This window comes from Dipteris shenzhenensis, chromosome 5 (genome assembly GCF_047967505.1).
Source record: "Dipteris shenzhenensis isolate YYH24624 ecotype China chromosome 5, Dip_SZ_1.0, whole genome shotgun sequence".
Classification (NCBI taxonomy): Eukaryota; Viridiplantae; Streptophyta; class Polypodiopsida; order Gleicheniales; family Dipteridaceae; genus Dipteris; species Dipteris shenzhenensis.
In genome coordinates, this window is record NC_141600.1 from 53,115,910 (window position 1) to 53,176,857 (window position 60,948).

General features: G+C 42.6%; 1 protein-coding gene across 1 annotated transcript; it reads left to right on the forward strand.

The window, feature by feature from the left end:
• Positions 1-15,869: 15,869 nt before the first annotated feature.
• On the forward strand, positions 15,870-46,553 carry LOC147902190 (ankyrin repeat domain-containing protein 2A-like). The gene is made up of 8 exons (XM_087374554.1): positions 15,870-16,018; positions 23,562-23,704; positions 39,081-39,281; positions 39,473-39,621; positions 39,898-40,066; positions 42,368-42,460; positions 45,947-46,086; positions 46,229-46,553. Exons 1-8 carry the CDS (start codon positions 16,000-16,002, stop codon positions 46,326-46,328), a joined length of 1,014 nt encoding a protein of 337 aa, XP_087230680.1. The 5' UTR covers positions 15,870-15,999; the 3' UTR covers positions 46,329-46,553.
• The last annotated feature ends 14,395 nt before the right edge of the window (positions 46,554-60,948 follow it).

Consider the following 60,948-nt stretch of genomic DNA (forward strand, 5'->3'; position numbering starts at 1 on the left):
TGCCATGTCATCAGCTATTCCATCTTGCCACGTCAGCAAACTCCAGCATCTGCCACATCATCACCTTATCCTTGTGCCACATCATTTTGCCACATCATCCAGCCATGTCATCAGGCCATGTCATCACTGCCACATCATCATTGCCATGTCACCTCTGCCACATCAGCAGTGCCACCTCAGCACTGTCCTCTGAAGGCAAAGTCCCTTGCCAGGCACACTGTGCACACACTGCATGTGCACACTCCTGCCACCTCAGGACAGAGCTTCACTGGCACACCTCTTGCTGAGCACAGTGCCACATCATCTCTGCATGTGACTCACAGTGACACATCATCATTGAGCACCATTTGCACTCCTTTTGCCCCTCCACCTAGATCAAGTCGTATCTCTTGATCCAGGAAGAATTTGAGGGTGCTCCAAAAAGGAAAGTCGCGCATTTTTTCATGCTCTACGCGCTCGTGACATCATACGCACATTTTGGCGCAAGTTACACTCACATTTGAGCCTCGCCGACAAAACCACTTCCTTCACGCACATTTGCCTCTACATCGACGCATCTGACCCAGCACTTAAAAAGAACAAAACAAAAGGAATTATTTGTTGTTCTTTCATTGATCGACGGTTGGTTTAGATCTAGATCAGAGTAGACTAGATCGCCATAGAGGGGACACTTTGAATTTCCCCAAGTTGCCAATCTAAGCCATGCTCAAAATTCCCGACTAGTACCTACTCGGAGTCAGTCCATACGCTCACATCCGATTTCACATCATTACATTACCTGAAACCTTACGTTCATCAGTTCAGTGAGCAGACTTCAGAGTTCAGAGGCATTGCAGATTGATTCAGTGGGCAGATAGCACTTGATTTCACACACACATGCCACCATTGTAAAGCCTATTCGGCTATCTCATGGCATTGTGCACATCATTTTCAGCCTTGTAAAGCCTCTTGGCTATTCCCGACATCATTGCCACAAGCCTTGTAACACAAATCAGATTTTATATACTGCAATTCTATCTTCACCGATGGTACAGAGATTTCACTTGGCATCTTCAGTGTATTTTGATTCATACAAAGTTTTTTAGGACATTTTTGAGTACATTGTTTGCACCATGTCGACTAACAACCTCAATCTGGAGGCATCTGCTAAGTTAGACAACTCCAATTACGGTACATGGAAACACCGAATGGAGACCATTCTTGTGCTTCAGGATAAATGGGAGTATGTCGATGTATCTATACCTAGACCATTGGCCGATCCAACCACCAGTAGCTCTACTCCATCTGTTGTCACAGCACCAGCAACAGAATCTACATCAGGATCTACATCTACACAAACAATTTCCACACCAGTAGCAGAATGGGATAAGAAAGACAAGTATGCCTATCACTTGATCAAGCAGAATGTGCAAGATGTCATGCTAGGACAGCTCAACACAGTCAAGACATCAAAAGAAGCATGGGATATGTTCGCAGCTCTCTACGAGTCCAAGAACACATCTAGGATTCTCACCCTGAGAAACCAGATCAACCAGAGTTTCCGCAATAGCAGTGAAACCGGTCATGCTTATGTACTATGCATCAAAGACTACAACAATCAACTTGCAGCAGTAGGAGAGACTATGAATCCCGCAGAAATGGTTCAAGTAACCCTGAATGGACTAGGAGAAGGATATGAGAATCTAATCCAGAGTATTGCCATCCAACGACAAATTCCAACACTGAAAGAACTTCAGTCAGTTCTACTTGGTGAAGAACTCAGGACTCAGGCCATTCAAGCACGTAAAGGTCATTCTAATGATCAGGCATTCATAGCTTCAGACAAAAGCAGAGGCAAAGGTAGAAATAGAGGTAGATCATATCAAAAAAGTGGTCATCATCAACAAAATCAAAGTCAGAATCAGCATCAGCATCAGCAGCATCCTCAGCAACATCAAAATCAGCACAAAGAGGAAATCATTCCAATCGAGGAAGATTTCAAGGACGAGGGAATGCATCCACCAATGTGTCAAACATTCAGTGCAACTACTGTCACAAGTTTGGACACTATGAAAGAGATTGCCGCAAGAAGCAGTATGACCAAGGCGGTCAATCCAGCAGTAATCGACGAGGGAATTCTCGTGGAAGAGGAAATCATCGTGGTGGATATTCTAGTCACAGTCATTTTGCAAATGAACATGGCAATATGTTTCTTGCAAGTGAGGAATTGCAACAGACTGATACAATGCACCTAGACACTGATTTCAATCCCAAAGAGGATTTCAGCTATCAAGTCGACCAAGTGGAACAGGATCCTTGGTACATCGACAGCGGTGCATCATCTCATATGACAAATCATCAGGAATGGTTCACAGAAATGAAGCCATTAGAAGGACAAAAGAATGCCATCTACACAGTAGACAATACACCGAATCCGGTTCAAGGGACAGGTGTTATCCCTATGAACAATTTCACTGGTACAAAAGGATTAGTCAAAGATGTGCTCTATGTTCCAAAGCTCAGCAAGAACCTTTTGTCAGTAGGTCAAATGACGGAACACAACTACAAAGTCATCTTCGACGGTGATGAATGCACTATCAGAGACAAATCCAAAAGAGGTCAGCTAGTAGCAAAAGGTGTCAAGGAAGGACGCTTATACAGGATGCTAGCTACATTACCAGATAAGCATGTCATGTCAGCTCAAATGCAACAGATGCCACTATCTGCAAAATGGCACAAGAGATATGGTCATGTCAACTTCAAGTACCTGTTAGATCTAAGGAATCAGAATATGGCAATTGGGATTCCAAAACTACAGTTTCTTGGAAAAGTTTGTGAAGCATGCTGCTTCGGCAAACAAAAGCGAACCAACTTTGTCAGAAGTACCTCTCGTGCATGAGGTATTCTTGATTTGATTCATACAGATGTATGGGGTTATGCCCAGACCCGCAGCATCAATGGTTCACTTTATTACTTGACCTTCATAGACGACTACAGCAGATATTGTTGGGTCTACTTTCTGAAAGAGAAATTTGAAGTGTTTTCTAGATTTCAAGAATTCAAAGCCATGGTAGAAAACCAAATAGGCAGAAAGATCAAGGTCATGAGATCAGACAGAGGAGGTGAATACATGTCTTCAGCATTCATGAACTTTTGCAAAAATCACGGCATTCAAAGACAATTCACATGTGCAGATACTCCTCAGCAAAATGCAAGAGCTGAAAGGAAGAATGGGACTTTAGCAGACAGTGCTAGAGCAATGCTTAGTGAAAAGCATCTTTCGAATCAGTATTGGGCAGAAGCAATAGCTATAGCTAACTACTTGCTTAATCGGCTTCCTACCGAACCGATACAAGGTATGACTCCTTATGAAGCATTCACTGGACACAAGCCACGCATTGGGCATCTCCGCATATTTGGTTGCATAGCATATGCCCACATACATGATGATCATCGCAGGAAATTGGATGCGAAGTCACGCAAATGCATCATGGTTGGCTACAGTGAAGAAAGCAAAGCATACAAATTGTATGATCCCATCAACCGCAAAGTCATTATCTCCAAAGATGTAATCTTTGATGAGGAATTAGAATGGAAAACCTCACCTACACAAGAGATAGAAGCATCGACTTCACAGTCATCTACAGAATAGGTTGATGAAGAAGAGCAAGAATTGCCAGCAACACCCCAAGCAGCACCACAGCAGCTCAGACGGTCTACTAGGGAAAGCAGATCACCAGCCAGATTGACATATGCTCAGAAAGGCAAAGTAATTCAGGTGGAAACCACCAACTATGCTCTTATGACTACCATCATGGCTATAGAAGAGCCAGTGTACTTCGAAGACGCGGTAGATAAGCCAGAATGGCAAACTGCTATGAATGAAGAAATGGACGCTTTGTATAAAAATAACACTTGGGAATTATGTGACCTTCCACCAGGAAAGAAGGCCATAGCCAACAAATGGGTATACAAAGTGAAGTACAATCCAGATGGCAGTATTCAGAGATACAAAGCCAGATTAGTTGCAAAAGGATTTGCACAACAATATGGTCAAGATTATGATGAGACTTATGCTCCAGTAGCAAAGATGGATTCCATACGGTTCTTGATATCACTAGCGACACTCAATAAATGGAATGTGTATCAGCTCGATGTCAAGAATGCATTTCTCAATGGTTATCTAGACGAGGAAGTCTACATGCAACAACGAGCCGGTTATGTTGAACCAAGAAAGGAGAAAAAGGTTTGCCATCTCAAGAAAAGCCTCTACGGCTTAAAACAAGCACCCAGAAGTTGGTACAACAGAATTGACCAGCATTTTGCTGATCTCGGACACATGAAGTCCAATGCAGATCATACTCTCTACTACAAAGTTCAAGGGGACGACATTACTATTGCACTTTTGTACGTAGATGATCTGATTGTGACAGGAAGCAAGGATAGCTTCATCCGAAAACTAAAACAAGACTTATCTGCAGAGTTCGACATGAAAGATCTTGGACTTATGCACTATTGTCTTGGAATTGAGTTCTGGAGAGATTCAGATAGCACATTCATGAGTCAGCTCAAATATGTTGACAGTCTCCTGAAGAAGTCTCATATGGCAGATTGCAAGATTGCAGCCACTCCCATGGAACAGAGTTTGAAACTTACTAAAGATTCAGAAAAGCCTACAGTCAATGATAGATACTACAGGCAACTCATTGGATCTCTTATATATCTGACAATCACACGGCCAGATATTTGTTATGCAGTAAGCTCACTAGCACAGTTTATGGCAAATCCAAAACAGTCTCACTGGAATGCAGCCAAAAGAGTCTTGAGATACATCAGAGGTACAAGATAGTTTGGGATAGAATACAGAGGAAGTCATCCACGGTTGCATGGATACTATGATAGTGACTATGCTGGAGATCATGAGACCAGGAGATCGACACAGGGATATGCATTTTTCCTTGGTCAAGGTGCTATATCATGGTTGTCAAACAAACAGCCAACTGTTTCTTTGTCTTCGACTGAAGCAGAATATAGAGCACTCACTACAGGTGCATGTGAGGCTATATGGCCCAGAAGACTATTGTCAAAAACAGATTACTTTGATGAGTCAAAGCCAACAACAATATACTGTGATAATCAATCGGCTCAAGCATTGGCCAAAAATCCAGTATATCACTCCAGGACAAAGCACATTGATGTTAGAGAGCACTTCATCAGAGAAAGAGTGTTACTTGGTGACATCACACTGCAGCATTGTGATAGCAAAGAGAATGTTGCAGACATCTTTACCAAACCACTCGGTAAAGAGCTATTCGAGAAACACCGACTAGCTCTTGGTTTGACGCAGAGGAAGGACATTCCCATTAAAGGGGTGTGATGGAATGTAATGCTCAGCCCTTCTTCGATTCCCCAGAATCATCATCTTGAGGGAAGGCCTACTTCATGATGTTGATCTTGAGGGAAGGTGTTGAGAGTTCACGCTCAACATCATGTGATCATGTGTGCATAGCACCATCATGTGATCATATCAAAATTTTCACTAAATTTACTTCTCCCACTATTGCATTCAAAATTTTCACTAAATTTACTTCCCACTATTTCTTTCAAAATTTTTACTAAATTTTCTTCACCCACACTAGTAAATCCTAAATAAACTGCACAATGCACACTTGTGTGTCACCTATGTCCTGCCTTGTCACCTGAACATTCTCTCAAAATTTGTGACCTCAGCTTGTTACCCTTCTTGCTTCTTTTTTAATATTGTTTTTTGTGCTTCCCTTCACCTCGGGGGTATTTTCCCCGTGTCTCTCTGTGCTCCTTAGGCTCTCTTGGAAGTTGGAACACACATAAGTTTTGATTCCTATCACAAAGCTTACAAGTGAGTCCTTGTTTCTCTTCACAAGCTGGCTCATCTAGTAATAGAAGTCATTTCTCATTTCTTGATTTTCTTTATTTAACTAAAATAAGGAGCCACATGGTGTGATGCAATTTGTCATGGGTTGCAAGAGAACTAGACAAAGGCTACAAAATAGGAAATTTGATGTACCCCACTCAAGGTACAAGGAGGAGGTTGAAGGCCATGGAAAAAAATGATACAATATATGAACGACAATGGAAGACACATTTGCAACAAATGCAGAGGGAGAGACAATGCCAAGAAAAAAGCCTCCTTATTGAGTAGCTAGCCCAAAGGTAGGAGATGCACCCATTTGAGTAGTGCCATCAAAATGCACAACATAAGCTATGGTTTCAAAAATGGGGGGAGCATTCAAGGCAACAACATTAGGTCATTCAAGGGGACTACCAGGCTCGTTCCATCAAAATTTTAGCCCTAAACCCAATGATTCATCAAATGTCCACTCTTCCAATGCACAGGAGTTGCATGCCCAAGAGGTCATACTTTGTAACTTAAGAGATGGCCTTGACAATGTGAAAGGGTTGAATAGCTTAGATCAGCTAACTACAAAGAGAGAGACATTAGCTATGTTATTTTCATTTGAACCAAACATGAAAAGGCTTTAGTGCATAACATCAAGGATAATTCACATCCGAAGGACCAATGTGATTCCAACACGATTGGCTATTAAGTGGAAGTAATACAACCCATTGTGAGAAGCATGTGGGCATCAACTAATCACCAAAAAGGGAGAGATAGCCTAATTGAGGAGGTCATTGTTGCATTTTGGCACAATAGCATGAGAGTTTCTCCAAAAAGAAGTAAGATATTTTTTTTTTTTTTGGGAGAGAGAGAGAGAGAGAGAGAGAGAGAGAGAGAGAAGCAATATTATATTCCAAGCCCAGTAGTGCAACCACCATGCTGGTTCTAGTTGGTGTGTAGCCATTTTTTTGGAGGTTTAGGTTAATGATGGTGAGCCGATATTTGTGTGTGTGTGTGTGTGTGTGTGTGAGAGAGAGAGAGAGAGAGAGAGAGAGAGAGGGAGAGAGAGAGAGAGAGAGAGAGAGAGAGGGAGAGAGAGAGAGAGAGAGGCTTGCACGGGAGGGGAGAAATAGCAATGGTTGCAACCACTGTGCTAGTTGCCTATTGTAATTATGTTGGTTAATTTTCATTTTCATTTTATGGCATTTTTGGGCATGGGTGGTGGTTGATATTCATGCTATGATGGTTGAACACTTTTTAGTAATGTTCAATAGTTTCACATTTTAGGATAGGGACTTATTTCTATCAAGTTTCAAGCAATGTAATAGCAATTCTTGAGCACATATTAGCAGTTTTTGAGCACTTATTAGCTCTTTTAAAAGCTCTTGTCTTATGAAATGAGGGTGTGTGTGTGTGTGTGTGGGGAGAGAGAGAGAGAGAGAGACAGAGACAGAGAGAGAGAGGATAATTTTTGGCAAGCAAAACCACCATATTTGTCCAAGCCACCATGTTGATCGAAGCCATCATGATTGTCAAAGCCACCATGCTAGTCAAAGCCACCACACTAGTCAAAGCCAGCATCCTGGTCGATGCCATCATGCTAGTCAAAGCCACTTTGCAGGTTGCAACCTTATTCTACATAGGTTTTATGAATACTCTTTATAATTTTTTGTACTTGAGCTTTAAGGTTGAGAACCCTGACATACGAATCGAGAAGAGGAGCTTCGAGCATTGCAAACCCCGGTATGTCAATAGACTCAAAGATAGGAATGTGTATTGCTACAAAACACACATAGACTTTGACCTAGACCAACAAGCTTTGAATGACCTAATATGTGGTTGTACTAGTGTGTTGCTTCATAGAGATAGATGCCCATGTCTCCCATGGGAATGTCCAGTATGTCGGCCACTTTAGATCCTCATCGTGATTTGCAAGGGCATGCAAGTTTGACACACTACCTTCTATGTGGGAGCTGGTGGTTTGTCCAAAGGGAGATTTTCAGTGGCACCATATTGAGTACATTCATGGTAAATGCCCACAATATGATGTGGACAACAGGAAATTTGTCTTCCTAAATGATTTGAGAAAGACAACCTTGTGGAAATAAAATGGAGGAAATTTGAAATGACCAAGGTTGAAGGATTAGACAAGAAGAGATGGCTATTGTCATACAAAAGCACTCCACCTCAGGAGCTTATCGACCACATAGTAACATCCATCCCAAAATATGTGCTTCACAATTTTGTACAACGTTGGCAAGACAAGGAATTCAAGTCGTGCCTTGCTAATTTTCCAAAGGTCACAATCATCTATATGATTGATTATGCTAAAAATTATTGTTTTCAAGAACAAGGTGAGATACAAAGTGCACAATGGTACAAAAGAAGATAATGATTTTGGTGCATATCATGTACAGCCATCTATCAGAGTCTATAGACTCTAAGGACTTTAGGAAAGTGCAGCGCACATACCATTTCTACATTTCGAATGACAAAGAACATGACATATTATTTGTCTAGCATGCTTTTCAATTGCACCGGGATTGGTTTACCAAAGACAATCCCAAGTAAAGGAAACAGTAAAAGAACATTGGGTGTGGTCAGATGGTGCATCTTCTCAATTCAAATCATCATGTGGATTCTACTTTGTTGCAAGGCTAGGATCCCTCACTAGTCTTACCATGCTATGGAATTTATTTTAGATCTAGACATGGCAAAGGGTAACATGATGGATGTGGCACTGTTATTAAGTGAACTCTTTATCAACATCAGTTACCATGCCCTCAAGATAATTTGCATGATTCCCACGATGTGGCAACATGGCTTGCATCTAACATGTCCGCAAGGACAAAGTCGACATATAGTAAACAAAGCCTCAACAACAACTTAGTGCACAAAGTGTTCCATGAGGTGAAGGTGGATGAAGTAGAAAGGAGAAAGAGATATGAATGTAGCACCATTAAAGGGACTTGAAATTTGCACAATATATGGGGCTTTTTCAGACAACCACATTTGTCTCAAAACACAACAGATTTCTTGCTTTTGTAGTGCATGCACCTTGGAGGTTATGATGAGTGTGAGGCCATTGCAATAGTGAAACAATGGAAGCTATGCTAAACTTATCCTTTACATGATGATTGTGTCAAAGAGATAGATAGTGGACCATAGTTTGTTTGGAATTCAATGGCATCATTGATGCACTAGAAGAGGGGATAACTTTGCAGTTTAAAGTTGTGTCTGAGGATAACGAGGAAGATGATCCTTACTTTGTGTTGCAATGTACCATCCCAAATATAAGGTGATGGAAGCATTTATGGATCATTGGGACATGCAGTTGCTCTACTACTGCCTGAACCTATCACTACTTCATGGTTCCTCAAGTATCTAAAATGACATTCCTCTTTTTCTTTAATTCTTTTTAAACTTCTTCTAGCAAGGTCAAAGCCTTGACTCCACCATCGTTTCTACTATGCGCAAGGGGAAATTCCCCTATTTCTTCTAAGGACACTCTAAGAAACTAGCCTGCAAACTACCTTTAGGGACTTTGAGCACGTCCTCAACCATCTTTGTGTCCATATGGACCAGCTATTTAAGTGCCATGCAACCTCATCTCCTTCACAATGCTCCACCATCGTCTCCACAACCCACTTCTTACCCTCATCTCCACCCTCTGGATCCACGAAGTGCTATGTCCCACCTCAAGCTTATTACGGTTCTTCTTCCTAGATGTTTCCAAGGTGGTGGAAGTTCTCTCCCATGACCATCAAGTGGTAGATATGCTACAAGACCTTAGTTGGTCAGGCAATCTAACCGATCAAGTCGACAAGAGATCAGCGATGATTGAGTCCCACAGGGATCAAGTTTATTTGTGGATTATATATGGTCCACATTCACAAGTCGATCAGACCACAAAATTTATCTTGCGAGGGTTTGGCTGATGTCAGGCAATGGATTGACTTGAAGGTTGTACTTAGAAATGAGTAGATCATTTCTTGCCAAGCTGAGCTCTTGTATCGATAGAACATTGCCCTTTTGTAATATAATCCTGTTAATGTATACAAACTTGTTATGAATTTTATCTTATGAATCCCAGTTAAGCTTTAGGATTTCCCTTAATGTCTTTAGGATTGGCCTTATTTTAAGGGCTTCAAAAGATGTTGTGAATGGATTTGGTTCGTGGGCTTGACATGCCATGCTGTCTATAGTTTAATTTTAACCATTATGGTGGTTGCATACCAGCCAGCATGGAGGTTGCAACAGGTCTTATGAATACAAGCTTGTTAATATATATTATGAAATTTGGTCTTATGAATACTGGTGATATTTAAAAATTCCTAAAATTTATTATAGGATTGGCCTTAATTTAAGGTTTCAAAAAATATTTTGCATGGATAGCTAGTTGGTTACAACCATCAGTGGTGTGCTCAAGCATCACGGTGGTTGGCGTGGGCCACTATGCCTACATTACTAGCTTGCATTGCAGTAGGTCTTATGAATACAAGCTTGTTAATATATTTTAACTTGTTATGAACTTTGGTCTTATGAATACTAGCCTTATTTGGAAAATCTCCATATTTATATGGATACCTAGTTAAGCTTTAGGATTTCCCTAATGTCTTTAGGATTGGCCTTAAATTAAGGGCTTCAAAAAATGGTTTTTAGTTGGCTAGTTATAGCCATCATGGTGGTTGGCTCAACCAATAGTGGTTGATGTGGGCCATAGGGGCTACTAGCCATCGTTGTTGTCACATGTAGTACCACGTGTTCTCAGCTAGCATGGAAGTTGTAGTCGAGATGGCCATGGGGGTGGTCTATCAAGTGCATGGTTGACATGATCCAACAAGAATCTTGTCCGTGGCTTCATAGATATGCGAGCAATGCCATGTGCAGCAGGTTGCAGATTGCAATGCCATGCTGCCACAGAATACACATGAAGGCACTAACACGGTGGTCATAGACCCATCATACACTAGTGGCATGTCTAAAAGCTGCAGTAGATCTATTAATGCTAGCAGTGTTGGTGCAATAAAAGAGCTACAATGATGGCGGCTGGTAAAAATTTTAAATTGAGTCCCTCTCTTTCACACCAGGAAAAAAAGCCAATGAGCGTGTGTGCTATTCCATATCATCATGAGCTGCCCGCCGATTTTATAATCCCACCCACTAGTGCACATCACAGCACACCCCAAAAATGGTTTTGTGATTGGCTACACTCTTGGCCCATTCCAATTCTCATAAATATTATCATCCAATTTGGAGTTTTGTTCCAAAATATGATGCCATCATGATATTTTGCCATGTTGTTGAAGCAATGCCAAACTTATAAAACTAAAAGCAAAGGGCTCGACAATACTTTCACATTTCCAGTCTTAAAACACTCTTTCACAAATTATGTTTTCCCTATGGTTTGAAATTCCTTAAAGTGCTTGAAACTAAAGCAATGACTAAACTTTGTAATGATGTTGGAAAGTGTACAAGTCTAATTGAAAAAGTGCATTAAAAATGCTTGAAAAGGTGCCTTAAACTAAAGCAATTACTAGACGTTGGAAAGTGTACAAGTCTAATTAAAAATGATTTTGTTGATTGGGTGGTTGTCTGGGATATGTGAAGATATTAACCTCAGTTTTTTCCATGGTTAACCTTCAGATCATGTGTCTCATAGTCTAAAGTGCACCCAGTGCACCCAAATGTCACTAGACAATGTTAGTTGATGAGGAGGAGAGTAAGGCCAGGTCATCTACATATAGGAGAATCAAGACCAAGGCTCTAGATTAGGGCGAGCCTACCTCACCTATTATTATGATGAATGACTCAAGATCATCAACATACAACCCACACAAGGTCAGTGATAAAGGACAGTCTGTTGGACCCTGATCATGCGCGCGAAATCCTCCGTTATCCAGTTGCTATATGTATTCTTTCTAATACGCGATCATAGTCTCATGACTGCCTAAATGATGTCCCAATTATACCATAAGTCTTGTAGATGCATGAACACAAAGCAACATAAGCCCTCTACGTCCATGCCCTAGCCCCCTCTATCAAACCTCTCAAAGTGAAGATGTACCTCTCAAAGTGAAGATGTAGCACATAATCGTGTTGTCTACTCATAAACCTATCTACCTAACAACTTTGAATTTCTTATGCTCCGCAAACTAAATAACCTGTCTATTGAGTGGTGAGGCATAAATCTTGGACATGACATGCCCAATCATAACAAGTGTTTTGGGCTCATGGGATCCCTTGCCTTATGGATAGGGAAGATGCTATTAATAGTTCGGATATGAGGGAGTTGCTAAGATTAGGGCTAAGGTACTTAGTCCGTATGCAATATGGTCTAAGATTAGGGCTAAGGTGCTTAGTTCATTTGCAATATGCTCAGTGCATAGCCCCTCATGATCTTTGTTGGCTTGGCCATTGTATAACATTAGGGCTATGAATTCAACATCATTGGTAGTAAAAAGAAAACAAGAGCTAGGGTTGGGTAGTTGTGAGAGATATGGCATTAGTAGATGAGGGATGTCATAAATTGTGCATGCATATGAGTGCTAAATGGATGGGTTAATAAGGTGGGACGAGGCCCTCTGATTGTGAAAAACTTCTACCAAAAGTACTCAGAGTACTGTTAAATAGAATGTTTAGTAATTGCTCCTTATTCTGATGGATGAATATCCCTCTTCTTTTGTTGGAGCGCACTACGATATCCTCTTTGCTTGGGCTTTGGTCTCTTTGAAATTTGAGTTGATTTCTATGACTCCGAGAAGTTGTGTGGCTCTGACCATGATGTTGCCTCCCTAGGTATGTGTGTTGATGGGTGCCTATTTTGGTCCAATCAAGAGATGCCCGGAGGATGCCTATCTGGGTCCAGTCGAGAATCACCCTCTAGGACCATTGCCCACTTTCCCTCCTTATGGGCAACATCTTGCTTCTTAAAGAGGGTTTGTCTCTCCCCCACGTACAAGAGGGTGAGATCCTCATCCAAATGAGACTCATGATGCTTTGAGCAACTGCATGTTCGCTTAATCATGCTAGTTGGGCCGAGATGTTCATGCAAGTAGGGGTCTCTATTTGAGCATCCCTGTATGCTAGGCCCCCTTAATCTCGTGTTGAGAGAGACAGAGAGAGAGAGAGAGAGAGAGAGAGAGAGAGAGAGAGAGAGAGAGAGAGAGAGAGAGAGAGGGAGGGAGGGAGGGAGGGAGGGAGAGAGGGAGGGAGGGAGGGAGGGGGAGAGAGAGAGAGAGAGAGAGAGAGAGAGAGAGAGAGAGAGAGAGAGAGTAAACAAAACAAAAAATGAGGGAGGGAGGGAGGGAGGGAGGGAGAGAGAGAGAGAGAGAGAGAGAGAGAGAGAGAGAGAGAGAGAGAGAGTAAACAAAACAAAAAATGAACCCAAAGATGTGGACAATCGCATTAAGCAACATCCAAGTTTTTGCTAAGTACTCCTCTTGGAGACAATGTTGATAAAAAGACTTGGAAAATGACATGAAATGACTTCCAAACCTCCTCTAATGAGGTAGCACTAAAAAGACAATCAGCTAATAAAGTACTTCAAAATTAGAAAGCACTTGGAAATCAAACTTGCCTACTCCCAAGTCTTGAAAGAAGAAGCTTTGAATAATAGAAAGTGGGAGTAATTTAATAATCATGTGCTATTAAGCTTTGAGTGATATAAAGTGGGAGCCATTTAATACTGGTGTTATTGCTATTGAATTGTGCATATGAAATCACTTTGAGTATAATTTAACAAAGTGTCCATGTAAAGTTGGACTAGAAGCCACAAAGATTGGGCCAAGGCTTTCACTTTTAGCCTTTGCACAAAGCAAGGTGCGTGATGCACTCAACCATCCCACTTCTTCATTTTCAAAGGAGAAGAGGAAGATATGGGGGAAAAGGACCATTCAAATAGATGGTAGCAGAAGAGGAAGTTGTGGGGGAAAAGGAGAAGAGGAAGCTGCGGGGGGAAAAGGACCATTCAAACAAATGGTAGTAGAAGGTTGTGTCCAATTAGGTGATCAGCTAGGGCCCACTAAGCTACCTTGTAGATTCATTAAAAATATATATCCATGTTACACAAAGGTAGACAAAGGCACCTTTGAATAGCCAATAAAGAGAAGATTTGGCTTGGCAAAAGAAAAACTTGCAGTGCTAGAAAATGTAGCCCATGAGTTGGCACCACTCAAGGAGGTCCCAATGGCCAGTAGGGGGATTTGGAGAGAGAGAGAGAGAGAGAGAGAGAGAGAGAGAGAGAGAGAGAGAGAGAGAGAGCTACTAAATAAAACAAAAGCTAGACCCAAACATGTGGAAAATCACACCAAGCAACTTTCAAGTTTTTGCCAAAGTACTCCTCTTGGAGACAACCTTGATTAAAAATATGGAAAATGACATTGAGCAACTTCTAAGTTTTTGCTAAAGTACTCCTCTTGGGGACAATGTTATAAAGAAAAGAAAAGAAACATGGAAAATGACATGTAATGACTCCCAAGCCTCACATAAAACACCTCCTCTAGTGAGGTAGCCAATCAAGTAATAAAGATTTATGACAATTGGAAATCAAGCTTACCTACTCCCAAGTGTGGAAAGAGAAACTTTGAATAATAGAAAGTGGGAGCCATTTAATACTTATGTGCTAATAAGAAATAAGAAGCTTTAAAAGATAGAAAGTGGGAGCCATTGTTATTGTTGTTGAATCATGCACATGAAATCACTATGAGTATAATTTAAAAAGTGTATATATAAAAGTAAAAGCCATGGATTGTCCCACAAAGAGGAAATTTTTTGAGTGAGACTCTCATTGGGCCAGGGAATTTGCTTTTTGCCTTGCATAGAGTGAGGTGTGTGATGCACCTTACCATTCAAAGGTGAAGAGGAAGTTTTTGGCCTGCTACGTCTAAACGTGGAACCCTTATTGACGGTGGGTGAGCTTCTCAAAGCGAAAAGAATTTCATCTATTTTTTGTGCCCTTCTCTAATTTCTAGGTCCTTCTTTCTCTCTTTCTATTTCAAGGCAAGTCCCCTCCCCCCCCCTCTCTCTCTTCTCCCCCCCCTCTCTCTCTTCTCTCTTCTCCTTGCTGCACATCCAAGTCCTCTCTCTCTCTCTCTCTCTCTCTTCTTCTTCTTCTTCTTCTCTCTCTCAGCTTCCAGGGCAAGCCTTTTGAATGTATTCGACTTGTTTTTTGGGGGGTGAAGAAAAGGAAAATTACATTAAAAACAAGTAATCTTCCTTTTCTTCACCCCCCAAAAAACAAGTCGAATACTATAAAACAAGTAAAATACAAGTAATCTTCCTTTTCTTCACCCCCCAAAAAACAAGTTGAATACAAGTAATTTTCCTTCTCTTCACCTCCCAAAAACAAGTTGAATACATTCAAAAGGCCTGCCCTGGAAGTTGAAAGAGAGAAGAAGAAGAAGAAGAAGAAGAGAGAGAGAAAGGGCGAGAAAACAAAAAGGAGGAGGTTGGGGATGGGGAGGATGATGTTGGCCAAGATGGGAAGGAAGCCTTGAATTGGAAGGGGAAGGAGAGGATGGGTGGCGTGGGACCTGCAAATTTGTAGGTTATTATGGCGCAGCTCCCACCTTCATCAAATGCATGCGTTGAAAGCCCCCTACAACAGCCAGTGAAATTGAAGAATTTTTTAAAATCCAAAAACCCTTATTTTACCTTTTGAAAGAACTCGAACCTTCAGTAAGACCTTCCCTAAAGGGCAGGCCAAAAAGAAAATACAAGTAAAGAAACATCTCTAAGGGCTTAGACAACATGTCGAGGATGCCACTTTGAAGCATCCAAGACTATGCCCAAGTAAGCGAAGAGGAAGTCAAAGAGGTGGTAGTGGAAGTTTGTGACTAACTATAAGGTGAGACAAATGCACGTTCGGATAGGCCTAGGAAGATTTGGCTTGTGAAGAGAAAAAGCCTCGAAGTGTTAGAAAAGGCAACCGGATGAGTTGGCACCACTCAAGGTAGTCCGCATGGCACACGACTATGTCTCTTCCCTTGAAGCATTAAACAGAGAAAGATTATAAACAGCTTATTCAGAATAACAACTTCAAAAACACAAACCAAGATCACCAGCTAGAATCAGTGATTTGCGAATTTCCCCCAGTTTGATCGCAAACGCTCTCTTCTCGCACCTCCCAGCCTCCACGAACCATGGCTTCCACCGAATCTGGTCAGTAATTGTGTTTTTTCCCCCATAGGTTTGCGACTTTTGTCCCTCTCTCGTCTGCTCAGACCTCGCTCTTTAGGAATATGTTTGTTGTGTGCTCGCAACCGCTATTTATAAGACCAGGACCAGCATTGCGGCCGACTAGAGGGGAAGAACGATTTGGCGGGATACTTGCATGTTAGGCTTGTCTTCTCTGGTCGCATTCCCAGGCAGTTTCCCAGCTTCCTCTATCTTGTGACAATTTTCTCGCTACGGACTATTTGTGCCGCGTACCTTAGTCGTGTGAAGTTGAATTTACGAGGATTGATAGGTGTCTGATCTATAAGATCTGCATTGCTATGCATTTCCGTTATGCTTAGTGCCTCGACTTAGAGCTGGCATTTATGCCGTCTCTGTATACAAATAGTTTGTATACGAGCTCATGGTCTTCTTACCAACCTCTTTTCTTGATCTTGTAATCGTGCATAGGCTGATACAACTCACAAATTCGACAAAGATGCTTAGAGCGTGTGTGCATGACGGAACGAACTTAATACAATGAGCTTCCTCTAAGCGAACCATAATAATAAAGACACCACTATACAAAAAGAAATGTTTGAGCCCTTGGAAGTTGCGGTGTGGTATGATCATCTGTAGGCTGGCGGAGGGGTCAATCCTAAGAGGGAGCCGGGCATAAAGCTTGTGATGAAGGGCTGGCCGTTGTCGATATGTGTAATCCGCTGTGGTCTCCTAGCTATGGCCTGGCGTCGGACAAGTTCCACGATCACGCGATGGCCGTGAGGGAAGGTCACCTAGTCTAATCTGTGTCTCAACCCTCTGTGGAAATAAAGGCGTAGTGCGGATCATTTCTGAAAGCAAGAGAATCTGAAGCCTCTCCACTCAAGCCCAATCTATCTTTGATAGGTCTGGCTCCCACCAAGGCTCCCCATACATACGCGCTAGGCGGACCAAAGAGTCAAAGAGAAGGAACTTGGTCATAGGATCTGGAAGTGAGAGTAAAGCACTGTCAGGCATATCCTCTACGCAGTAAGACCTGCATCATTGGTCGCATTATGAAAATTTGGACAGAGAAATGAACCCCCAGACCTGCATCATTGGTCGCATTATGAAAATTTGGACAGAGAAATGAACCCCCAAGTATGTGTAGAATGCAATAACCTCCTGCATCATTGGTCGCATTGAAAATTTGGACAGAGAAAAGAACCCTGAAGTATGTGTAGAATGCAACAACCTCCACTGGTAACCCATCCAAAGTGAAGTGCTCTCTATGCATGGCTGCCTGGGATGTATTGAAGATCATGACCTTGGTGCTCCTCTAAGAGTGGTATGTGATCAATGTATGTGAGTAAAGTGGGAAGGCTTGTAGAGTACTGAGGTGAAAGATTGTGATCAAAATGTATGCTGTTATATGTAGTGTGTGTAAGTGGTGTCATGGTGTGCGTCGATGTGGGAGTGAAGGCAAGCGATCCCATGAGGTGGAGCTCACCCCATGTGGGAAACGCGTGAAACCACTTGAGGTGATCCATCAATCCAGACCATTATAATAGACAAGCTCATGTATCCTACCCATTTTCTAGAGTGCATGTCCATAGGATGTGACTGAGGCTCGTCTGTCTGCAAAGACTCGGACATCCCAGCCTTATCTAGGTCAACATCTGGTAATAAGATAGAGTCATCACGAAAGAACCTGTAGTGATACCTGACGTGTGCCCATCCTTGTGTTCAAGTCCCCAACAAGGAAAACTTTTGTGTTCAAGTCCCCAACAAGGAAAACTTTCCAGTTGCTCGAGAAATCCATATGTCTTGGTAGAGGGCTACGTATGGTGAAGTCTCAATCTCCTCACGTCAGTCTCGTGCAAAGTGTGAGGTCACGGGAGGGAAGTAACATATACAATGAAGAGTTTCGTCCCAATGAGAGATTATCAATAACAACGGACAAAGGGCGCTCTGGGCTCCGATGGGTCTCTGTATAAAAGGCTATATCTGGTCCTGTGTAAGACTCCGAGAGATTTCCTGGCTCTAACCATAGGGAGGACTTGCTGTGTGAAAAATAGATGACATGCAAAAGGAGAACTCAAGCATGGGAGACACCAGAGATCTTTGTAACTATAGTGCACTGCTTTATTTATAATGCTGGCATAAATGCCCTGGCTATTGTTGTACATGAGTGCCAAATGCTGAGCTGAGAAACTGCCCTTAACTGCGACTGCGGGAGCATGAGCTATGTTGCTGAAGCAGATTGTCCAACCTCAACGATATGCTGTCCATCCCATGCTGTGTGAACCCTTGTGTTTCACTACAATCTGGTACGGCGGGTGTACGGCTGTTGCTCGAATAGGTAGAGGCGCGGCACAAGGGCTATACTGTGAGTGGAGGCTAGAGGACTGAAAGCAAAACTGAGGGAAATGATGCAAACCAAAAGCAAGAGATAACCTCTAGGGGAACCTGCTGCTCAATCCAATGGTGCTCTCTAGAGGGGGTCCATGTTGCTGCTTCGAGCTGTAGGTGTATGAGAAAAAAGGCGTGCCCGACGTGTGTGAGTGTGGGTGCATGCATGTGTAAATCTGAAGTTTTAGCAATTTTGGGTATTCAAATATGAAACGCTCCTAATGTTTTGTACTTGACGTACCTAAGGAGAAGGGGAGAGAGGCTGAATAGGGAGCGCGTTAGAGAGAGAGAGTGCACAAGTTGAAGAGGAAGCAAAGAGGGAGCTGAGTAAGGTCACATCACAGTGATGTACAATGAGTGGCGTGTTGATATGGGCATATGGCCATGCCCACGCAGGCAGCCACGTGGATTGCCACGCCAGCATGCTGCCATGCAGGCAACAGACAGATGTAGACAGCGTAGGAGCAGTTGCAGGCGACACAGGAGCCGCCACGTGGCAGCGATGATGTCGGTGCTGATGTCAGCAGTTAGCGCTGACTGCCATGTGGACTGGTCGGTGTCACGTCAGCAGGTCGGAGTACCAGCAGCAGGACAGCCAGTCAGTGCAGCCTACTGCATTAGTCGGCCATTTCCTAGGCCCAAGGGGGCCTATAAAAGGCACCCCCTTGGTCCCTCATTTCTCACCCAGTCTTGGGGCTTCAGTGCTCAGCCAAGGAAGCCAAGAGCCCCACCAGTAGACCAGCACGGTAACCCTTGGCCTACAGGGATCATCAATGAGGATTCTACAGTGTCTATTCTAGTACATTTTGTAGTGAGGGTTTCACCCGTTCATACAGTTGTATTCAGCCCTTTGGGCATTCATACATTCAATTATATATTTCCTCTTCTGAGGCCTGCTATATTCTCTCCCTTTGATTCTCACTCACATCCATAGCATCACTTGTGTATTGAGTGCATCATCTATCAGTTCAGTTAGTGTTGAGCAGGACATATAGTGAGTCAGTCTATCTCCTGCTACATTGGTATCAAAGTTTCAGTTTACTTTCCTGAGATAGGGACGGTCAGTTTAGGGACAACCCCCACTGTTTATGGTCCAGACAAGATTAGGTGAGGACACCATGAGCGCTAGTGAGCAGTCCAAACCAGGATTGGAGGAGGGATCAGGTTCTAACCCCCCACCACCATAGAATACTTCCATGTTTGCCTTGACAGCATGCCGCATACTATAATGCAGATGCAGCAACAACAGTTTGAGGCTCTCTTCACCCGCATGATCCCACTTCACGAAATGTGGGAAGACTGTGAGCAGGCCGCCAGAGAGTGTGAGGGCAGCTTGGAAGTTGGGAGTCAAAAGAAGAACGCAATTGGGAGGCTTGAGAAGCCAAGGAAGTCCTTAGAGAACACACCGCTCAAGAAAAGAAGGAAGACCGGGAGTGTATTGCTCGAGAAGAGAAGGAAGAACAGGACTGGAAGCTCCTCATTTCTCTACTCCGACCAGCCGGGGGGAGGAGAGACTTCCACCTCCAGTCAAGCCTTCCTTTCCGGGGAAGCTCAACTTCACACGGTATGATGGTCAGCAGGAACCCTTAGTGTTGACTTTGTGGCTCAACCAGTTCAAAAGTAATTTTTTAGTGATGCCTACGAATGATGACGAGTGGTGCATCCTAGCATCCATGCACCTTACATGCGAGGTGGTCACCTGGTGGCTCAAGTGGCACTACAGACATGGAAACATTTTCTATATGGCATGGATTTCACAGCTAGCACAAACCATCAGGCTTTGCGATGGCTTCATACCATGCCCACCGCTTAGTGGTCCAATCACGAGACCAGATAGAGCCATATTTTTCAGCGGTTTGGTGGCATGATTGAGTATCAGCCAGGATTAGAGAATGTTGTGGCAGATGCTCTTAGCAAACAAGGAATGGTCACCTCTATTTCCAAAGTAAAGGAGTCTTCTATAGAAGAGATGTGCAACCAGTACCATACAAGTCCAAATTTCGAGGCACCATGGTACAAAGTCATGCTAGATGTGCGCCTAGGCGACTATGCTTTACATGACGGGTGGTGGTTGTTCAAAGGACGCCTTTGTGTGTTGCCCTTATAACGTGCCACCATCGTCTATGATATGCATGATTCTCCAATAAGCGGACATAGAGGAGTTGTAGGCACTCTTGAGAAAATTGAGTGCAAATTTTTTTGGCCTCATTTACACAGTGATGTTCATCAGTGTGTATCTCATTGCTGGGTGTGCCAGCACGTGAAGGTATCCCATGGGAAGCTACCAGGATTACTCCAGTCCCTTGAGATTCCGAATCAGCCTTTTGAGTAGATTAGCTTGGATTTTGTTACAAGACTTCCACTAGCTATTGGTACCACGAACACCATGTGCCTGGCCATTGTGGACAGGTTTAGCATGTTTGTCATGCTTATTCCATGCAAGCATACCATCGATGCACAAGACATGGCTCGCCTTTTTCTTAGATGATGGTATCTGATGTGTGACATGCCTCGCATCATTGTATCCGATAGGGATTCCAAATTCATCAGTCATTTTTGGAGAGCCTTGTTGAATCACTTTGGTACTAAACTTAGTTTCTTGAGCAGTTTTCATCCGCAATTGGGTGGCGAGATAGAAGTCTACAACTAGTTATCAGCGAGATAGAAGTCTACAACTAGTTATCATTCGACTTGTTGCGGATGCTTAGTCCTGCTGGGAACAGTATTCACCCCTAGTTCAAGGGATCCTGAACGACACCCATTCTTCTAGCATGGGTCGGACTTCCTATGAAGCATCTTTCTGCAAGAATTTCAGGTCCCTTCTCACCAAGACATCCGAGAAGGTATACGAAGCCGATCGTATCACAGAAACCTATGAGCAGATCATGGAGTTAGTAAAGGACCGCATTGCCAAAGCCCAGGAGACCTACTGAACGCAAGCCAACAAGCACAGGTGTGACCTGAGTTACAAGGAAGGGCAGTGGGTCTATCTTTGGATCATGAAGAAACGCCTTAAGCAGATTGGAAGGAAGTTCCCCAAGCTTTCTCATCGGAGTTTTTGACCCTTTCCAATCATGAAGGTTGTGAATGATGTGGCCATGAAGTTGTAGCTACCTTCGACATGGACCATGCATCCAGTTTTTCATGTGTGATGGCTCAAACCATATGTGGGTCCGGCACTTACCACAGTATTAGATGTGGAGCAGCCTGAAATTGTTGATGAGGCTGAGATAGTTGAACCTAAGCAGGTTCTACTTCATCGGTTCAAAAGAGGGACATGCAATTGACAACGCTTGTATGCAGTCAAGTTCAAGCACAGGGGCAACCACGAAGAACCATGGGTGGAAGAGGATTTTTTCCCAAATTATCCAAACCTCCTTGCAGCGTACAAGTCGGCTGTTTCTTTACCCTGGTTTGAGTTTTAGCAGAAGGGGATGTCACGGGCATCCACAAGCCCATGGTCATGATGGATTGCCACGCAGGCAGCTAGCGCAGCCTTTTCCACACAAGCAACCACGTAGAACTGCCATGCAGGCAGCAGGCAGGTGTTGACAGCATAGGAGCAGTTGCAGGCGACGCAAGAGCCGCCACATGGGAGCGATGTCAGCAATCAACACTGACTGCCACTTGAATTGGTCGTTGCCACATCAGTAGGTCGGGGTACTAGTAGCAGGTCGGTGCAACAAGACAGCTAGTTGGAGCAGCCTACTGCAGTAGTCGGCCATTTCCTAGGCCCAAGGGCCTATAAAAGGCAGCCCCTTGGTCCCTGGCTATTTTTAGCACAGGAACCCCAAAAGTGGCAGGAAAGCAATTTTTAGCAAACGAAAAGCAGGAAAAGTACGTTTTAGCAGGCGCCTTCACCAAATTCAGCTAATCAGTTGGTCGCCTACCTTCAAGAACTCCCAGGGCGGCAGTTGCACACGTCTCTAGGCTGATTTTGGACGAAATTGCTGTTGCAGAGCTATAGAAGGCTGGGACACACATGTCTAGCTGACTCACAGGCTGCAGGACCTTCTCTATAGGCTGGAAATCTTTGGAGCGCATCTAATTTGGCTTACTGTGGCTGCATTTGGGTGAGGCGCACCTGTCCGTGGGCTGCTGGGGTTGGAATTCAGCAAGGCGCACCTGTTTCTTGGCTTCCAGGCTGCTGCAAGGCAGGATGAGCTGGATTTTGCGATCTGTTGCGACAAGATACACCTCCAGGGTTGAGCGACTAGATTTCTTGCTTGTTCCAGGCGGTGGCTACTGTATTCTATCTTCTAGGCATTGAGGCACACCTGTTCTGGGTGATTCCAAGCTGTGTTGCACGCGTTGTTGCTGATTCTGGGCTGGGGAAAGGCTGGTCTTGCTTGCTGTTGCCGTTTCTTGGTGATTGGCGGGCTGGTTTTCCCTTGGCCTATAAGGGTCATCAGTGAGGATTCACCTCTTCAAAAGAAAGCATAAGTTCTCTACCTCCACTAAGCAATGAGTAGCCAAGCTCATTCACATCAGCTCTACAGTGTCTATTCTAGTATAGTTTTGTAGTGAGGGTTTCACCCATTCATACAGTTGTATTCAGCCCTTTGGGCATTCATACATTCATTTACATATTTCCTCTTCAGAGGCCCGCTATATTCTTTCCCTTTGATTCTCTCACTCACATCCATAACATCACTTGTGTATTGAGTGCATCATCTATCAGTTCAGTTAGTGTTGAGTAGGAGAGAGAGTGAGTCAGTCTATCTCCCGCTACACAGGTGGACTTGTGCGGTCCTTTCCTCTAGGCCTAAAAAACAACTAGCCAATTTTGGTTTTATTAAATTAGAGCTTTAGGTTCTATAGTGTGCTTGAGATGGCGTCTATGTATTTCTCATGATTTTATCTTTTATATGTATTTGTAATATTCCAAAAGAATAGCTCTTCAAAATTTGGAACCCCTACCCACCTAGGAACACTGATTTTAATTGCAGATCTGACCATTTGCTTGTGCACAATATGCCTTATGGTATGGTTGATTCTAGCTTTTTACATTGTTTATTTGAAGCTTCATGAGTGTCCTGGAAAGTCAAGGTGGCTGGTGTGTTTATTTTTTTACTTTGTACTTACGTGGAATGAGATCTGTCCTTGACAAGAGGAGCTCGGATACAAGGATGATATTTGTCAATTGGCTGAGTGGCAGAGAGCAAGGATTGTCATGCAGAAAAGAAGGGATCTTTGGCTTCCACATCGGAAATTGTACTTGATGGTGAACGAGATTCGTCGCAAGATGATGTTGGTCCATCCAATCCTTATGATTTTTCAGCAATGGCGGGCCTTCTAAATGTAAGTGATTGCTGAAATGATGAATAGTATGTTTCTTATTAATGATTTCCAATATGATGGCCTATCATTCTCATTTTCATTGTAGTCTTTTGATTGGTGGAGCTCGAGGCTTTTACAGCTATCTTTTATGTTTAGTTTGTTTGTGTTGATTCAAGATTGTTGCATGCTTACTTTTGTTTGTGTTGATTTTTGCCTGCTTACTGAGACTTGGCTAGGGTGGCAAAGTGGCTTTCAAGAAGATGTGCTTGGATTTTTAAAATATTATTTTTTGAACAGAAAGAAGTTGTTTATTATTTACATATCAAGCTTTATACATCTTCAGAATCTTAAAAGATTCTCCATACAAGACCTTCACATATAAAATATAAGAAAACTTGCTAAACGAAAAGAGAGATGACAACTGCTGGTCTTTACTCTTCTTCATCTTTACCCTTTGGGGAATTAGAGGTCTTCCTCTTAGCATCTTCAGCTTCCTTAGCAACTGGTCTTTCTTTGGCTATAGATCCATGGGGGAAGCTTTAGTGGAACCTTTTGGGGCAGCAACATTTCTAGCTGGTCCTCTTGCAACATCATCAACAGATCTTCTGGCCTCCATATTTGGTGAAGAAAAGGGTTCTCTGGTATTTGACCCTATGGAAGCAATGATAGGGGATCTTGATGCAAGAATTCTCAAGGAGGGAGCTCTGAAGAAGTGAGTAGTAAGGGGAGAAGTCATTAAGTCCGGGGACGAGGTATCACGGTCGACCTCTGTGAAGAGTGGTGTCTCCTTGGAAGCAACAAGTTCATCAGGTTCAACTGGGTATTTAACTACCACTGTATGTGACTCCTCCTGACAGTTGAGAGCATGTGTCTTAATCTCCATATTCAGCTTAGAGTGGGCTTCATTGTACAATGCAATGGCCTTCTTGAGATGCTTTTGTTCTGTCCCACCATTCCCCAAAAAGATTGTCAGCCAACATATTAATGTTATTAAATTGAAAATTGTTTCTGGAAATCCATATAAACGAGACTGCATGTGTCCTAGACTGAAGCCAAGAGTCTCTTTTAACTTTGGTAGCATCTCCTAGTAGGATAGCTTTCCAATTTAGGAGTTCTCCCGTGAGCATGTGGACTAAACCTTTCGAGCATGAGGACATGCTACAAAAAGATGGAAGATGTCTTCTCTAACTCCTGGGCATCTCTTACACTGATCATCCCCTTTTCCTGTTCTTAAACTTCTGGCATTAGTCCAGACTGCCATATGTAAAATCAGCCAGAGCAGGGTGGACATTTTTTCAGGAATATCTTTTGTCCAGATACTCTCAAATCTGCTCTTCCCCCTCTGAGCTCTCTGCACTGTCTCCAAGCTTCCATCTTTTGCTAAGTTCTTTGTAAACCTCCTCTTTGTTTAAAAAAAAAAAAAAAAATCCTCGCCATCTTAGCCTCTCCTCCTTCTCCACCTCTTGGCTGCCTCTCCACTTCAGGCTTCCGCACTACTTCTCAACCACCTCGCACTGGACATGCCTCCCATTATGGGGGGGGAACCGGTGATCCCGCTCCCGGCTGAACATTAACACTAAGATTTGCACCCGCACCCCAAGAGAATGGGGGACAAAGCCAAGAAAGACGAAAATAACAACAACAACAAAAAGCAAACGACACAACTGAATTTGGAGGATGTGAACACACATTACAACTGAAGTGGAATCGGGGTAAACAGCAAGGCAAAGGTAGGACCCGCCTCAGCTTCTTCAGCCTCTATCTCTACCTCAACCTCAACCTCAACTCCCGCTACAGTGTCAGTTTCGTTTTCAGCTCCAACCTCAGCTCCCTCTATCTCTATCTCTACTTCAACTTCAGTCCCCGCTTCAGGCCCAGCTCTAGTTCCAGTCTCAGCTCCATCTACATCTACGATCAGTGACATACTCATGCCCATGGCGCCAGTTGTTGTTCCCTTTCCCTCTTCTCCTGTTACAGCTCTTGCACAGCTTATAACCCCTACTTCGGAGGTGTCATACACTGTGCCACATTACGCCTCACTCTTGCCTCTCCCTCTCAGTCAGCCCACCCCCCCACACCTCGTTGGGACTGCCTCATCCATTCCACTGTCATCTCCGTTCCTCACTCAGCCATCGTCCAGTTTTCGGACTCAGTCCCACTCTTTCATGCCACAGTCACCACAGTTTCAGCACGGACATGGGTGGACTGACACACCAGAGGCCCGTGAGACCCTACTCATGGAGATACATAGTTTTCGTGAGCGTGAGATGGAGCTGGCTCGCTTCGCACGGGAGCAAGTCCGCTTCAACCAGGAGCAGAGCTGCATCATATAGGAGCAGGCTAGGGCCATTCGGGAGCAGGCGGGTCTTATTTAGGGACTCAGACAGGATATCATGCAGCTTCGACAGGAGGTCACAACCATACACACTGCCCCAGGGAGTACCCCGGTGGTCGAGGCACAGATTGCGAGCATGCAATCTGCTATTGAGGAGACTTCCAGATGGGTTGACGTGGCCAAACGGGAACCCGCAAGGGTCACCGTTTCGGCTACCCTCATGGAGCAGCAGCAGAGAGTCAGTAAGGCTCTCAACATCAGAGTACGCGGGATCCCACACACTGAGGCTACACCGATGGTAGATGCGACTGCGTTCGTGACCGCTACCCTGGGTGTAGCTGAGCACAGGATAGAGAGGGCATGGCGGGTGGGGAGAGATCCCAACCGAGAGCAACCCCTGATCATATGATTTCATGACACTCAGGCACGACTTTCAGCTCTACGACGCAGGTCAGTCCTTCGAGATCAGCCAAGACCTCACACCTCTACAGGTTGAGGAGAGGCGCTCTTTGCTGCAGCATCGGGATCAGGCCCGAAAGGTGGGGAAGTGGGCAGTGGTACGAGAGGGATGAGTTCTTACAGGCCCCTGTAGGACACCTGCCCCCTCCCCTACATAGGGAAGCGGGGCCTATGAGACTCAGATATCCGAGACCTTGTCCTGCACCATTTGAAACTGTAATGGTACCTTATGGTCAGAACCAGGGAACTTCTCGGAATCCTATACAGGCCACGACATAGTCTTCTATACAGAGACACATTAGAGTCCAGAGCGCCCTCTCCCAATAGCCAGCGGATATACATGGGAGTCTGCCTATAGAGATGAGACGAGGGGTACAGGAGGAGTTCGAGATTCAGGTGGAGTTGCAGTCCTTTTCAGATCCACACTTCGGGGGATCATTTCAATAGAGCAGAGAGATACACATTCCAGATTTCTTTGGATCCGGATACGACACATGGACAGCCAGGATCTGTTTGTCGCGGTTTGCTACTTCCCCCCGGAGACCTCCCACTTTGCCAGAGATATTCGAGGTGATGATGAGACATCCCCATTTGCTGCCCTTTATCAGTCCATCGTTGACTTTTCTAGCCGCGGAGAAGTCCTTCTAGTGGGGGACTTCAATAGGAGGACAAGGGCCCGTCAGGTACCACTTCTTGATTTCAAAGATGATTCCACTCTACTGGCAGATGTTGACCTAGAGGAGGCAGGTATGCTACGGGTTTCGGCTCATAGGTGAGGTCCACTCTCATCCTATAGGCAGGCCCTATTAGACCTAGGCAGAATACATGATCTCATTATCTATAATGGTCTTGACAGATGGCCCGCTTCAGGTGGTTTCACATGCTTTCCACATGGGGGGGGCTCTAGTGTTGATTATTACATCATGGGATCCCCTGTCTTCACATCTCGCATTACTGACTTCACGGTAGCACCTCTCCCCCCAGGGGCTGATCATATATACCTTTTCTTTCGCATCTCCACCTCCCTTCGCACAGCACCTTCCACCCCACTCAGTGCTTACTTCACCTACCACGATATACGCTTTGATCGGGATCACTCACCTTCTTACTCTGGCCGTCTGTACATACTTCTTGCTTATATTGACTTCATACCCCTTTTAGAGGATCGTGCTGCCCTTGTCATTCGTCACTACACGAGGCTGCCATTCACGCTTTTCCCCACACCACCCGCTCCATCCGCCCACCACTCCTGGAACCGTACCCTGTAATAGTTGGTACGATGATGAGTGTAAGGCCTTATGCCGTCAACTCAGATTTGAAACCAAAAACAGTCTTTCGAGCGCACCAGATACGCTACTTGAATACCGTAGACTGGTACGGAGGAAGAAACTAGACTTCGTTCGTCGAAACGAGGAGGAGCTACTTAACATTTTGTTTAGTAACAACTCTAAGGACTTCTGGCGGAGATTTCTAGAAGGACGGTCCCCTCCGCGACTCACTGACACCCAAATCTGGTTTGATTATGCACGCACACTTTATGACATCCCAAATCAGCCAGTCCCTAGTCTCTCACACATGACTCGTCCCACATCCTGCACCCTCTTCACTAGAGGAGGGGTAAAGGATGCTGTAATGAAACTTCATAATGGCCGAACGAAGGATCATGAGGGACTATGCACTGAGTTCATTGCATATGGGATTAACCTCCTAGCCCCGATCTTAGCAAAGCTTTTTAATGAAGCGGTTTGTTTGGGATTTCCACACACTTGGACCATTAACACTATCTCACCCATCCACAAGGCAGGGGATCCCATGAGCCCGGAGAACTACAGGACCATTATGATTGGACATGTCATGTCCAAGATTTATGCATCAATACTTGACTTCAAGGTTAGTAGACTTGCAGAGTGTCGAGGACTCAGAGTAGCAAGACAGGCCGGATTCCGGCGTGATCATGGAACCATGGACCACATTCTGACGCTCAGATGTATCATCGAGGAGGCGAGGTCACGGAAGCAGAGGGTTTATTGTTGCTTTGTGGATTTTCGCAAGGCATTTGACACGGTCCCGAGAGCTTGCCTCATACGGCGCCTACAAGACTTGGGTTATGACCAGGAGATCATTTGGGCTATCATGGCACTTTACGAGAGAGTTTTTGGTAGAGTTCGGGTAAGATCCGGGTGGACAGACGAGATCATGAGTACCATCGGGGTCAAACAAGGGTGTCCTTTGTCGCCTACCTTGTTTGGCCTCTACATTGACGAGCTTGAGACAGTGATGCAGACACAGGGGGGTGTAGGTTGCTCTCTTGTGGGCACGCTGATCCAGATTTTGCTATGTTGATGATGTGGCTCTCTTGTCTTCCTTAGCAGAGGGGCTTCAGAGACATTTAGACGCACTACAGTCCTTTTGTGAGTCTCATGATTTGAAGGTCAACCTGGGTAAAACCAAGGTCATGATCTTCAATACATCTCGAGCCATCATGCGTCAGGAGCAGTTCACATTTGCGAGGTCATCTGTTCAGATAGTTTCATCATACACTTATGTTGGGGTTATCTTCTCCGGACCGAGCTTCACTATGAGACCCGCGATGCAGGCACGCTTGAGTAGAGGGTATGCCTCATTGGCCAGGCTAGAGAGGCAGTGCTTCTACTCACACTTTCATGATCCACACACCAAGGGGTTGCTTTTTGACTCCTTGGCTCGCCCAGTGGGGATATACGATAGTCCTTGTTGGGGGCCAGACTTGTCGGATACAGAGTGGGCCCGTGTGGAGTGGCTACAAGCTCTCATGCTATCACGGATGATTCGTGGTAAGTCATCCGTTCCTCACCAGATCATTCAGGCTGTGTTTGGGTCACCCCCTTTACAGCTAGATGCTGCATTTCAGGTCATCACATATCTGTACCGAGTTAGGGAATATGGGGATTATACCTCCGGGCGTAGCAAGCTACCATGGATAGCTCTATCCTCTTCTATGGCACTTGCAGTAGGAGGAGATCAGAGGTGCTGGTATGCACGTACAGAGAGATGGTTTGAGCGACTGGGGCGCCACATGGATAGACTACCTCCCTTCCAGTATAGCATGGATGCTCCATTCTCTCCCCTCTTATCACAGGAGGTCAACTAGGTTATCCGTGAGAATCTACTACAGCTACACACTTTCGGACCTGGTTGGAACCGAGTGAACTCCTAGTGAAGCTTAGCTTCTACAGAGATCACTTCTTACATATCACAGCGGAGGGTTTCATTGACCCACCAGGATACACACAGATTCACCTACCCCACTCGATGAGGATCTCTCTTGGGCAGTTCCGGGTCTCTTCACACAGACTTCGCATCGAGAGCGGCAGAGCAGAGCGACTACCCAGGGAGCAACGCATATGCACACTATGTGACATACAGGAGGTTGAGACAGAGGAGCATTTCATCTTCAGGTGTCCTGTGTACTATGAGATCCGAGGACATTTCCATTGCCTCTTCAGAGATAGTTATGGGATTTTAGCCCATTTCCTCTGCTACCCAGACGAGCGGTGTTTGGTAGGTTTCATTCATGAGGCACTTAGACACCGCGAGAGGATACTCCGAGCACGGAGACAGGAGCAGACTTTTTCCTCGGTTGATCCCTCTCAGAGCTCTATCACGGAGTTCTTTTAGCTAGATCACATGGACCCCAACGAGACGAGGCCTCGACATGACCGTGACCCGGAGCCCGTGACCCGACAGCTCAGACAGAGGGTCGACACACAGATCACACTTGGAGACATCCCCTCCTTGTTTAGAGTTGGAGCCCGACCGACGGGGGTCACAGTAGCCCTGGTTAGACACAGAGCTACGACCAGGAGACGTGCCAGGACCGCACCTTTGAGTGGTCGACAACACTCTATTGCCGACTTCATGCCTCCACTGCCTCATCCATCCTGATATCTTGCTGTTGCTGGGGATGATGATGATATTGATGATGATGCTGAGATTGATATATGGTCGACCATTGACATGACTATGTTGTACTTAGGACTTAGTACTGCCATTCTGCATTTTTTGCATTTTGCATTGGTATGGACGCTCGTTTAGTAGCTCCACTACCACAGCTCGTTGTATCAGGATTTTCACAGTCTCATAGACCCATCGGTCTTCCGAAGACTTTAATAAACTTTCTTTCTTTCTTTCTTTCTTTCTATTGTGGAGTTTGGAGTGGGGATTGGGAAGAAAAGAGAGCTGCCTACCAATTGAAGTCTTTCTTGTTGACCACTGTTCACCCCCCTTCCATTGAGTGCCACCTTGCCAAAGAACTATCCTGTTCATGATTAATTCTTGCTGATTGTTGGCAAGGGCGAATTCTCTTCTAATTTCAGGCTAGCTCTTCCACTTCAAATTACTCTTGTCCCACAACTGACCCCATCTTTGCAGCCCCATCTTAAATAGAAGATTGGCTTTGATAAACTCTTCGTCACTCAATGGGCTCTCTTTGAAAATTACAGAAACTCATATCGTATCTAACGCCGTGAATGCCCTTTTACCAGAGAAGACTATAAAGCTCTTAATTTCTTCAGAAGCTATCCAAAGAGATTTCCACAACGGGCTCCCTTTGATGCTACAAGGTTTTTGGGCAACATAGATATGAGAGTAAAGGGTATCTCTTCCATTTAGGCACTATAAATAGGCCGGATATGCTCAGCATTCTGAGCAAGAGCCGGGCCCAATTTGATACAGAAAGTCCAGGTCGATTTAGAGATTCTTGAGGGCCCTCCCCACAAAAAAGATCTACACAGTTTGACAAACTTTTCAAGGCCAATCTTTGAAGGTGACCAACATGAAAGATAGAAAATGTCCACCGGGTATAAGCATTGATTTAGGACAAACTTTCTCCCAGCAAGGTTAGCTTGATAGCCCCTCCACCTGTCAAACTTTTTCTTGAACTTGCAAAGGAACCATTCCCACCTTTGTTACCCCATTGGTATTTTGAGGAGATGAAAAACTGAGCTGTTGGGTATTCTGAGGCCCAATATATTTTAAAACCTCCTCCTCTGTGCCACTTAGTGTTACATAGCCTATTTTTGATTGATTAATTATAGAACTAGAGGCCACACAGAAAGCGTCTAGGCATTCAAGGACTCTTTGTATGTGATGTCGATTGTTTCTTGGTGTGAAGTTTGTATCACCTGCAAACTGTTCACAAATAAGTTGTTTGCCTGAGGGAAGCTCTATGCCTTCAAGTGCACCAGTCTTCACCTCATTGTGTATGAGCCAAGCCAAAGAATCCGCAGCAAATGCAAAAAGGAGGGGAGCTAAAGGGCAACCTTGTCTTATAGATTTTTTCAAGGCGAAAGGTTAACTCATCTCCCCATTTACACAAACCTTAGTTGAAGCATTAGAGAGGAGTAATCTCACAAAAGAAACAAAAGTGAGGCAATACCCATATCCTGCAAGAATTTAATTATGCAATCCCAATCCAAGTGGTCATAAGCTTTATCAAAGTCAACCTTTAGGAAACACATATCCTGTTTAGTTTCCTTGGCAAACTCACAGCCTTCCCAAATGTTGATAATGGCCTCCAGTAAGTGTCTTCCTTTGATAAACCCCTTTTGTGGTTTGAGAATCCAAGAGTCCATTCTGTTCTGAATTCTGATGGAGAGGGCCTTTGCAAAAATTTTATGGCTACAATTGAGCATGGTGAGTGGCCTCCAGTTTCTCAGTTCATCCATAGGTCCTTACTTAGGAATAAGTTTGATAATTCCCCCATTTATATCAGCAGGGAGGGAGGAAGAGTTGATGCTTTTGTTCCAAACCCACAGTAAATAGGGACCAACACGTTCCCAAAAGGATTTATAAATTCCACTGGAAACCCGTCCTCACCAGGCGTTTTTCCATTAGCCATGGCATCTACTACTTGCTTGAGCTCTTCAAGAGAGAGGGGTTTCTCAAGGTAGACGTTCTCAAAATTTTGAACAGTATGCTCTCTGGCCTCCTTGCAGGTTCGCCTAGATTGGAGAACTGAGGCATTAGGAGTGATGGAGGTGGAGAGCAAATTTTGGAATTGCTGCTGGATGAGCTGAATATTCTCTTTGTATCAGCAGCTAGATAGTTATCCCCTTTCTTCAAAAGGGGGATTTTCTTCATTAATTCTTTTTCTTCTTATTAACTTTCTAGTCTCTTTTGTAGGTTGATCAGTTTTTCCCACCCACCATTCTCTAAGATAGACTTTGGACTCATTTAGTTTGATCTGCTCCTGTGTTCTAAGCTCTTGTCTGGCTTTCACTAGCTCTTCTTGGGATTTTGAGTCCCTGAGTCCGGATGACCTTTCCAAAGTGACTATAACTTCTTTTATTTTGTCCATCCATTGTGCTCTGATCTTGGCTCAAATTTTCCTTGCCTGTGTTAGTAATTTTTAAGTTTTTCCCTCTGCCTCCTGCCAAGACACTGCTGCCAGTCTGTGCTTTGCACAGCAGGCATCCCAAATTTGCATGATAGTCTCCTGAATACTCTTCAGAGTATAGAGTTTTGGGTCAGCCTTAAAGCAAAAAGAGGACGACTTGCCCATGCCAAAGTCACTAGTGGTGGATAGGACCGCATAGATCCCTGTGTATCGTCTCTAGGGGTTTGGAAGCCCGCTTGTCAACCTGCTTCGGAAAGGTTTCTCTATGCTGCTTCCCTCGAATACATGAACTGCACTACACTTGCTTGTTGCCCACATCTGGTAAGCCAAGAACAATCTGCTCCCGGGTATCTCGCCGTAACGATCCAAATTTAAGTGACCGAACTTGAAATGTCACAGGATACCAAGAGGAGCTCCAATGATGAAGGAGAGAGCCGTAAGCTTGTAAAATCCAATATTAATAGCTGCATTCGAGGAACTGGTGCCCGTGTGCTCGCAGAGGGCACTTCCTCCAATAGTAGTCTTTCACGCCACAATGATTGCATGTTTTTTCTGCCTTCAATGCCTTGTTCTCTGCATCAGACTTCTTTTTTGAGGAGGCAGAGGATTCCACCTCCTTTATTCTGGTCATTATTCTGTGGGGCAGTCAGTGTCTCCACACCTTGGCCTTGTGGAGAACTTTGAAAACGCTTCTCCTGATCCAACACCATAGGCACGAGTTCTTCCCATGTGAGAGTACTCAGCCTCCCAGTCGTAATCAGGGAAGGATAAAATGTAGAATACTGGGACGAAAGATGAGACAAGAGAGTAATGGCCATGTCCTAGATGAAATCTCCTTCCTGGCCTGAAGGACCACCTGCTGTATTGCTTTGTGGCGGGATTCAATATTCTCATCTGTACCTCAGGAGATACCGTCTTGATTGGGGAAATATGATCGTAGAGTGGCCAAATGCTCCCATATACCTTTCGCCAGCATCATATGCTCGATGTGATTGATGACATGGGGAGTGCAATTCAAGAAAATAAAAGAACCTACCCATGCATTAACCCTATCCCAAAGCTGAGCCAAAGTCTCGGCATCCTGCTGCTCCAGGATCCCAAGGTTTGCATCAAGTGGGTCTGGCTTTGGAACCCGCACGATGATGAAGTCTGCAAGATCGTAGGATTGTAGAACTGTCTCCATCATAACTCTCCACACGCTGTAATTGTTGCCATTCTTTTGCTGGTCCGCCATCTTAGTAGGGTCGACATCTCAATGGAGAAGGAGGGTGGGAAGAGAGGAAGGAGATGGAGATTCACAGGGAGAGAAGAGAGAGAATCTCAGGGAAGGAGAATGAAAGAAAGAAGAGGGCTGCTTCGTGGCTACTGCCTCCAACTTGTTCCAAGCACTTGCTGTCCCTTCCTCTAGTACCTGCTCACAGGCTCGCTTTCAGCTCCCACCATGGCTTCACCAGTCCCTCAATGACGTCTAATCAGCAGCAACTTTCCACGAACTGAAGCTTGCTTCTACAGCTCTCCTGGTCGCAGGATCTATGCGTGCCGCATCTCTGATACCATTTGAAAGTGCAGCGTGTTTGTGAACAGCAAACTCACAAGAAGGAAAGAATGTGATGGAAATGGAGAGATGCGACACCAAAACTCAGGAGAAAACATCCTGAATTGGTGGGCAAAAACCTCGAGAACATATGGTGAAGAGAGGGTAGAAGGGGGGGCCTATAGCCCCTACCACCTACAGTCGGCCTGCTTATTCAGGTCAACGTGACCGACCTGCAGGGTCAGATCTGATCCAACCCAAGGGTTGGGTCTGGTTTGGAGTTACCCGACCGGACTGGTCGGGTTACCTGACTAGGTGGTGGTCTGATTTGCCCCTAACCTGGTCTTGGTAGAGGCGGCTACAGGGTGGGCTAGAGGTGGCTTCCAGGGCGGACCATAAGGACCCCAAAATGCCCCTCAAACAAGTCTGGGCAGTTTGTGCCATGTGTTCTGTATTGACAGAGATAACCTTATGTGAATTTGATTGGAGATTTGTGTGTGCAGTATAGCGTGACGGAGGGTGGTTGCTAGAGGAAGCAGATGCTACTAGCGTTTGTTGGAACACTGAAAGGAAAGAGTAGAGTTGACACAAAATCAGAATACTTGCTTATAGAATGAAGAAGAAAGAGGTCCTTAAGTAGGCACCTCATACAAGGTCACTGACATCACTGATGACCTCAAAGCTTCACAATCATCTCCTCAATCTGCTCCTAGATTCACTCAATCATCTTATGTGGCTTTTCCACCACCTAACTGTGCTTGTGGGCACCTAACTGTGCCTCTAGCACTCACACATAGAAACATAAGGTGTGCCTGAGGCATACACCTTGAGATATCCCAACAAACCCCCCCTCAAGGAAATGACTCAGGCTATGTCAAGGATACATCTAGTCTCATAGTTTCTCATGCCATCTCATGGTGGTCAAGGATAAATCTATGGCTAGGTTCTCATGCTAGCAAGGGTTCCCTTGGGTGTAAGGTTAAACAGAAAGAGATACAAACAGACCTTCCAATGGTTATCTCCCCTGCATGTACATGCACACAATGTCTGCAGGAGGCACCATGGAACAAAACATACACATGGCCTACATCATAAGGTGACCAGAGGTGTTTATAAAACACACAAAAACACAATAGTTTATTTTCATTCATTTTGGAGGACTATCCAGGCTGAGTACCTTGACATAAAAAGAGAGATCTGGAGCATACATAGAGATGATTTAAAATGCATAATCTTCAAAGGATGCCTCATCTTGTGGAGGGTCATTCACTGTAAGTAGATTTGCATTTTCTGTCTTTGCTTTGGCTCTGCAAAACTTCTCACTATGGTTGTTTTTGCCACAGTGCTTGCATGGATTAACTTTGAAGCAGTCCTTTGAAAGGTGATTTGTCTTTCCACAGTGATTGCAAGGAGTATACTTGCCCTTCTGGAATTTCATAACATAAGCAGTGTCATTGCCTTTCCTTAGCTCCATATGTCTTTCTTCTTCTTGGAGAGCTGAGATAATGCCTTCAAGGTTAGGATTGGGAAGATTCTTCAAAGTGCTAACAATGTGATCAAAACTTTCAGGCATACTCTTAAGTAACACTGCCATAGCATCATCAGGGGTGATAGGAGAGTTGATAGAAGCTAACTGAGTCATAAGACTCCGCATATAGTTGACATGAGCAGCTAAAGTAGTATCACTTGCCATCTTTAATTCAAAGAAAGAGATTTTAAGTGATAGTTTAGATATGTGAGAGCTTACACCAAAAATCAAGTCTAGCTTCTACTAAGCTTCCGAAGGAGACTCCAAGTCAGAGATATGATGTATGTAATCATCACCCAAAGCTAAAGCAATTATACCATATGCTTTTTCTTCTCTTGCTGGATCCCTTGCCGGTCGTGTCGGAGTTGAAGATTGTCCAGCATTTGAGGCCGTAGAAGAAGCGGTAGGAGTAGGTTTGACAAGTCCCCATAAGTTCTCCCGCATCAATGCAAATTTCACCTTCATTTGCCATGTATGGAAGCCCTTTCCATTGAACTTCTCAAGATTATATAAGGTAGCCATGAGAGGGTCTAACCCAGATATTGGGCAGTGTCTATCTCTCTTACAAGGCAAAAATAACTAAAATACTTCCAAAGTATGAGCACTTGATGTAGCAAATAGTAGTGACTAGATTTCAAACAATGATGCTTCTTTTACATGCTTTATAGAAGTGGATGAAATAAACACTTTCCAATCACAACCAGGTCTAGCAAGTCAAAACAAAACTGAAGCAACACTTGTAGTGAAGTTATTGAAAACTTCAAAAGACCAGAAACGCTAGAGTAGCATTTTATGTAGCATCATTTTCAAAAGCATGTCAAAACTGTCAAAACTAGAGAGCTGAACTTGGAGGGCTCATAGCACACTCTTCAAAGCAAAAGAAAGGGGGCTTTCTGAGGCAAAAGAAAGCTGGTATACCACAGTAGATCCTCTGGGAAGAAGAGGCGAAAATATGTGTCAGGTCGCCTTCACCTTCTTGAACAAAGTCGACTGGTTTTTCTCTGTTTTCTCCTTCAATATGCAGCCATTGCTGCTCAGATTTCAGCACAAGGTAGCTCTAGGTATGGAGAAGCTTGCCCTGAAAGGAATTAGACAAAGACGGAGCAGGCGCAGAGAAAACGCAGGAAGAAGATTCGACGACTTTCGTACAATGGCGACCAGCAGAGCGCATATTTCTTCAATTGCTTGCAGCCCGAAATTCGCCCCAACAAGAGGGATCTCCAGCAGGAAGGGCGTGGGAAATGGGTGAGAATCAGAGGAGAACAAGCTCAAGCAAATTTTTGGAAGAAGAGGGAGAGGTGGTGAAGAAGAAGAAGAGGAAGAAGATGATGATGTGGCAGAAATGGGCTCAAGGAGGATCAAATGGCTCTGATACCATGTTGGAACACTGAAAGGAAAGAGTAGAGTTGACACAAAATCAGAATACTTGCTTATAGAATGAAGAAGAAAGAGGTCCTTAAGTAGGCACCTCATACAAGGTCACTGACATCACTGATGACCTCAAAGCTCCACAGCGTTGATAGTAGCAGCGAAGGTCGTAAACAAGCAAGCTGACATTGTTGACGCCACCAATAGGATTTAGTGCTGCACAACAGGCTGTTAAGGTCAACACAAACAAGCTAACATTGCTGACATCTCTGGCAGGATTTTCTTTGACACATCGATGGCAAGATTTAGTGGCATATTGTTAGCTGATCGTCGCTTGCGTGAATAGTCAAGAGACAAAATATGTAATCTGTGTGTGGTTTTTCAATGTATGCTGAAGCTTGTCGCATGAAGGATTCAGTGAGTTTCATAGGATTAGGGGGTTTATACATTTCCTTAAAGATGACTATAAGGTACATGTTCATAGAAAGGCCCCAAAGACTTTGGATGAGGCTATTAGGTTTGCTCAGATGTATGATGATTTTATAGCAAAGTCTGAAGCTCCAGTTGAAATTCATGTCTTTCAGGATAGTAAAAATAAAAAACCCTCTTTTAAATGAAAGCTAAATTTTATAAAGTTTTGATTCTCAAAATTTATAAAAGGACAAGAGGTTCCTTTTACCTCCTAAGAGGCAATGAAGGATCGGCTATCTTTTAAATGTTCAAGTGAAGGTCACACAGCTGCAAATTGCTGTAATCAACCACAGGGGAATTAAAACCCTTTTGATGAGGGTAAATAGCCAATGAAGCAAGTTCGTAGTGTACAGATCTCGCTAATTCCTCAATATTGTCAATATGCGGAAGTTGAAGCCTTTCATTAGGATGAAGAGCATGCTTGCTTCATTACTTCTGCCATGTAGCAGTCCACATTTCACGCCCGTGATCTGGTTAGAATGCATGGGATTTTTAAATGGAAAGAGCGTTCGAGTAATGGTGGATGATAGTGACACTCGTAATTTTTTGAATTACTCGCTCATCAAGAAATGTAAGTTACCAGAGAGTCCTAGGCATATAAATATGTGGCCAAATAAGTCAGCTAAGAAATAACCATGACATTTTTTAAATGAGCAATTTAGGCCAACTAGTGGGTTGATAGAGCGGTTTTTTCTGTTATGGCAGAGGGGACTCCGGGCTAGTTCAGAACAACTCATAGTTTTTGGAGGTCTCACGTGCGTCTCAGTCAGAGCAGCTGCATCAGGCACTCGGTGATTTCTCTTATAGTTTTTGAAGGTCTAATGTGGAGATTCAGACAGAGCTCAGGCACTTAGTGTATGCAGGAGAAGTCTACGTCGTAGGTGTGGAGCAGCAGAGAGAGCTGATCAAAGTTCTGGCACAATGGTTATGCAGGGAAGAACATATTATAAAGCTCATTGGTACTGGAAAATTGTTCAAGATTAAGGACTTCCAACTAAGTACTATCCTAGTGTGTTTAACTGCAGATTTCTTTGTTTTTTACTTGGGAATAATGAACTGTTTGGCAATAGATAGAAACACATTTTTGTAATCCTGTTTCCCAATTTGGCTGGTCCTGGAATGTTTAAGAACCTGCCTTATGACTGGGCAGCACATATTCTCACGCATGTGATCATCCTGGGTGTGAATGCATATCTTTGTCTTGACAATGTCTTATCCATTTCTACTAAATTTATGACATTAGCCATGTGAATGCAAATACATTGTCTTTTTAACAGCATCCTTTTCATTCTCTACTAAATTATAACCATTGCCATATTGATTTAGGATCCAAGTATAAAAGAGTTGGCAGAGCAGATAGCAAAAGATCCTGCTTTTAGCAGTATGACTGAGCAGCTTCAGCATAGTGTGCAAAGTGCTGGTCTCCCTCAGCTAGATACACAACAATACTTTGATGCAATGCAACGGATTATGCAGAATTCACAATTCATGGCCATGGCTGAAAGACTAGGCAATGTTTTGATGCAAGTAAGCTAACATTGTGCTTTGTGATTTGGAATGTCTGGTGATTTGTTTTTTTCTGTATTTGAGTAGTAGAGTGTTATTTACAAACCTGTGAGTGTATACATTGGAGCTAGGCAGTTCTTGTTTGTTCTGCCTGACAAAATTGTGTTTATAGACATTATATTCACGAGGCATTAATGTCACTTCACTATCAGGACCCAGCCATGTCCAGTATGCTGCAGAACTTAACAAGTCCTTCTCAGAAAGAGCAGCTTGAATCAAGGATGGCTAAAATCCGCGAAGATCCTACATTAAGGCCAGTTTTGGATGAGATTGAAACTGGAGGTCCATCTGTGATGATAAAGTAAGCTTTAGAGAAAATTTTCGTCTATGTTGTGTAAAGAATTTGTGATTGATAGAATTCATTGAACTTACCAATTGCTCATCCATTTGAGTGAGACATGTAATCAAAAGTAACCTAAGCAGTAAAATTTGCTTTTAAAAAAATGTCAGCATCCTGCTGATTGTGCTTTCTTATTCATTGTAGCTGATTTTCCAGGACTCAATATGTGAGTGATTCTTGTGACTCTGATCAATTTTAACAAACGAACTGAAGGCTCAGTGTGGATGTACTGTACAGATACTGGAATGATCCAATGGTGTTAAGCAAACTTGGCCAGGCCATGGGTGTTGGAGCTGCTGGTGACTTTCCTCTACCAATAGATTTAGAAGCAGCTATTGAAGAGGAGGCTGATGAAGAGAACGATGAATCTAGTATCCATCAAACTGCGAGTGTTGGTGATGTGGAGGTATATTTTTGCGGGATGTCAAAGGTTTCTGGCTGAATGGTAAAGTTTTGCTGGATTCTGGGTTGTCTGTTTCTCAGATTGAGCTATGGGTTAACTCTTAGTTCTAAAGACCAGGGTATGGTTTGTGTAAACTGATCCTTAAGAGTCAGAGTATTGACAAATCATCACCTTTTTTATTATACTAGCATAGTCATTTAGTGAACGGTATTTTCTATGTTTTTTATTTTTATACTTTCAAATCCTTTTGATAGAGTTTAGTATATCCTTGAAAGTGAGTATATTTGGAAACCTTATTATGAACTATGTCTTTTGGACTTGTGCATAGAGCCTTCAAGTACTGAGTAAATTTAAATATACACTTGCAGTGTTTGGAAGAGACTAAATTAAAATCTTTTCCTAGATGTATTTATAGCTTGGATGAAAGGACACGGACTAATTATTATTAGCTGAAAGTGCTTGTCTTCAGTCTGCCTGAACATGTTCATCCTGCCAAGATCCACCCAGCTGCGAGCTCACGAGAGAACCAGCCTGCTTCCAGAGAGTCTCGTCTTGTTATTCTTTTCTCTCTCCTTCCACCTTGGAGTTCTCCTCTAGAACTCTCCCCCTAGCCCAGCACTTGCCAAATGCCCTCCTCATTTGGCGCCATGTGTCCCACAAGGTACCTTACCGCAAGAGCCCTCTCATGGGCCCCTTTTGCATCTCCTCAATAATACCTAGACCTAGGTGTGACCCTAGACCCAAGCACTCCATACGAGGGAAGGGGGCCCTGGCGTTTAGAGAGACAGTGCTTCCAGGTGCATTTCGAGGATCCTCCGACGAAGGGCTGGCTCTTTGACACTCTCATGAGACCGACCGCCATGTATGCAGCACCTTTTTGGGGGAGTGACCTTTCAGCTACTGACTGGAAGGGATTTGAGAGGCTACAGGTGATCATGGGATCCAGGATGATTTGGAGTAAGTCTTCAGTTACCCATCAGATTCTGATTTTGCAAATTAGATGCCTTATATATGTTGAAATGTCTTCCAAGAGGTATTTCTGCATTCCATGGTTGTCCATTGAGTTAATTTCCTGCTTATAAAACTGCATTTTTGTTCTTGGGTTGTGCCAGAGTTTATGTAGCATTTTTTGTGTCAACAATCTCCCTATTTCACATGCATCTTCGGATTCTTCCTAGCATGCATTCCCCTTCGTGATGTTTGCTGCCATGAAGCTTGGCGATCATTCCCTTTGCCTTGTCTCCTCCCCATGTCAACATCTCAGCCACTAGCCCTTTAGTGTCTGGGGCCCTCCCGTTTTCTAGCTTCTTTAGACCTCTCCCCACATCGTCTTCTATTAGGGTGTCATGTCCTGCTTTTATAGAGAAGTAATGGTTGTCCCTAAAATGCAAGTGCTGTCGATCCCTAACCAAGCCATGGGCTTCCATGATTATGGCTGACGTAACATTCCCTTCCCCTTAAGAATGGTTTACGTCCTCGAAAACAAAATTGGGAAACCTCCTTTGGAGTTGCTTACCCTTTTCCATGTTGAATTCTCTTCATGTCTATCTTTCCACTTAACCAAACGTTCTTGGTATATTGTGTTGTCTAGTTCTTTTTCTTGTCTATCTAAAATTGTTTATGGTTCATGTGATAAGGTAGCAGGCTCAATTAGTTCAACTATGAGATTGTCATCATCTCCTAATTTCCTTTGTAGCCAACTTACATGCAAAATTGGATATACTCTACATCCCTCTGGATAAGGCTAATTTGTAAGCAACTTCTCCAATTCTCTAAAGTATTATGAATGGTTCACAGTGTCTAGGAGACAACTTTGGACATTTATTTGGCTTTAGGTATTCTGAAGATTCGGGCACCCTAAGATAGACTTTCTCATTTACTTCAAACTCCAACCTTCTACGGTGTGGGTTTGCATAACTTCTTGCTCTATCTTGCATAGTACGAAAACCTTATAGATGAGGGTATATGTGCGAGTGCCAGAATATATGTTCACAATGATCTGCCCCTCACTTGGATTTGATGGAGTAGATTGGGATTTCAAAGTTTTTAGTCTGTTCTAATCACTAGTTTATACCTTGCTTGTAACTTTCAGGAAGTTAATTTTCCTTTGCCTTTTAGATGATGATTTTGGGCATGTGGTATTCATGTAGATGTCTAGCTTTAGAATATTGGTTTAATTACAGCATTACAAATCTTGTGAATCATTGCAGAGAAACAGTGCATACTAGTCGTGTTAGGTCCTACCTCAAATTTTTGGCTGATTATCATGAATAACATCTATAATCCACTTGTTTTTACTCCCAGGGTTTGCGTGGTCTTCTGTCAGCTGGTGCAGACAAGGATCAAAAAGATTCTGAAGGGCGTACAGCTTTACATTTTGCTTGTGGATATGGAGAGGTTCGTGTTGTCTTTCTATTAAAACAATTGACATCTTTCTCTTCAGCCCTTAGACATCAGTGATGCAAAATTTGATCTTTTGTATAGAATATGGTGCTTCCATCTGCATTTTTCTTAGAAGGGGCACATCTTACACGTCACTAGGCCAGTCATACGCTTGGCAGTTCCCAATGATGCTCTTCTTATTATAATCAAAGCAAGGTTCTCTTGACCAAGTGCCAGCCTGATTTTACCGGAAATAAACCATGTACGGTCAGGTTGTTAGAAAGTACAATGTATTTTCTTGCTCTAAATTTAGTGTCTTGAATCATTTCAGGCATTTAAATAGTGAAATCACATCTTCCTTGGCATTACATAGCAGTGACACAGTGTGAAAGTTGCAATATGCATAGGTAGCTTTGTGGTGGTAGAGATTAAGGATTTTTCAGGAGTTGCTAACATGAGTGAAGGAGATTCTATGGCAGATGATGTGGCGAGGATTCATGACTTGCATGAGCAACTTCTAAATATTGATGAAGTCATTCCACAATGTTTTAGGTTGTATAAAGCTGGATAGGGTGGGGCTATGGATTGATCCAAATTTTCTGTCTCATTCTGATATTTAATGGGTTATTGCCCTCCACATCCCTTTGAACTATTTGCCAGTAATTACAGCTAGAGAAGATGTAGTTGCGCATTTGAATGGCTGCTCCATGTACACAGTTTACTCCTCTTCTGCCTACAGTGTATGAATCTAAGCCAAGAGTGGTTGGAGACAATGAGAGGTTGAGTATGGAGGTCAACAAAGGGATGTTGGGTTAGAAATGTCACTGGTCCAATTGAGCCCCCAAATCAGGACGAACAAAAAGGACACCTACAATGTGTAGGGTTTCATGGGGCTTTGATGTGGACATAAGGCATACCGTCAGGCACTGACGGCGTTTGTGGGGATGTCATAGTAGCTATCCCTGCTATGTGTAATAACAGTTTCAACCTTACAAGTGACTATCATGAGATTAAAACTGTGGTCAGTGGGCCCTTTCAGGTTGCCCATCTGGAGCAGATCTTGGATGGACTTCCAATCATTAGTTGTTGTGTTTTCAGAGGATAAGTCTGGGCATGTTCCTGGATTCACACACACTCACACACACATATGTGTGTGTGGGGGGGGGGGGGGTGTATATACATATATATATAATATACATATGAATATATATATGTATAACACACACACACACACACACACACATACTATGACAATTGAAAAGACAAGTGAAACAGGAAGATGACTTTTGATCACTCCGGTGTGTCAAGTTTGTGGCAGTGTGCTTTGTGGTTGAGAATTCCTTTTTAGGGTGATCTACATATTGTGACACACCATCCCGCATCCGGATCTCAAACTTTGGTGAGGCGGGAATATTATATGGGACCAAGTGTTGTATCTAGAAGATCAAGATCCGGAGACACTTTGTTGCAAGATGTATATGGGAGATGTCAGAGACTGGTGGGCATGGATGCTAAGGCACTTTAGATGATCATATGGATGACTGCAGATTTAGTGCTTCAGCACATACAATTAGCAATGATCACATTTCAGGCTGGATGATTATAAAAGATCTGTTGGAGACCACTAATATGGCACTTATTGTTACTCTCCAGAATAATTTGTTGTTCATGAATTTCGGATCTCTGTCATTACAATATGACAAGGCAACTCATACGGCCTGAACAACTGCTCAAAAAAGTGATGAACCAGTTCAGTCCTCATGGTTGTCTTTGTAGGTATAAATCTAGCCATCTTTGTCGTCAATCTCTCTGCCACAACACAAATAGCATCATGCGCTTGTTGGGTTTATGGTACCAGGTAATCTCACAATGATGTAAATACTTCTAGAGGACCTATCTATTATCAAGTCAGAGAAGCATGTTGGCTGCAAATGTGCATACAAAATAGTACAAGACCAATGGAAGCTCCTCAATGTGGGGATTGGATCTGAACACATGCCATGAAGAAAAAGATTGTAGCCACAATTTATAATGATATATGAGGACTAGTGGACCTATCAAGTCAGAGAAGATATTGGCTGCAAATGTGCATACAAAAAAATACAAGACCAATGGAAGCTCCTCAATGTGGGGATTGGATACCATGTCCACTTACACACAGATTCAAGAATCAACAATCAGTTTTGCTCATTTTTATTTCAAAGGTGACAAGCGCACTCAAGGAATGGCAAAGAAGACCAAGGAGAAATGCAAACTTCATGAAGAAGATAGCTGTAACTGCATGTCAGCAGTTTGTTGTTGTTTGGATTTGCTTTGTTATTTTATCCTGTAGGGTGTTATGGCTGTCATGCTGAGACTTGTTGCAACCTGTAAAATAGAATATATGTGTGTAGCCAATAGGTTTCTTTGCATCACACAAGATCTGTGCAAGCCGTAGGATGAACCTTGAGTCTTGATAATCATGTTGTGAGTTATGTTACATTTCATTAAGAAGGATTTGAAAAGGTTTCTGAGATGTTAGGTCACAGTGGTAACACTTAGGATGTTATGTACCTGTAGGTCAAATTCAAGTGGTATCAATTCACTGAGTTGGAGTGGTTACAAATTAATGGGTCCTCGGGGTGATTTTCAAAGGTTTTAAGAAGTCTTGATAGGATTAGATTAGGATTAATTTCTCCTCTAGTAGGCATCTGTCACGCTTGTTGTCATACCTGCCCTCTTGTGACAAAGGCTGTGTGGCTTTCTAGCTTCACAGTGCAGATCGAGGTCATCTTGCACGAGGCCCTAAGGTTTGAGCAAAATGGGTATGATCCTGCATTGCATATAATGACATGGTTATTGTTCCCTGTATGCACTCATATCGCATATTGGTTTTCCTTTAAAAAGCACTCTTGAAATATCTGAATTTGTGTTGTTACATTGCTATGGCTATGTGCTTTTTGGATGTGTATCACAGGAGAATTCGTTTTATGAAATCTCTTGCAAAAAGCTGATGCCACCCATACAGATTGATGATGTTGGGTGGGAGGTCATATTAGCTAGTCCTCGGTTGTCGATGATGTGTATGGCCACACCCTTGCTATGCTTGATGGCATCTATGTTATGGGCTACTTTCCTGCACTGTATGTTTTCTTTCTACCGAATGAGTTTGAGCACGTTCATGGACACATTACACACATATGATATGTGTGAGTGTGCATGCATGGAGGTATACGAAAATAGAAGGAAGAATAGATCATTATCAGTACTGTGATATCATTTGTATTGTTTGCAAATTTATTTCATGTATGGATTGGATGTCACTTGTCCGTTAATGGTAAATGTCTCGCTTTGCATTATGTATAGAGCAAGTGGAAGTTTGTTACAAGCCCATTTCTTGTAAGCGTTACATTTCACGGTGGAAACTGGATTTATAAGCACTCATTTAATTTTGTAGGATCATGCAAGGAATGTAATCTGAACTTACTGGTCTTTCCTCTCCTCATTTTTGTATTTGTGCAGTTGAAGTGTGCAGAATTGCTCTTGGAAGCTGGGGCTTCTATTGATGCCCTTGACAAGAATAAAAACACTGCTCTCCATTACGCTGCGGGCTATGGACGGCATGAATGTGTTGAGCTTCTGTTGAAGAATGGAGCTGCTGTGTAAGTTGCTCCTTTAATCCCCACAAGGACTTACCTGTAATGTCATTTTGATGCCTTTAATGTGCACTATCCATTCAAGTAAAAATGGTGGAATGGTTTCTCATGACTCCCAGTTACTGACTAGAATTTCTACTTTCTGCAGAACTCTGCAGAATTTGGATGGGAAAACTCCAATTGAGGTGGCAAAGCGGAATAATCAGAATGAAGTTTTGCATCTTTTAGAGAAAGATGCTTTTTTGTGAGAGAACTGGAAGTTGCAACTGATCTATGTTTGTAAGGCCCACACTGTTTTGGTTGTCTTGGACTACCAAAGTTTTTTGCTGGCCTTACACAAAGAGGAATCCCATTAGTGGATGGACTTGGTTATTAGCTATCTGGCGTTGAGAAAAATGTGTTTTTGCAAATTCTATTTGTGGAAGGGTACCTTTTGTGTCTCTTTTTACTAGGGAGTTTTCTTTAGAACATGGCTAATGTGTTTATATGCATTTACTTTACGGTCAAGCTATACATTTTGCAAACAACATGGTTTTTACTACTACATGTCGATGGATGAGATTAAACCCTTGTAAGAGGGATCGAAGTCACCATGTTGTACCACAATTCATGAGACAAGGGCAAGACATCAAGTGTCAATGTCATACTGTTTGGAAAGCAAACATCTGGAATAATAGCCATTGATTAATCAGTTGAAGTTAGCACTTTGCATTTTGAATTCCAAAAGCCCCTCCTAGATAGCAAGTCATAGCATTACAATCATGATAATTCCAATGCAGTTAAGCTTGAAGCTACTGGGGGTTTCTAGTTGAGATACATATTACTCAAAGCTATCGGGGTTGCGGTTACACGAACCTTTGATAGGGGGGTTGTAGGTGTACATGAAGGTGGCTATTGTGTTCTTGAGCTTGGTGATGACGGTTTCATTTAGACATCAGAATACCTAGAGGCTCACCTTTCCCATGTAGGACGAATCACCATGGGCTAGCTCATAATTTTCTCTCTGATTCTACATTGAGCAAAGTAAAAGATGAAGCCTCTGAGGCTTTGCTCGCTTTTTGACACAAGAGGCTGAGATGGAGGAGCATGCCTCATTACCCTATATACTATGAGATCTGCAAGAGATACTAGAGTCTCCTCACCCACGGATACATAGATATGGTTAGTTTTTTATTATCCAAGTCGAAGATCTGATGCACTCGTAATTGGTGAGGTTACCTGACTCATATCCAAACTCATGCGATGCGCTAGCAAATTTGGTCTTGGACAATAAGGGATCACAGACTTCTTTATCACAAGAGTGATAGTCGAGAGATGTTGTGAAGACACCAATTTAACAAGAGACTAGACTTGAGACTTGCAAGCACGTGCGCCATCCAAGGCATTGTCATATTGTCGTAACTTGATGCCATGTTGCGTCATGTCGCCCACGCATATGCCTTATAGAGAGGAGTCAAGGATGCCAAGAGGAGATCTCAAACATGTTCTAGAGGCATCAAGACTCCCGATGGGACCAAAGATAAGTCCAAGTGGAGCTCATGCTACTCAAAATAGACATGACATGTGACACACAACACATATAAATTGAAATTCCTCTCAATATAGTCTTTTTTTTCCAGTTGTCCATGTGACGTGTAACTCTCAATAAACTTCTCTCTCTCTCTCTCTCTCTCTCTCTCTCTCTCTCTCTGTCCCTCCCTCCCTCCTTGCCCAGCCCCTCCCTCCCTTGGCTCCTCCCCACTCAACCCTGCTGCTAGTCCTAGCTCCCCCACAGGCTACTGGCTGTCGCGCCAGTCCCTCCTACTGCCATGAGGGGGTATCGGCGACCCCTGCACCATTCCGCCATCCCGTGCCATCTGTGGCGCCTCTTGTGCCACCCTAGCCACCTATGGGGCTATTGTGCCGCCCTTAGCTGCAACACCTACAGTAGCACAAGCCATAGGGGTTTTGCGTCCTCTCTCATAGCTCTGGTGGACCGCGCTCCAACAAGCTCCAACCTACAACAATCAAGAAAGCAAGGATTCGAGTCAAGAAAGTTCAATAAAGGGCAAGAAAACAACAAATTCACACGATGTGATCTTGAAAAGGGTCAAGAAGGACAAGGAAAAGGCACCAACATATCTAAAGATCATCCAAGGTACACTTGAAGGTCCCCAGAGTACCAATTACCTTGTCTCTTCATTTCTGGAATATGCAATAAACATTGAACAGCTCCATAACACCGGATAATGACAACACGAAGCTATAAAAGCTCTTGAAAGTGCAATGACAGCTTACATGGTAGGGTCACCACCCAAAAATACCTCTGAGGTCTTGACTCACCTTAACAAAATCTATGTGGCCTTGATTGAGAAAGTGGATACCCTCAAGACCGCCAACATGACATTGATGAGAAAGAAAGCACATGTTGATAAGACACTCAATGAAATCATGAAGCAAGGAGTGTGTATGCAAGATGAATGGAGAAAAGAGAGAAACGAGAAGTATGAGTGGGAGAAAGAGAAGGCAGCATGGGAAACTGAAAAGACCAGCCTTAATGACAAGATGCGAGCCATGGGAATAGAATTATAGCAACTAAGAGACATGCAAGGGACACCGGAAGGGGCACACAAGGCAATGGAAGAACTGAAATCTGATAATGAGAAGCTCAAGAGGGAGATAGCAGCCTTGCAGACAACCATATAAGGAAAGCATGCTAAGTTTACACAGCACATTACCAAAGGGGAAGCAGATATGCTAGAATGGAAGAATGTGGTTAAGAAGGGTGCCACAGCCCCCAAGAAAGAGATCACCTTTGAGGCTTTGGAGGAAGAAAAGAGGAGCGGCAGCAAGGCTTTGAATGTCTTGTTTAGAGGCTTAGTAGTTGGAGATACCCCTATGTCAAATGCCAAAACCTTGTTCTCCAGGATGGCAGTCAACCTAACATGTGAGACACCATGGAGAGTTGGCAAAGCCGAGGCCCCAACAAGACCCCTTATAATGAATTCCGGACAGTAATGGATAGGTCTACCCTCGTGAGCATGAGGGCAACCTTGAAAGGGACAAGAACATACTTGGACAATGACCTCACATTGCTACAGTAGGAGCATCAGAGAGAGGGAATGGTGCGTGTTATGGCTGCAAGAAATGCAAGTAAATGGCCTATCTACAGAGATGGGAAAATGATTATAAAAGAGAATGCAGAATGGGAGGAAAGGGAAGAAAGAGAAGAGGGGGAGATGGACATCACATGACGGTGTCAGACCTAGGAGACGGGGGCACAAGCGGAGCTGAGAATAGTAGTGTGGAACTGTAATGGTACCCTTTGGTTTGACCCTAGGGGTTTCTTGGAAACATACACCGAAAGACACATACATGATCTTCTACACGAGACCCATGAAAGTCCGGAAAGAGGGATGCCGACAATGACGGGATATATCTGGGAATCAGACCACAAGAAGGAGATGAGAGGAAACAGTGGGATATGGGGGTTAGGAGGTGTGGCTGCCCTTTTCAGAGCACATCTAAGACCACTCATATCTGTGATCCGGACAGAGGAGCACGCACGACATATGTGGGTGCAAGTTCAACTACCAGATACATGCCCGATTTTCAATGCAGTGTGTGACTTTCTCCTAGACACATCATCTTATGTATGAGAGGTCTTGTGATTTAGTCCACTACACAGAGGTGGATGAGGAGAGTCTTGTGGGAAGATCTATGTCAATCTTGTGATTTGGTTAACTACAAGAGGTTGGCCTACTATATATCGATGAGGATTCCCTCATAGTACTGGAGATTGATGTAGTAGAGATGAGGTTCGTGAGGCAGCTGGCAAATGCCGATGCACCAGTGACAGCATATGGGAGGCATCTACTTGTGTTGGGGGCTATCCAACGACTTGATCATATATAGAGGTCTCCAGAGATGGCCATCATCCGGTGGGCTCACTTGTTTCCCACATGGTAGGGGGAGAAGTACAGTTTACTACCTGTTGGGTCCACTAGCCTTTGCCCCACGGATACACGATTTTATTGTGCCTCCTCCTCGACTTCTATATATTGATTGCCATGCCAGGCAAGAGGAGGCCCCTCCTCGCCACCCACTCGCATTTAGATCCATTTCGATCGTGCTTTTGACTCGGTGTACATGAGCCACTTGGCTTTTGAGCTTCCAGTCTTACTTGGAGAGGACCTCGCACATGCATCAGGTACCTTGTCTCTGTGATACATGATGTTGCTACCAGATCCTTCCCCACGACTCGATCTGCACGTGTCCTAGATGGGAAGATGTCCCAAAACCCTTGGTTTGATGATGAGTGTAGAGTGATGAGAGCCCACCTCACACATGAGCAAGCATTGGGATATTTGACTTCATCAGAGGCACAATGGATCTCATGCCAAGTGACACGGCGTAAGAAGCGAGCTTTCCTCATACACAGGATGGATGAGGTGATCAATACTTTTGCGGAGGAGATCCTACTACGGGATGGGGGCTCTTATCAGAGGGAAAGTCGCCCATCCCCATCATAGATACAGCAGTCTGGCATACATATTCATGCTGTCTCTATGATGTCCTGCGTCATGCACAACCTGATATGCCCTCTATGCCCAGACCCACTACGTGTCACTTGTTTACTGAACATAATGTATGGGAGCCCTTCTCTGGCTTTATAACCAGAGATCAATAGATCATGAGGGACTACGCACTGAGCAATTTGCACATGGAGAGAAGGTCTTGACCCCGGTCCTAGCACGATTGTTCAACCATGCTGTATGCCATGGCTTGCCACCTACCTGGAGCACCACCACCATAGTACCGATACACAAGGTAGGTGATCCCATGGATACTGGTAACTACCGCACTCTTATGATTGGACACACTCTGGTTAAGATATATGTGCTCAGCGGACACATAAAGGGTCATGGGTAGTAGGCTTTTGGGTAGGTAGGTTTTTGGAGACATCACTCCACCGTGGACCACATTTTGACCTTGAGGGCTATCGTCGAAGCATCAGAAAGTCTACACTTTCTTTGTAGACTTTCGTAAGACATTTGATATTGTCGCACGTTCTCACTTGATCAGGAGGTTATAGGAGTTGCAGCTCCCAGAGATCATAATCTGGGGGGTCATGAGTCTATATGTGTCCATCAGAGGGAGGATACGTGCCCCAGAAGGTCTTAGACTATCGGATTGAAAAAAGGATTCCTTCTCTCACCGACTCTCTTCGGCCTCTATATCGATGAGATCACTTCCTTTGTAGATTGCCTAAGTGGAGAGGGTTCACTTTTGGATGATCTGATGGTGCAGATACAACTATACGTAGATGACATAGTCCTCATATCATTCTCAACAGAGGGATTGCACAAACATCTAGAGGCTTGGAATTATGTGTCATGTCTAATAGCTTCGGATTTTATTATGAAGCATGATAAAAGAGACAATTTACCATTCAAAATAACAAAATTGATATGGAAACAATCAAATCAACCTAGCTCTTATTCATATAAGGTCATAATATTAGAGTTTCAACCACTTCTCTACATATGCAATGACGAAAGAGATGCAACAAAACAAATTCGTAAACTAATAAAAGAATCCCATACAAATGGTTTCCAAATACCATGACTAGTAAAAATAGTGAAAAAATCACTATTGAAGAAATTTACAATGGCTAGATGAAGGTGGAGTCTTGACTCAGGCAAAATTAGAATGGGTGGAGGGTAATTTTTATGACAGTTTGACCCCCTATTAGTATTTTGCTCATAACTTTCCACTGGTAGTCCGATTTTGATGAACCTTATATCAGCGCAAAGATCTCTTCAAGCACATGTCTCTATGTAATTAGACCTTGAATGAGATACTATAGCAAAAAGTCATGAGTCTCTGTGTTTGACAATTTGTTTTCATGACAGTTTTAACCCCCGTCTAGTAAACTGCCCCTAACTTTTTAGCCACTTCTTTGTTTCTTACGAAACATATATCAGCACGAAGGCATATCTCTATTGATTTTACCTTAAATCAGATACTACAACAAAAATTTATGAGTCTCTGTGTCTGTGATAGTCTGTTTTCATGATAGTTTTTACCCCCGTCTAGTAAACTGCTCATAACTTTCTGACCGCTTCTTTGTTTCTTACGAAACATATATCAACGCGAAGCCCATCTCAAGCCGCATCTCTATATGTGTTTGAATATTTAATATCATGTCTCTACTAAAAGTTATAGGCCTTTGTGTCTAATGGCAGTTTGCGGAGTGTTTTGAGCTAATTGTAAAGATATCTATGAAGGAGGTGCAATGTTTCGCCGGAACCTACCCATCCGACCCAATCAGCCCTTTCAAACTCCTCGATATATATCAGTTCATGTCATGTTGAGCCACAAGATCTTCTTTCAACAACGTATCGCTCCTCTTTAGTGCAGACCGGCTTGCTGAGATTATGGCCTCCGCTGATCCTTTCCTTCTCCCTATGCTTGAGTATAACATCACTTGGTTTATTTCATCTAAGGGAGGAAAGTATGGTGTGGTCTCTTGGTATAAAAGATTCTTTTTAATGTCTCTTTTCTAGTGATAAATATCTCTATCACTCAATTCGAAAGCAGTAGGATTGAAGAGGTGCATGAAGTTTATTACCCCCAACTTCATGTCACATCTTTTGGTGGAGATGTCGGGTACGTTTGGTATTGGGTTCATCCCACCTTACAAAACGGTCTCGGGTCTACTTTTGTTTGCATGTTATGCCTAGTATAGGCATGTGTTTTCTGATGGGATAAAGAAGATGCCTGGAAGAACTCCGTTAGAAGAGATTGCAGCCCGTTTAAGAGAACTAAAAGATTATGAAGGTGATGCTCAAGCTATTCACATAGTCATCATGATCATATCCTTTATGTTTACACTCTTGAATATGTTGGTGAATCGACAATGCCAACAGTAGGCACAATGATAGATTGGGGATTGCTTCATGCACTGGGAGCTTGGTGTGAAGAAGAGCTGAGTCTTTGGGTACTTTTTGACTATAACAGTGGAGTGGCGATTCTCAATGCTTTCAACTTCTTTTGCTATGCAAATGATGAAGAGTACAATATCTTGAATCTGTTATGTGTACTTTCAATTGTGACAAGGGCGATTCTTGAATGCATGTATACACAATGTTTTCATGGTGCTGGTTGGTCACTTATTTTTGAAGATTTTATCGAGGATCACATTGTGGAGGGTCTTCAACAAGTGGTTATGCATAATAAGTTGGTCTTGGTATACTAAGGCTCTGTGGGATCTTGCTTGGATCTTGTTTGGGATATTATTTGGATCTTGGTGTTTTTTTCTGTTTCATCATGGTGAAAATTCCAATGTTTCGAGGGACCCAAGGGGAAGACCCGGAGTCTTATCTTGGATTTTGTTCGAGGATTCTGGCTTTCTAGATGGTCCATGAAGGATCGGGTGGAGATTTTGCCTGATTTTCTTGAAAGTGTAGCCTTGAGTTGGCCTTGCTGAACTCTACCAAGGAGGATTGGGACCAAGTGGTGGTTGCAATGCAATAGAGATTTGGGACAGTGGAGTCGCCAAATGCTTTGATGTTGCAGAGAGAGGATGAGATGGTCTTTGCATTGGCAATCCGATATGAATTTTTATGGACAAAGTATGAAAGGGCAGCTTTGTGAGCTGTGGCATTTGCATCATCGGCCCCTCGAAGTCTTTTAGGGATGGAACCCTTAAAGATGAGAAAATTTGTTATGGCTTTGGAGCCTCATCTTCACTCAAAAGTAATGAGTAAAGATCCAACAACATACGTGGAGGCACTTCGCATTACGACCAAGAAAGAAGCTTCTCTAAAGATCAAATCCTCTTTTGTGTCTTCAATAGATTCAACTTCTAAGGTGGAGGTAATGGGCACTTCTCAGGTACCAAAGTCCTCTGAGTTAGATCATAATATCTCCCAATTGATGGCAGAGTCTGTTGATTTGAAATTGCATTTGGTTAATGCATGACAACCTAGCATTGTAACAGAGAGCAAGTATTGGTTGTTCATGAGTACATGACCTCTCTCTGGCTTGCTAGGTTAGGAGTTTGCTTAGCTGAGTGCTCAGTTCAATTCGAGGCAGCTTCATTACAAACAAAATTTCTTAATACCAATGTGGTTGCTTCCATTTTGTCTATATCATTCTCTGTTTATTGTGCATGCTCAATCCCTTGTCATCATATAGTTTCCCCTTTTAATAGCAACCCTAACCTCTAAGTTATTTTTGTTGACATTTATTTGCAACACACCCTTCACTAAGTTTCTCGGAGAATAAGTTCCACATCTGGAGTAAGGACAAAGTACAGTGGAAGATCAAGAATGACAAATTAAGGATGCCAAGAGAAATTTCTTGAGTCACTGCACATTTGAGCCTATTGATGGTCAACACTTTGCTTTTGCTTGTAATGAGCATGCTAGAGATGAAGTGAGGGCTGGAAGAATTCCTCATGAGACCTTCATAAAAGTGCCTCAATTCCACCACTACGTTGCAAGCATATGCATCTTTAAGAACGAGAAAAAATATTTGATTGAGTCGAAAAGACTTAATCATGACATTCATGCGCTGCAAAAGATCACCTCGACTTCAGAGATGTTGAGAAAAGCAAGGACCATATGGAATACTTTCCATGCTCCCACAACCAGTCATAAGAATTATGCTACTAAGGAGGAAACATAGAGCCTTGTGGATTTCTATACATGCTTTAGTGCAATTGTACCAAGGGAAAAACAGGAAAGGACAGAGTTGATCATAAGCTTTAAGACAGTGAGGGACATGTATCAAGATTATATGAGTATAATTTTTTGTCCCAATGAAGTGTTCGAGCAGATAATCAAAGTATGTGTTGCATGTGAGAAGGGTGATATCACATATGAGGCTCCCTCACTTATTACAGAAAGAAGAATGAGAAAAAAGAGATGACGGCTCGGATGTGGAGGCCCTTGAGAAACTTGCCAAACACTTACATGAGCATGGTTGCAGATAAAATATTCAACAGAGAATGGTTTTTTGGCAAAAGAGATAAAGACTATTGCATGGCGCGTTACATCAACCAACAAGTCAACCATGATGCAATAAAGAGCGCAGTTGAATATTTTCTCACAACAAAAGGCATTCCAATTAGTAAATGTGAAGTTGCAACTTCTATTATGAAGCAAATGGCAGCATCTTTACAATTAGCAAAAGAGAAGGCATGGGCACACAAGTGGGTAAAGGTGCATGAATATGGATTAGAAGTTACTAAATATATAAAAAATGAAATCCCACAAAATGTGCATGCATACGTAGAGAGACTCATCAATGAGCACACTCTCAAAAAGTCAAGAAATCTACACAACGGCTTCTAATTCAAAACGGATATAGTTTTTGAGTCTAGAAAGGTTGTTGAATTCAAGGGAATTTCATGCAAAGACTTCTTGACTGATGACACAATGTGGGAGACAGGGATGTTTTTATCGAAGGTATAGAAATATAGTATTATAATATACTGGCAAAATTTTTCATAAATTATTTTTAAAAGTTTCAAAGAATTGGCGAATTATATCTTTTGTTATAATTTTTGTTTCAAAACTTGGCTAAATATCCTAGGGCATTTAAAAAACTTTCAATTTTCACAAATATACTAAAAACTAGTTATATTGAAAACTCTGTCTTTTTCGTTTTACATAATTTCAAAATACATGAAATAGCTAGCATTTAGGATACTGTAGAGTATGCAAAAAATAAAATTGTTTAAGGATAATGAAAATCCTTCAAATCTAATGGGGGAAGAAAATTCTCAAAGTCTAGTTCAAATAGTCCAAAAAAGCTAATTATAGCCTTTTCTTTTACAGCTTGACTTCCAGAGTCCTAATGCTCTATCATACGGAAAGCTAATAACATCATAAGAACAAGAGTATAATCTCAAGCTAAGATCTAAGTTAAAATCTAGCTTATTCCGAAGCTCGGGGGGGTCACTATGTATAAACCCTCTATATCACGTGCGTTCAAGGCCTATTTCTAAAATCCCTTATCCGTAAAATTTTCATTAATAAAATGTACCCCTTTTCTATACAAATCTGTAAATTTTTTCCAAATCTATTTTAAATAGCCCCTTATGTATATTTATTATTGTAAATTTTAGAAATAAAAAATATCTTTTTGTGGAACTCACGTGATAGGGTTACATATGATGAGTGACCCCCCCGAGTTACGAAGCTTATTCTTCAAGTAATCGAGAGGACTAAAACACCTTTCATCCTCAACTGAGCCAAGAATAAAGGTTTGACATAAATTTGCAAGCTTGAAGTACTTAGAAATGTTATCTTGTAGGAATGTACTGCGAGAGAGCTCGTTCCAAAGCCAAACCATCGAACCTTGCATTTGAACATTTTCCATTAAATTACTTTGCTGGTGCATGACTTCTCCAAAAAGGGAAGACTGTGAATAAAGCTTTCCAAAATCCAACAAACCATTGTACTTTATATTGTCCATGTCAATGTCTTGTCCAAAGTGTTTTTTGAGAGCATCCAAATGATTCTTTAGACCTGCTTTGATACTTTCATAAGAACCATTGATCCAAAAATGTGGAAATATGATGGTAAATGCTTCCATTAGGTCATTTCGTGGAAACTTACTTCTGATCTCATCTACCACTGCACTTGCAGCTTCACTAAGGGCATTTTCACTATTTGTAATTTCTTTAAAAAAGCCTCTTTTTTAATGCATTGTAGTCTTTTGTGTCGTTTGTTTTCTCTCATCATCCTGAAAACCTGATTGTTTGCACGAAGGCAAACATATCCTTCCTGGTCACATGTTAAAAGTGAGGAATCCCCATCTAGGTCTATTAAACTTTTCCAATCTTTAAACAATTTCTCGTCTTGAAAACCCGAGCTTGACTTCTTATCGTATGCTACTGTTATACTCAAATTAGTGAGTTTTATTGCCTTGACATATTCATTGATATAAATATCCTTCGATTGCGACATTTTACTCAATATATTCATTTTGTCTAAAAGTGGAATAATTCCACACAATCCCAATATCGAATCTATGTTGGTCAGTTTATGATACAAAAGATCTGCCTTTTCAACCTCTTCTTCTGCCTCTATGTGCATTAAATAGACCAAAGTCTTGTATTCATCCCATAATCTTTTCACTGGCTGAACCAAAGATATCCATCTAGTATCCACATTCTTCAAAATCTTCCTCCCTTTTGTATCCAATGCTTCTGCAATAACTCTAAATTGATTGTATCTTTTTGGACTCTTGCAAAAGTACGAGTAGCTTTTTTTAACCAACGTCTCGATTCGTTGTACTAATGGAAATGTGGACACAACTTTGTAAGCTAGATTTGTGCGATGAGCCATACAATGTATCCCAACATAGTAAGGAGCATATTTTTTTTCTATTTGTACAGAGACACCGTTCTGACAACCTTGCAAGACTGAAGCACCATCACATGCAAAACAAACAAGTTTCTTGACCATCTCAGACTTTATCATGCCTCCATACTGTTTTAAAGCTTAAATCAAAACTTGCACTAAGTTATTAGCATTGGATTCTGAATTAAGTTTGTGTACATTTAAAAAATATGGTTTTCTCTTATTGTTTTCTACCATGTACAAATGCATTCCCAACCACGATGTAGTATCCACAGCTGTGTACTCATCCAATGACAGAAAAAAAGTTTGCAAGTTTTAAATTCTCCTTTAAATCATCAATTATGACTTGGTTCATGTGGTTAGCCATATCTGTTGCACTACTCCTTGACCAATGCATGCTTGCCAATTTAGGAACATCCAAAAATTGAAGTTATGATTGGTAACCTGAGAAGTCTATCAGTGAGTGGACTTGCTTCAATATTTGCATAATAGTTGAGAATTGCACTATCTTTTCTCTATCAACCTGATCATCGATACATTCCCAACGCTTTGTCAATGATCCTTCGCTTTTATTTCTGCTAGACTCTTATGCAAGCAAGAACTTATTGTACTCAATCTCATTTTTTAAGTGGCGGTTATTTTCCTTGTCCCATTCTTTGATCACTTTCTTTTCATTACTTGTACCTTCTACAGTCTTGTAAACCTTCCCACAATGCTTCTCAATTGTATCAATCTTCAATTGTAACTATGCCTCCTTTTTCCTTGCCCATGTGCATATTTTACAAATGGCCCACTTTGGTGCATCCCCAGTGTCCACTTGTTCTATGTCTAACCAAGGATATTTGGCTACCCAATCTTCTTGAAAATTCCTATGAATATCCCAAGCTCTCTTTCTCTTCTGCTTACTTGAAGAGTTGCAATTTTGTGATGCATTCTCAATGGCTTTTTCAGTTGGTGTTGACATTGATGATACTGTTTCTGACATTTTTCCACTTTCCAATCCAGTTAAATCCACTACCTCATTATTTGTCAATGATGTGCCAGCTGATGAATTTTCAATTCCAATTGAATTTCCTTGATTACAGTTTTGTGATCCTGTCTTCCCTGCTTCCAAGACTTGAAAACTCAAATCCCTATTAAAACTATCATCATTAAGTAGTGGTCTAAAACATTGATTTCTAGCATGATGCATTGTGCCCAAAGCATGTTCAGGAGTCCCATAAATTGCTTCATGATTCATGGATGATGAACTCGAGAGTAAATTCTCTGGTGTACTTGATGTTGTAAACATGTTTATATTAATGCCCAATGATGTAGAAGGTAATAAGAAAGATGTCATTTTTGTATTTTTCTCTAGAGCTTGAACTTTCTTCTTTCTTCCCATGATAAGTACCTGTTTAAAAAATTATTTCTTTATGAGTTGAGCATAAAATAGAACATAATTTCTTTTCTCTAAACACATGCTGAAAAAAGAGCATAATAATTCTTATCCTTATAAAATTATGTGCACTTCAAGTGCATTACACATCTTCCAAGAGAAGAAATACTTTAATTTATTTTCATACAAATCTACTATATGAATACAAAATGAATACAAGTCCACCACATGAATACAACAACAAGATATTGCTAGCTTCAAAGCAACATTCATCTCATTAATGGGCTGCATTGCTAGACTTACATTACATCCAAAGCAACATTCAAAGGTAGACTTAGTATATTTTCTATGTTGCTAGCTTCAAAGCAACATTCATCTCATCAAGAAGCCACATTGCTAGACTTGCATTACATCCAAATATTGATAGGATACTATAGGTATCCATAAGTGCTATTGTCTCTATAGAATTTTTAGTCATCATCTTTTCAAAGGCATGTTTTTTAATACACTTTAATAGTGCACTATCAAGCATGTGGCGAGACTGTTCAAAATACCCAACTGCATCTTCCCAAAAGTGTATAATCTCTGTAATTATCCATCCTAATGCATTTATGTCTAACTGAGGGCTATACACACCTCTCCTAGAAAAACATTGAAGCTCAGGTGCAAACCACTTCTTTCGTGCATGCTCTTGCCCTTTCTTATGCTTCCTTTGTATAAATTGTTGGTCAGTCTCTAGAGATGTCTTCTTCATATCCTTAAAAGCTTTTCTAGTCTCTAAAGAAACTAGTGCCATCCCCTAATCAATTATGCCAACTCTACATGCACCATTTGCTGTGAAATCTAATAGAATGTTACCAGGATGTAAGTCTATATGAATCCATTAACCCTTATGTAACCTTGCTAATCCAGCAATGAGTGCATGTATAATGTGATGCACATTTGAACTAAAGTAGTTAATTTGCTCTATTTGCTCCCTTGTGCACACATCTTCCAATGTTCCTGTGCCCTTGCCTTCATTTCTTTACCTTTTTAGGACTATGTCAACATAGCGCCTAAACCTACCTTGCTTATATGGTAAAGTTCTCATGAAATGCATCAAGCTACCACCATTAAAATATGGTGTGATAGTCCACAAGGGCTCTTCTGGAGTTGCTGTAATAACACAAACAAGCACAGGATGCCGAATTTGCATTTGTCCTCCTTGCCTCTCGTGTATGATCCCCTATGTCACCCTTATATTGCTTTCCAGCATAGCATATATGCTGTAATAATCATGGAGCACCTGTGAGTTGTACTTTGTAGACAAATCCATAAGTGCCAGAACCTATCTTTTCACCAACTTGGATCTCATTTTTAGTTATGTACATCATGAAATACACATTGCTTATGAGTTGCCCTGATCTGTAGCTTTTGAAAATATCTTGCACTTCTCGCATTTTTCCATTCAAAATCCTTGCACTTTCTTCTCCTTTTGCTACTTCCTCTGCCCTTCCGAAAGCAATTGCTGACTTTTTCTCCCAACTTATAGCTAGTATGGTTTTCACATCCGACCTTATAACCTTTGTCTTATTTTTAGCCTAGAAGGAATTCCATAGATGCATCTTTTCCTCATTAATATCATTTGCAAATGTTGGGTTCCTTGCGCATGCTTCATTAAACTGAGCCAAGACATTCCCAATGTTGCTCTCTACCCATATCATAACATCAGTGTCCCATTTTGTGATCCCTACAAGGTGTTTCCTATTAGGATCTAGTTCTACTTGATGCCTTGTATTCAAAACAACTTTGCTCTTTAGAGTATGCAATCTAGAAGTGCTTTCTATGGTCATCTCGATCTCCTTTGTACTCATGTTATTTATCTCTGTAAGAAGCTCATCTCAAAGGACCTGATTGACATACTTCCGTTGTCCTTTAGATAACTCAAAATCAATAGCCTTACACTTAGATCCTTCCATCCCTAAACCATATGTAGGATCAAAACAAAAGAGCATTCAAAAATAGTTCTAAATCTAAGAAATGGAACAACTTTATCATAGCCCAACATACATGAAATTGGTATCAACTTATTAAAAAAAGAAGGATCACATCACATCATGCATACCAAACAATAATGCATATGCATATTCACAA

Coding starts and splice junctions, on each gene's coding strand:
- LOC147902190 (XM_087374554.1), top strand. Junction 39,622..39,897: donor GGTCCATCTGTGATGATAAA/GTAAGCTTTAGA, acceptor TGTACTGTACAG/ATACTGGAATGATCCAATGG. Junction 40,067..42,367: donor CGAGTGTTGGTGATGTGGAG/GTATATTTTTGC, acceptor TTTTACTCCCAG/GGTTTGCGTGGTCTTCTGTC.